At 51.6% G+C, this 63,922-nt stretch overlaps 1 protein-coding gene across 1 annotated transcript; it reads left to right on the top strand.

Moving 5' to 3' along the window:
- The first annotated feature begins 17,550 nt into the window (after window positions 1-17,550).
- On the top strand, window positions 17,551-49,463 carry ITGB2 (integrin subunit beta 2). Its single transcript, XM_020875168.2, has 16 exons — window positions 17,551-17,727; window positions 32,782-32,842; window positions 33,180-33,268; window positions 37,777-37,957; window positions 38,947-39,117; window positions 39,250-39,491; window positions 40,354-40,509; window positions 41,508-41,603; window positions 43,411-43,500; window positions 44,218-44,358; window positions 45,807-45,994; window positions 46,081-46,325; window positions 46,501-46,720; window positions 46,905-47,107; window positions 48,624-48,790; window positions 48,976-49,463. The coding sequence occupies exons 2-16, from the start codon at window positions 32,785-32,787 to the stop codon at window positions 49,036-49,038; spliced, it is 2,310 nt and encodes a 769-aa protein (XP_020730827.2). The 5' UTR covers window positions 17,551-17,727; window positions 32,782-32,784; the 3' UTR covers window positions 49,039-49,463.
- The last annotated feature ends 14,459 nt before the right edge of the window (window positions 49,464-63,922 follow it).

The following is a 63,922-nucleotide window of genomic DNA, read 5'->3' as shown; positions in this document are numbered from 1 at the left end:
ATTGCAGGGGCCGCGAGCCGGTGCCGAGCGCACGCGGCGGGGCGTGCGCCTCAGGGTCTGATTGTCCGCACCCGGCAGGTCGCCCCGCGGCAGGCGGAGGCTCCGCGCGCGGGCCTGGGGACGCCTGAGCCAGGCGAGGGCAAAGAAAAGTCGCGAGTGGACCGCAGACCTTCCTGCCTCGCCCCGAGTGCTCCTAAGAAAGGGGTTCCGGAAGGAGGCTCCAGGGTCCCGAGGCTTGCAGCTGAGACCCGCCCAGGCTGCGGAAGAGTGGCTCCGTCCACTGGCTACAGACTGCTAGACTGAGGCCGGCATTGGGGTTGAAAGCGGTCGGTTTGGGTCTCTGTGGGGCCATTTGTCGTCTGAGTGTCCCTGAAAGAGGACGAACCCCTCTTGGCCGGGGCCCCACCGGTGCGCCTCCGCGGGCGGCCACCGCGGGGCTAGCGGGTCCCGCCCGTCCACGCCCAGCAACGCGACAGGAAGGTCTGATGCAAACTATGGGGGTGGTGGAGTTGCTGCACTGGGAAACTCTTGGGGTAAAATAGTGCGCCCTAAATGTGGTCGCCGGGGTGATCGGAAGGAAGTGGAGAGGGAGGGGCGAGAGGATGAGGCGGGCAGTAGGTTTCCCAGGTCCGGATTTCCCACTTGACTCCTCAGGGGCCCTGGCCCGTCGCATTCCTGGCCCGTCGTCCCTCAGGCCCTGCTTCCAGTTAGGCTCATTTTCCTGCTTCCAGTCCTCCCCCAGCTAGGAAGAGAGCCCGTGGATGGGGGAGAGGGTGGGTCCCTTGGTTTCTGTTGTTCCGCTTCATTAACCTGATTTATAGTTGCATGCTTTCCTGATTATAAAATTAATACGTGACTCTCATAGACAATTTGGAGAATACAGAAATCCATTTCTAAAGTGAAAACCCCTTTAATCCCATTTCCCAGAGGTGCCCCATAGTGTCCAGGCGCCTGCAGCCTCTTTCCCCTCCTGCCCCCACCCCCACGGGTAGTGCAGCCTTAGTCAATAAGAATTTTGATAATTGCTCAAGTGTGTAAGGGATTACATCTCCCTGGTACCCACCCAGCACATAGCCCAGGGTCAGCTGACTGGCCTGTCAGCCAGGCCAGCCTCTCACCACGTGATTCTTAGGGTCACTCCCTGCAGGCCGGTGCCGCACCCAGATCTAGGCAAATGTTCCTTCCCTGCTTGCCCTCTGCCTCACCCCAGTGGTGGCTGGCTTCTGGGTGTCATGCTCTTCCCTCCTCTCTTCTGCCCTGCCTCCCTCAGCAGCCTGGCTGGGCTGGGACCTGGTCTTGGCCCTAACCTCGCCCAGCCTCCGTGTTCCTAAGTTCTGCTGAGAGCCTCCTGCACTTCATCCCAGCTTCCTGAGAGGGGGACACACACCCTCATTTTACAGATAGAAAAAGGACCTTTGAGAAACTGGCCTAAGACCCTGCAGCTACTTGCCCCTGGTGGGGGGTTGTACCTGGTCCTCCACCCCAGCCCCCCCACCCCGAGCCCCCCATTGCTCACTCACCCTGCGCTTCTGGGTGCCAGCAGCAAGATTGACCCATGGAGCCCATGCAGCTAGTTCCTTGAGCAAGAAAGTAGAAGCCGGAGAAGTCAGAAAGCAGACTCCTCCCCCCACCTCCCCACTGCCACCCTGAGCTGCAGGGGATTCCCAGTGATGGAGGGTGGGAGATCTTTCTGAAGAGGTCCTTCTGGGCTAAGAGGCTGCCACTGGGCTGGCACCCAGAACCAGAGGGGAGGGAGGAAGAGGGGGAGGGAAGGAGGAGGGAGCAGGTGTGCAGAGGGGACACATGGCCACTTCATGGAAGATGCCTGCAAGGGTATCTCCCCTCTAGAGGAGCCCAATGGCCAGGCGTAGCAACACCCACCTTCGGGGTTCAGTGGGAAACGGGGAGCCAGTGAGGTGCTGCAGTGGGGAAGAGCTGTGTGTGTGCTCAGCTGTGTCCGGCTCTTTGTGACCCCGTGGACGGAAGCCCGCCAGGCTCCTCTGTCCAGGGAATTCTCCAGGCGAGAAGAATATGGGGGAGGGTTCCTGTTTCCTCCTCCAGGGTGCCTTCCCGACCCAGGGATCAAACCCTTCTTTCTTGTGTCTCCTGCATTGAGGGCTGGATTCTTTACCACTAATGCACCCTGGGAGGTTCTGGGAGGAAGAGGACGAGTCTTGAAATGGCAAGGAAAGCCAAGAGAGATTTCTGAGACAGAAATGACCCTTGGGGTCTGCTTCAGGGTCGGGTGGTCTCAGGCTCCGTTCCCACCTCTCCTTCCTCGCCAGCGCCCAGCACCTTCCCATGCAGGCCAGCATGGCATGGGGCTCAGGGGCCCATTTGCGCTTGTCCCCCCGCTGATGACCTGCCATTGGGTTGTATTACACAGTCACCGGGACTCACACCGAGTCTGATCCAGTGGGTTGGACATGCATCCACTGCATTCCCAACAGGCACCCAGGTGCTCCTTCCCCCACCCCACCCCCCCGCCCCAGTGTCCTTGCTCCCGGAGACCTGCTGGTCTCTAGTGAGTTCTGGGACCCCCAACCCACAGACTGGCCCTCTGCCCGTTTTTAAACCCAGTTGCTTCTTCACAGCATGGTGGGCTGCGGCTGTCACACCACAGGTCACATGGCCAGCCAAGCCAAAAATAGGTGCTGTACGCTCTTCCCAGGAAAGTTTGCCCCTCGCCACCCCCAGCAGACCCACTGCACTTCCACTGTGACCACGTGGCTTGCAACCCCACGCTGGGTGACAACACTGCGATCAGTGTCCTCATTGGTGGGCGAGGGTCTGGCTTCAAGTCCGAGTCCCAGGCCACACACCCAAGCTATTGCCTTTCACCTCTGCACAACCAATGCGACACCTGCCTCTAAAGTGCCACCTGGGGCCAGAGGAAGGGATAGCTCCTGACCAGTTAGGGATGCAGCAGGGACGAGGGGTTCACAGGCCAGCAGGGTTTAGGTGGGATCCTTTAGGATGGAATGTGTGGGTGGGTAGGGGATGGTCTCATAGCCAACCATGCAGGTGCGACAATATAGATGAGTACAAGGATGTGGCAGGTAATCAGACGTGGCTGAAGCCTGGGATCCCCGTGGCAGAGAATGGGTTGAAAGTGGGCTTTCACAGACCTTCCCAGGGATCCTGGCAGGGAGGGGGGAGAGAATTCTTCAGATGTTCCCCCGAAATCTCACACCCCCAAACCCACCATCCCCTGGGGGTGGGCAGGAACCAGTGGTGCCACATCCCCCCCCCACCCCGACCCCCAGGAAGGCCTCAGTTGCCACACATTCCTCTGCCTCCTCCTTAATACATTCTCTCAGCTCATGGAGCCAAGTTCACCTTTCTGGGAGGGAAGGAGTAGAGAGTCTGATTCCTATTATTACATGAAAAGAAACCAATGCAAAGAAGTTAGATTGTTCCCCCAAGCTCAATATTAGGAGGTAGAAGCAGGAAATTTAATGAGAAATTGCTCTGTGAATCCAGATATAGACCCTCCCCTCAAAAAAATAAAATCTGTAATGTTTTCAAAAGCTCCATGAATGGGACTTCCCTGGTGGTCCAGTGGTTAAGACTCTGCCTGCCATATCGTAAAGCAATTATCCTTCAATTAAAAATAAATAAATTAGGACTTCCCTGGCAGTCCAGTGGTTAAGAATCCACTTGCCGTCGCAGCAGACACGAGTTCGAGCCTTGGTCCTTGAAGATTCCACATGCTGCGGGGCAACTAAGTCTGCACGCCACAACTCCTGAGCCTGTGTACTGCAACTCCTGAAGCTCCTGCAACTGAGAGCCCATGCTCTGCAACAAGAAAAACCACCTCAATGAGAAGCCCAGTTAACCTCAGCAACAAGGAGGATCCCCCACTTGTGGCAACTACAGAAAGCCCACGCATAGCAACAAAGACCCAGCACAGCCAAAAATAAATTAACTTTAAAACATAAATTAATTAATTAAAAAAAAGAATCTGCCTGCAAGTGCAGGGGACACGGGTTCTGTCCCTGGTCTGGGAAGATCCCCCATACTAAGGGGCAGCTAAGACTGTGCACCACCGCTACTGAAGCCCGTGTGCCTAGAGCTTGGGAGCCACAATTAAAGAAGCTCACATGCCCTAGAGCCCGTGGTCCGCAGCAAGAGCAGGCACTGCCCTGAGAAGCCCAAGTACAGCAGCTAGAGAGTAGCCCCTGCTCATGGCGACTAGAGAAAAGCCCACACGGCAACAAAGACCCAGCACAGCCAAAAATTATTTAATTAATTAGGTTAAAAAAAAAAAAGCTACATGAGGGCTGGGACCTCGTCTCATTCTTCTCTTTATGATCTAATCTTTACATTTACTGGGCACCTGCTGTGTGCCAGGCCCACTGCAGGACCCTTTCCCCTGTCCTCACTTATCCTCACAACCTGGGGGAGGGGGAGATTGTAGGAAACCAAGGCCCAGAGGAAACACATGGCGAGGGGCCTGAGCTTCCACCACTAGTGGCCCAGCTGTTAGACCCCAAGCGCAAGGGCTGCCCTAGACTCAGCCTGCAGGCCCACAGCCAGGCCTCCAGGACAGGAGGAGCCCAAACAATGAATGTGGGAACTGAGCTGCTCCATCCAGGATGGAAGATACAAAACCTGCTTAGATGGAGGCAATGCAGACTTTCCATGGGCATGCATCCACAAAGATGTTTCTCAAGTGAAAACACAAACTGAACAGGTAACAGCGATGTGACAAGTCCCAGGAAGGAGAGGAATGATCCAGGGGACTGGGTTAGGATTTGATGTCCTCCCCCCACCCATGGGTGCCCCACAGGTCAGCCCAGCCTTTGTGCTGAGGGGAGCTGTGTGGGAAGGCACTATGCCCTTCCTGTTCTGGTAGAGGAGGTGATAGCTCCTCACACCCCCACCCACCCCTCGCCTCTGGCTAGAGCTGCTATCACAGTTTTATTTTTAACCTGGCTCAGTGTTTTCCTCCTTCTAACTGTGTAAACATGCACTGCTGAGCCAAGTGCACTCACGATATTACATTTTCATCTTGGCACAGCTTTCTGGTTTTCCCTCAAGTTGATAGTTGCTTAACATTTCTGCTTGTTCAAGTCTCCTTTGAACTTGGAGCCACGTCTTCCTCTGTCCACCAGGGACTCTTCTCAGTATGACCTTCCACACCGTCGAACCTGTCAGTTCATCTCTGTGCTTTGTTGAGGGTCCAGCAACCCCCGCCCAGGCCAGCCCCCACCCCAGCCTCCCTGGGGTGCTCAGACACCCTCCTTTCAGGCATGCCAGGGAAAGAGAGAGTCACCTCTTCAACTTCCTCCCACAAACACAGAAAGCTACAAGGAGGAAGGCAAGGAGAAAGGGCCCTCTGTTTTGATGTGGGAAGTGGGGCCAGCGGTGCCGTGGCCAGTGTTCAGGACAGGAGAGTTAGAAACAGCCCCCGCCTCTCAGATCTCTTCTCCTTTCTCGGCTCACTTGGCTATCCCACTGCACACACGTGGCCTGGATTAGACCGGGCACCTCCATCACCCTGGCTGGGTGACTTCTGCCTGTTGGTGTGGGTTTGTGGGGATTCAAAGGAGCAGGAACTGTTTAGAGCACCCGCATGGCCAGCTCTATTTCCTGCTCTGCTCCCCCTACCCCCAGTGGTGTGTGCCTGCCCCCGCCTCTGCCAGCGCCTCCCACCCCCGCCTCCCCACAAAAGAGCAGCAGCTGAATCAACACTCAGAAGGAAGTTACTGGTGGGAAGAAATTTAAAAAGCAAAAGCAAAGATGGGGGAAGGGTTGGAGAAGATGATTTGGAGTGGAGGAGGAGGTGGGGGAACTTGCAGGCCAGCTGGGAGGAGGTTGGCAGAGGGAGGCAAGATGGTGGCACTGCCTACCAGGAGCTGGGGGCTAGGGAGGGGCTGGGGAAGAGCTGCTGGCAGCCTCGCTGTTCACTTAAATGCCTGCTCGTCACTGGGGCGAGTTCTCAAGGGACTGCATTCTGCCTTCTGGGTGCTGGGTGCAAGCTCTTTTTTTCTCCAGGTCTCATGCCTCCTCGTCTGCCCCACGGGCACAGCCTCGTGGGCTGCAGTGTCTGACGCCAGCTGCGCCCCCACGGGAACCTCTGCACAGTGAGGCTGGAACCCTTCTCATGGCGCTCCATCATTGAATATTTCTCAACCTGCACAGTGTTGCAAAGGAGCCCGCTTCTCGTGCTCTCAGGATGTGTGTTGTGGGGACATGACTGGGTGGGAAGGGGGCTGGGGCATCCAGGCTGATGTTCAGGACCGCAAGGGGAAGGCATCTCTCCCTTCTTTCTATACTCACCTGGCTGCCTCCTGCCTGCCCACCTCCAGGCCTGGAACACTGGGGGCCCCCTCATCCTGCTTTATGTCACCATGACATGCTTGCCTTCTCACAGGCCCTGATGTTCTGAGCATACAGCCATGTACCCTCTGTGCTTAGAGTTGGGCCCCAGCCCTGGAATCCTCAATGAGCACCTGATAAAATAAAGCCAACTACCTGGAAGGTGAAGGCGAAAGTGCCTGCAGACGGACTTTCTTAGCTGACCTAGGGGAGAAGATTATTCCCAGAATCCTGCTGCAGAAGCTCGCTTGTCCCTGGCTTCGGTTTTCCTTGCAATGCAAAGCCCTATCCCTCTCGGTCACTCCCCACCAAAGCCAGTGATGTCCTCTGCTCCACGTTGTCAGAGCTCCCTGTCTGCCTTCTTGCTGCCAGCCATTCAACCACTTCAGTCCCCTAGCACAGATGCGCCTGGGTTTGCCGAGCGCAAATCCCTGGTACCAGAAGGGATTTCATGACACTTCATACAAATGCTGCCCCGTGAAGGCACGGACCCTCCAGTCACCCTGTGGGTGTCAGGCTGGGGTGCTGCACACCAAGTGGGGTGCGTGTTGTATACCTAAATACAGGATGCTGTGCCCCATTTCCTCACAGTCTTTGTCTTTTAGATTCATCCCTGTGATGGTTGGAAAGGGATTCTCACTGCAGTTTTGACGTTAACCTCCCCTGTGCATAATTAGTCTCTGGCCAGCATTATGTGTTTCCTCCTGGCTTTCTTCACTTAGCAGAATGCTCGTGAATCATTCATGTTGTTGGGTCTCTAATAGATGTGTTTACTGCTATGAATTTCCCTCTGCACATTGCTTTAGCTGCATCCTACAAACACAATATGTTGTGTTTCGTTTCATTCCATCCGAAATGTTTTCTAAATTCCCTTGAGGCTTCTGTTGATCCATGGGTTATTTAGAAGTACATCATTTCTTCCGAGAGTGCCCTGTGTCTTTCTGTTGCTTGCTTTCTGGTTCAATTCCAATTAGCAATGCCATACAGCTGGAGAACATACCCTACATGATTCCAGTTGTCTTAAATGTGTTCTGCTTTGCTCCAAGGCCCTAGACACAGCCTTCCTTGGTGACCGTATTGTGGGCATCTTCTACTGCTCTGGGTGGAATATCCTTTGGGTCCTGATGGTCAGTGGTGTTTTTTAGGTCTTCTGTGTACTAGCTGATCTTGTGTCTAATTTTTTAAAAAATTGGTTACTGAGAAAGGAGTAAGTAATGAAGCCTCCTCTTGTAATCATCTGCTTCTCCCTTTAGTTCTTTCAGATTTTGCTTCATGTATTAATATTTTGACATTCTGTCATTAGCCGTATACACATTTTACAACTGTTGTATTGTCTTGTTAAATAGACCCTTTCGTCAAGTCAGGACCCACCATGCACCTGGTAATGTGCACTGATGTGAAGTATACTTTGCTTAATATTCACACAGTCATTCTGATTTTCTTTTTATTAGCGTATGGTATGTCTTTCCCATCCGTCTTCTATTAACCTACCTATACTATCATATTTAAAGTGTGTTTCTCTATTAAATTGAGAATGGATAAAAAATAAGGTCCTAATGTATAGCACAGGGAACTACATTCAATAGCCTATGATAAATCATAATGGTAAAGAGTATATGTGTGTATGACTGAGTCACTTTGCTATACAGCAGAGATTGGCACAACAGTGTAAATCAACTATATACTTCAGTAAAAAAATTAATAAAATGAAGTGTGTTTCTTATAGGCAGCATATAGTTGGGCCACATTTTTAGAAACTCCATGTGCCAGTATCTGTCTTGCAATTGGTGTATTTAGATCATGTACACGATGTAATTATTGAAATCATTGGATTTAGGTGTTGTTCAAATCTTCATTTTCTGTTTGCTCTTTGGTTTTTTCACTTTTCTGTTCAACTTTCCTGCTTTCCTATGGATCATATCAGGGTTTTGAGTATTATATTCTAATTTATCAGTTGGCTTTTAACTACATATTTTTATATAGGTTTTTCAGCTGTTACTCTGGGGATTACAATATATATACTAAACACCTCATTGTCTACTTGAAATGGCCACTTTACCATTTCAGTGAAATGAAATGGAACATTAAAGCTGTGTGTCCTCACTGGTCTCCCTTCATGATGTAGTTGTGTCTATTTGTTATCTGCGTGCACGCTCAGTCACTAAATCGAGTGCAAGTCTTTGTGACCCCATGGACTGTAGCCCACCAGGCTCCTGTCCATGGAATTCTCCAGGCAAGAATACTGGAGTAAGTTGCCATTTCCTTCTCCAGAGGGGGTCTTCCCAATCCAGGGATTGAACCTGCATCTCCTTCATTGCAGGCAAATTCTTTATCTCCGCACCACCAGGGAAGTCCATTTTAACATCTATGTACATTGAAAACCCCACCAGACAGTGTCATCATTTTTACCATCAACATATTGTAAAGACATTAAGAGGGGAAATAGACTCAAGGGATTATATCTGATAAAGTGCCTGAAGAAATGTGGACAGAAGTTCACAACATTGTACAGGAGGCAGTGATCAAAACCATTCCCAAGATAAAAAAATGCAAAAAGGCAAAATGGTTGTCTGAGGAGGCCTTACAAATAGCTGAGAAAAGAAGAGAAGTGAAAGGTAAAAGAGAATAGGAAAGATACCTATCTGAATGCAGGGTTCCAAAGACTAACAAGGAGAGATAAGAAAGCCATCCTCAGTTATCAATGCAAAGAAACAGAGGAAAACAATAGAATGGGAAAGACTAGAGATCTCTTGAAGAAAATTCAAGGTACTAAGGGAATATTTCATGCAAAGATGGTCACAATAAAGGACAGAAATGGTATGGACCTAACAGAAGCAGAAGATATTAAGAAGAGGTGGCATGAGTACACAGAAGAACTATACAAAAAAGATCTTCATGACCCAGATAACCACAGTGGTGTTATCACTCACCTGGAGCCAGACATCCTGAAGTGTGAAGTCAAGTGGGCTTTAGGAAGCATCACTACAAACAAAGCTAGTGGAGGTGATGGGATGCCAGTTGAGATATTTCAAATCCTAAAAGATGATGCTGTGAAAGTGCTGCACCCAATATGCCAGCAAATTTGGAAAACTCAGCCACAGTTTTCATTCTAATCCCAAAGAAAGGCAATGCCAAAGAATGTTCAAACTACAGCACAACTGCATTCATCTCACACACTAGCAAAGGAATGCTCAAAATTCTCCAAGCTAGCCTTCAACAGTATGTGAACAGAGACCATCCAGATGTTCAAGCTGGATTTGGAAAAGGCAGAGGAACCAGAGATCAAATTGCCAACATCCATTGGATCATAGAAAAAGCAAGAGACCTCCAGAAAAACATCTACTTCTGCTTCATTGACTGTGCTAAAGTTTTTGACTGTGTGGATCACAACAAACTGGAAAATTCTTAAAGAGATGGGAATACCAGACCACCTTGCCTGCCTCCTATATGCAGGTCAGGAAGCAACAGTTAAAAGTGGACATGGAAAACTGGACTGGTTCCAAATTGGGAAAGGGGTACGTCAAGGCTCCTTTATTGTCACCCTACTTATTTAACTTATATGCAGAGTAAATCATGTGAAATGCTGGACTGGATGAAGCACAAGCTGGAATCTTCGAGGGAGAAATATCAATAACCTTGGATATACAGATGAAACCACCCTTATGGCAGAAAGTGAAGAATTAAAGAGCATCTTGATGAAAATGAAAGAGGAGAATGAAGAAGCTGGCTTAAAACTCAACATTCAAAAAACTAAGATCATGGCATCTGGTCCCATCACTTCATGGCAAATAGATGGAGAAACAGTGGAAACAGTGACAGACTTTATTTTCTTGGGCTCTAAATCACTGTGGATGGCGACTGCAGTCATGAAATTAAAAGACACTTGCTCCTTGGAAGAAAAGCTGTGACAAACCTAGACAGCATATTAAAAAGCAGAGACATTATGTTACTGACAAAAGTCTGTCTAGTCAAAGTTATGGTTTTCCCAGTAGTTCTGTATGGATGTGAGAGTTGGACCATAAAGAAAGCTGAGCACCAAAGAATTGATGCTTTTGAACCGTGTAGTTGGAGAAGACTCTTGAGAGTCCCTTGGACAGCAAGGAAATCAAACCAGTCAATCCTAAAGGAAATCAATCCTGAATATTCATTGGAAGGATTGATGCTGAAGCTGAAGTTCCGATAGTTTGGCCATTTGATGTGAAGAACTGACTCACTGGAAAAGACCCTGATGCTGGAAATGACTGAGGGCAGGAGGGAAGGGGACAACAGAGGATGAGATGGTTGAATGGCGTCACCGAATCAATGGACATGAGTTTGAGAAAGCTCCCAGAGTTGGTGATGGACAGGGAAGCCTGGAGTGCTGCTTTCCATGGGATCGCAGAATCACACATGACTGAGTGACTGAACTGAACTGAAGAGGGGAAATACCGTACATGTTTACCAACTATTTACTGTGTCTGTTGTTTTTTCTTCATTTCTAGGTTTCCCAGTTTTCCTCTGATATAATTTCCTCCTGAAATCCTAAGGTTTCTCTTAGAGCTTATCTGCTGAGCAGTAGTTTTCCTGCTTTTAGCAGAGAATGTGTTTGTTTCCCTTTCACTGGTGGGAATAGAATTCACAGCTGAGGGAAAAGAATTCTTCCCTTTCAGAGTTTTTGTACAGGTTGTTCCATTGTCTTCTGGCATCCGTGGACTCTGGCGGAAATCTGCTGTTATTCCAGCGGTTGCTTCTCTACATGTGATGCATCACAGGATGTTTTTCTTTGTCTTTGGTTTTCAGCAGTCTGAGCAGGGTGTGTATAGGCTTGATTTTCTTCAGCTTTATCCTGTTAGGGGTTCGATAAGTTTCTTTAATCTGTAAATGTATATTTTTTCATCAAATTTGGGGCATTTTTCAGCCATTATTTTTTCAAATACTTTTTCTGGGCCAGCCCTTTACTCCTCTCACCCTGGTGCTCCAGTGACACAAGTGTTAGGTCTCTTGATATTATTCCACAGGTCCCCAGGCTCTGTTCATTTGTTGTCAATCTTTTCTTCTCAGTGTCATTAATATTGGATAATTTCTACTGGTCCCCAAGTTCACTCACTCTGGTGTCTTCACTACCCTCCTAGTAAACCCACTCATTGAATTTTGTAATTGCTGTAATATTTTTAATTTTTAAGACTATTTGTTTCTTTTTATAGCTTTTATATTGCTGCTGAAATTTTCATATTGCTGCATTTGTTTCAAGATGTGTTTTTTACATAATAGAGCATATTTTAAGTAATTTATTTAAATGCTTTACATGATAATTTCAACATTTGAATCATCTCAGAGTTGGCACCTAGTATTTTTTTTTTCTCTTACAATTTGGTCAGATTTTCTTTGTTATTATTGTCGCTTGGGAACTTTTGGAATGTGTTTTAAACATTTTGGACATTGTTTAACGATCCTCTCAAAATCTTCTCCAGTGTTCTCCAATATTGCTCTTCCCCAACCCTGCCCCCACCCCACCCATCAGCCTGGTTGGGTTAGACCACAAGTTCAGATCTGCCTCCTGTGGGATGTGGTTCCAATGTGAGTTTACTTTTCAGAGTCTCTGCAGTGCTATTTGAATCCACTTCACATCTGCACCTCCTGGTCCAGTTTTCAACCTTGACAGTGGTCTATCTACACCGTGATTCAACTCTCAAAGGCTTTGACTTGCCCTTTTGGGTCATTTCCATACATTTCCAGCCCAGAGTTGATTCTGGAACTTCATGTGAAGCTTTATGTGTTCTTCTCGATCTTCTTATTAATTTCTCCCAAGCTCTCCGGCTTCCTGAGGCTTCCTTTCCTGGCCTCTGGCTATAAGGCAGGAGCTTCAGCCTCCTGCACTGTGTGCCTCCTGCTTTCTGTGACTGGGTCACCTTTGGGTCCAAGTGATCAGAGCTTCTGCTGCTGTATCTGCTGCTACCACTACCACCATCCTGGGTGTGCAGCGTTGGGACAGGAATTTGCCTCTAGGGCAAGACTAGGAAAAAGAAGCAGGGCATCTCTTTCACTCTGTGTGTCTTTCAGGGCATTGCTCCTCCCAGCCTGCTGACCAAAGGAAGGGTTCTCTTGGCCGTGCCTCCTGTCTCTTCTGGGGTTCAAGCTACCCTGAATCTAACCCATGGTTGCGGGAGACGTCTGCAAGGAAATCAGCCTTTTACCAGGTTTTGATTTCTCCCCCCAGTCTGTCTGGAAAGTTGCTCCATCTTATCCCGTGTGATATTTTCAGCTGTGGTCCCTGTAGAGATGGAGTGGGGTGGGCATACTCTGTTTCAGCTGGGACTGGAAGCTACTGGCTCTTTTTATCTTATTCTTAATCTAAATTCATTTTTTACAGCTGCATTAAGACAGAGTTTGCAAGCCAATACCACTCATATTAAGTGTATGATTTAATGATGATGAATTTTAGCTGGATTTGCAAATTTATTCACTCACCACCACAGTCCATTTTTAAAGTATTTCCCTTACCCCCCAAAGATCTCCATGCTCATTTGCAGTCATTCCCTGTTAGCTCCTTTAAAAAGAAAAAAAAATTATTTGGAGACTTTCCTGGTGGTCCAGTGGTTAAGATTTCACCTTTCAATGCAGGGGGGAGAGGATTCAATCCTGGTTGGAGAACAACGGTCCAGTATGGCCAAAACTGTAAAAATAATAAATAAATAAAATTTGTGTTTTAAAAATGCTCATTAAAAAAGAAAATAAATTATTTCAAGACTATAGACAAGTGTGGAGTTCAGCATAATCAACACCCATATACCCACCATCCAACTTAATCAGATCTTAATATTTTGCTTTACTGTGCCCAGAAGTTTTCTTCTTTCTTCTTCATAAAACTTTAAAACACAAAACTGAAGGCCTCTGCATCCATCTCGCAGGACCACTGCCTTCTCACCTGCAGAGGCAGCCACTGCCCTGGATGTGGGTTCCTGAGTGTGTGGGTATTTTTCCTGGGATCGTATCAAATGTGCATGGTGTAGTAGGAAGCCTTCTTCTGCAGTCTGTTTTTAAATATAACCTCAGTGTTATGGTTTTGGGCGTCTCATGTGAATACAGACGCTCCAGATGCATACTTTATTGCTTCCTCTTGGGCATGAAAGGCCGCAAGGTATCTTTTTATTCCATGTTGGGTTTGGCTTCAGTCTGGGAGTGCCGGATTTTTCTTTACTACTGTTCTTTGCTTCCGGCTTCCCTAGTGGCTGAGACAGCAGAGAATCTGCCTGCAGTGCAAGAGACCAGGTCTCCATCCCTGGGTCAGGAAGATTCCCTGGAGAAGGGAACGGCTACCCACTCCAGTATTCTTGCCTAGAGAATCCCATGGACGGAGTAGCCTAGGGTCACAAAATGTCAGACACAACTGAGTGACTAATATACACACATCCTTCTTTGCTTATCATCTACTTTTATTACACTGAATTTGGCCTCCTTATGATCTCTGCGCTTTTGAACAAATTGAAATTTCCTTTGTGGCTTAATAAATGATCTGCTTGTTAGTTCCCTCCCTTTTTAACTTTACCGCATACAAGTTAGAAAGGGTTGTACGCGTGTGCTGAGTTGCTTCGGTCATGTCCAACCCTGCAACAGTAGCCCGCCAGGCTCCTCTGTCCATGGGATTCTCCAGGCAGGAATACTGGAGTGAATTGCCATGCCTGTCTCCGGGGATTAAATTCCTCAAATTCTCTGTAGACCTAATTTTCTGTGGGATGTGTTCATTTCTGAGAGAGGCATATTAAGATGTTTGCTTTGTTTCTGGTTGTATCTGATTACTTATGTATTTGTCAGTTTTTGTCTTTTATGTATTGTGGTGATTTTGTTTAGTATATAAAGATTTAGGATGGCTGAACTTTCTTTGTGGATTGGAACTTTCATTGTGTACAACTTTATTTATTCATTTAATGTGTTTTTTTTTCATTTAATTCTATCTTTTAATGTTATCTCTATATTGTACCTTTAGTACTTTTTTATGATGTGTGTATTTTCCAATCCTTTATTTTCAGCCTTCAATGTCACTTTTAACAATTTAGCTAATAGGTATCATTTTTTCTTTCTAATTATGGTAAAATACATAACATCAATTTAGCCATCTTTACCATTTTTAAGTGTAAAGTTCAGTATTATTAAGTATATCCACATCATCATGCAACTAAACTCTGAAATTTTTTCATTTTGCAAAACTGAACCTCTACCCGCATTAGGCAACTTTATGCTTCTTTTTAGAATTAAAAAATTTTACTACAGAAAATTTCACACATATAAAAATAGACCAGACAGTTTAATGAACCCATGTGTCCTCAGCATCTGCTTCAACAATGATCAATTCTCGGCTAATCTTGTCTTATTTACATCCCTGCCCACTCTCTCCCACCTACCCCACCCCTGATTGTTTGGAAGCAAACCCAAAACATCCTGTGCAAATATCTTAACTTGGGACTCTAAAAGGTGATGATTCTTTAAGATAATCACGTAACCTTTAACATGCCTAAAGCTGTTGACAGTAGTTTGTGAATGCCCTGTGGTCCAGGTGTGGTAAGCGGCTCCTGTCTCTCCAGTCTCTTGTCTTGGGGCTCCCACACCTACTCTTCTCTCATGCAACCTGCTCTTGGTCCTGGGGGCTTCTCTCCAGCCTCGGAGGTGCTCACTCATCCCTGCCACGCCCACTAGCCCAACCCTCTCTCCTCCTTGTTCCCACGCAAAGAGATAAAGTGTTGATGTGACTTGGGTTCAAGAGTAAACATTGTTATTTTTATTTTATTTCAGTTGAGTTCAGTTCTGTCGCTCAGTCCTGTCTGACTCTTTGTGACCCTATGGACTGCAACATGCCAGGCCTCCTTGTCCATCACCAACTCCCAGAGTTTACCCAAACTCATGTCCGTTGAGTTGGTCATGCCATCCAACCATTTCATCCTCTGTTGTCCCCTTCTCCTCCTGCCCTCAGTCTTTCCCAGCATCAGGGTCTTTTCCAGTGAGTCAGTTCTTCGCATCAGGTGGCCGAAGTATTGGAGTTTCAGCTTCAACATCAATTATTTTATTTACTTTATGATTATCTTAATGTGTGTAGCTACATTTTCCAAGGCCTAGGGCAGCAGGTGACACGTCTGTGAGTGGCAGGGGCGTCTCTGTGACTGGCGTGTCTCTGTGGGATCACCGCCAGGGACAGTCACTGCTGCATTTGGTGAGAAACCAGTAGGCATGACACAGGGACATTCTCAATCTCTCCTTCCTTTTTTGTCGTATTTTCTGGAATAGTTCCATAACGAGGAAGTTCCATGTACAGAAGACATCTAATTGGAACTTGTTATTTTTTTTTTTTTTTAAAGTCACCAAGACTTTATTTGAAGAGGGAGAGTGGCCTGTTCACAGGTGCTGCAACCCTGGAACTCTGGGTTCTCTGGAATTTTTGAAACCATTCCTGAAGTCTTACTGTGTGCTGTTAGTTCACAATCTGTTCTTGTTGTTCTATTGCTCCTGCCTTAAAAAAATTTTTTTTTTCATATTTCCTTCTTCTTCAGCTGGGTACTTTCTATTTCTATTCTTTTTAAAAAATATTTACTTACTTATTTTATTGACTTTTGGCCTCACTGGGTCTTTGTTGCTGCACATGGGCTTTCTCTAGTTGTGACGTGCAGGCTTCTCACTGCAGCGGCTTCTCTTGTTGTGGAGCACAGGCTCCAGGGTGCAGAGGCCCAGTAGTTGCGACACTCAGGCTTAATTGCTCCACAGCATATGGGATTTTAGTTCCCCAAGCAGGAATCGAACCCATGTCCCCTGCATTGGCAGGCAGGTTATTAAGCATTGGACTGGACCACCAGGGAAGACCTTCCTATTTCTCTTCTTTAGAAGAGTTTTAATAGTTACCATATATAAAATTAAATGTTTCCTATCTGAGCACCAAAAAAATCGATGCTTTCGAACTGTGATGCTGGAGAAGAGTCTTGAAAGTCCCTTGGACAGCAAGGAGATCAAACCAGTCAATCCTAAAGGAAATCAACTCTGGATATTCATTGGAAGGACTGATGTTGAAGCTGAAGCTCCAGCACTTTGGCCACCTGATGTGAAGAGCCGACGCATTGGAAAAGACCCAGGACGCGGGAGAAGTGGGTAACAGAGGATGAGATGGTTGGATGGCATCACTGACTCAATGGATGTGAGTTTGAGCAAGCTCCGGGAGATGGTGAAGGACAGGGAAGCCTGTTGTGCTTCAGTCCGTGGGTTCACAAAGAGTCAGATATGATTTAGCAACTAAACAACAAATCACAATGTATTATTAAAATTAAATATTAAATTAAAATATTAAAGTTAAGTGTTTCCTATCATTAGTTTAAAATCAACAGTTACTTAGGCTTAACAATTTTTACTTATTTCTTTGGTTACTATTGCCACTACACCCACCCTTGTATTCCTCTTGGATTTCTTCATCTGTCTGTCTTTGAGATTGCATCTTCCAAACAGTTAAGGGTAGTTTATGTATGTGAGACTTGGTTCATCTGAAGACTCTGCTTTCTGTTTCTTTATGGATGTAATCAGTCCGTGTCTCCTCTCCTCCTCTCTTCCTCCTCATCCTAATCCTCCCCTTCCTCCTGTGTGCTCTGACTCTCTGAATCTGTACTGTTTTCTATCATTAACATTCTGTGATAACATCGTGTGTTACCCAGTTTGGGGACCTTTTTCCTTCCTCTCAAGCCAAGCAGCAGCCCCTTCGTCTGGATTCTCTCTCTCTTTCTCTTGGATCTGGAGCTTTTTTCCCCTGTTAATTGAGTCTCTCCCCTCTTGTTCTCTCCTGGAGCTCCTCTGCCCTCTGCCCTGTTCCTTTGTCCCCCCAGCTGATCCCACAGCCTGCCCACTGATTTGCTCTCCACCTTCTCAATTCTTCCCTTCGGGCCCTGTGATGCTTTTCCATTTCTGTGATACAAGTTAGGATCCTCTGTGCCTCTCTGCTTCTTCTTCGGTAGGTGTGCTCAGTCTTCAGGCTCTCCCTTCCAGGGGTGCAAATTCCTGAGCCCTGCCCTCCAGGGTTCCCCATCCCCTGAGGGCGCAGGCGGTGCTGCCAGGGGCCCTGCTCCCACTCCATCCGACCCCACCCTGTTCCACTTCCCGCCCTGAGCAAGTATAATGGATGTCTCCTGTGGTTGTTCCTCTGACAGCCCTCGGGCTGGAGCTGTGTAGGCAAAGGGGCTGGGGCTGGATGACGGGCCCCATGTGGTGTAATCAACCACATGTAACTACTTCCTCCAAGTTGCTGACTTAGAACAGGAAGCATCGCGCCTTCACCAGTGGGGTCTCCAGTGGGCAGTGTCTTCCGAGACCCGTGAAGCACCAGCCTGGTGAAGAGCAGAGCCGAAGCCCCTGCCAGTCCAGCCGGGACGTCCCTGCCGAGGTCTCCAGGGCATCCAGTGGGTGAGTGGACAGAGGCTCCTCTGTGTCCGGGCTAGCTTCCCTGAAGGGGAACTGCTCAGCCTTGAGGCCCTGGCTGCTGTCTTTCCCGAGGGAAGCAGCTCCGGGGGCCCTGGTGGCCCCGGTCGTCCGCTCCAGGCCCCTTGAGCTGAGACCCCACAAGAAGTGCTGAGCCCCCTGCTGCAGAGCTACTGGCTGCTGGGAGGCATGTAACTAGGGGGATGGGACCAGCATGGCGGAAGGATGCGCTCAGACCTCAGCCTCGGCCCGCCGTGGGAGTCTCTCAGCAAGGCCCAGGCCCTTGCTGAGCCCCCCATGTGGGGGCCGTGAGGCCCCACGGAGCCAGAAGGAGGCTGGAGGCAGACCAGGCCCCTCTGGAGGGTACGGGGTCGGTGCGGCCAGGCTCTGCAGGAGGGCTGCTGGGCCTCCTCCTCCTCACCCTGCCCCGTGCCTTCCTCTTACCGCCCTGGCCTGTCCCCATCCTCTGTTCAGGCTTCCATGGTTGGCTGGGCAGCTCTGTCCTCCAGCACAGCCCCTCTGTGAGTGTGTGGCGGGCTACCTCTGAGTAGGTGTGTGTCTGTGTGTCCACGGTGCATTTTGTGTGTATGTCTGTGCGTATATGTGTGTCCACAGTACTTTGTGTGTGTATGCGTGTATGTGGTACCTCTGAGTGTGTGTGTCTCTGTGTGTATCCAGGTGCATTGTGTGTGTGTCTGTGTGTGTTTGTGTCTCTGTGCCCACGGTGCATTGTGTGTGTCTGTGTATGTTTGTATCTGTGTGTGTTCGTGTCTATGTGTGTGTCTGTGTATGTGTCTGTGTGTCTGTGTGTGTGTCTGTGTGACTGTGTGTCTGAGTGTCCATGGTACATTGTGTGTGTGTGTCTCTGTGTGTGTCTCTGTGTGCATCTGTGTGTGTGTGTCTGTGTGTCTATGTGTGTGTGTCCATGTGCATTCTGTGTGTCTGTGTGTAGGTGTGTATGTCCACCATGCATTGTGTGTTTGTATCTGTGTCTGTGTGTCTGTGTGTGTGTCTGTGTATGTTTGTATCTGTGTGTGTTCGTGTCTATGTGTGTGTCTGTGTATGTGTCTGTGTGTCTGTGTGTGTGTTTGTGTCTGTGTCTTTGTGTGACTGTGTGTCTGAGTGTCCATGGTACATTGTGTGTGTGTGTCTCTATGTGTGTCTCTGTGTGCATCTGTGTCTGTGTGTGTCTGTGTGTCTATGTCTGTGTGTGTGTCCATGTGCATTCTGTGTGTCTGTGTGTAGGTGTGTATGTCCACCATGCATTGTGTGTTTGTATCTGTGTCTGTGTGTCTGTGTGTGTCTGTGTATGTGTCTGTGTGTCTGTGTATGTTTGTATCTGTGTGTGTTCGTGTCTATGTGTGTGTCTGTGTATGTGTCTGTGTCTTTGTGTGACTGTGTGTCTGGGTGTCCATGGTACATTGTGTGTGTGTCTGTGTGTCTGTGTGTATGTTTGTATCTGTGTGAGTTTGTGTCTATGTGTGTCTCTGTGTATCTGTGTGTCTGTGTGTGTGTATGTCCACCATGCATTGTGTCTTTGTGTGTCTGTGTCTTTGTGTGACTGTGTGTCTGAGTGTCCATGGTACATTGTGTGTGTGTGTGTGTGTCTGTGTGCATCTGTGTCTGTGTGTGTGTCTGTGTGTCTATGTCTGTGTGTGTGTCCATGGTGCATTCTGTGTGTCTGTGTGTATGTGTGTATGTCCACAATGCATTGTGTGTTTGTATCTGTGTGTGTTCGTGTCTGTGTGTGTGTCTGTGTATGTGTCTGTGTGTGTGTCTGTGTATGTCCAGCATGCATTGTGTCTGTGTGTGTGTGACTGTGTGTCTGTGTGTCTGTGTGTGTGTGACTGTGTGTCTGTGTGTCTATGTGTGTATCTCTGTGTGTGTCTGTATCTGTGTGTGTTCATGTCTATGTGTGTGTCTCTGTGTGTGTCTGTGTGTGTCTGTGTGTGTGTATGTCCAGCATGCATTGTGTGTTTGTGTGTCTGTATGTGTGTGACTGTGTGTCTGGGTATCTATGTGTGTATCTGTGTGTGTGTGTATGTTTGTATCTGTGTGTGTGTCTGTGTGTGTGTGACTGTGTGTCTGTGTGTCTATGTGTGTATCTCTGTGTGTGTCTGTATCTGTGTGTGTTCATGTCTATGTGTGTGTCTGTGTGTGTCTGTGTGTCTGTGTGTGTGTGTATGTCCACCATGCATTGTGTCTTTGTGTGTCTGTGTGTGTGTGTGTCTGGGTGTCTGGGTGTCCATGCTACATTGCGTGTGTGTGTGTGTGTCTCTGTGTGTGTCTCTGTGTGTGTGTATGTTTGTGTGAGTTTGTGTCTGTGTGTGTGTCTGTGTATCTGTGTGTCTCTGTGTGTGTGTCTGTGTATCTGTGTGTCTCTGTGTGTGTGTATGTCCACCATGCATTGTGTCTTTGTGTGTCTGTGTCTTTGTGTGACTGGGTGTCTGGGTGTCCATGCTACATTGTGTGTGTGTGTGTGTCTGTGTTGTGTCCATGGTTCATCGTGTTGAAGGCAGGTCTGCGTTTTCTCCCAGGGTCCAGAAGGCTCATGAGTTCTGGCCTGACGATGTGAAAATGTGGGGAGACAGTTAAGTTTTAGGGAGTCATTAGGTGTGTGACCTAAATCTCCCACAACCAGGCCCTTGGAGGCCTGTCCCCCTGGGAGAGGGGACTCTTGACTGCCCTGGGATTTGTCCCGACGGGGGTGAATCAAGGTATTTCCTGGGGGCTCGGCCAGCCTCATGTTTCTCAGCTGAAATCCGCGTGGACTTGCCTGCCCACAGCTGTCAGCTTGGGCCGAGCCAGTGCAGCCCCGGGACAGGTCACAGTCAGCTCCTGGAAGTTTCTGAGGGGAGATACCCCAGGCAGTCAGGGGCCTCTCAGAAGCTCAGCAGAGGGGGCACCGCTGTCCAGGGGATGGGAGAGGCCCCCCACACACACTGGCTGGATGGGTGGGGGACAGGCTGGCTGCTTGGCCTCCCATCTGTGAAATGGGCCGGTAGTTTACACTCCAGCTGACTATCTCATCGAATTGTGATTCAAAAATCACTTCCCTGGGAGGTGGCGATGTGGGCCTGTGGGCAAGGCTGGCCTGTGTCCCTAGGGCCCCGCAGGTTCAGCTCAGAGCCACACTTGGCTGGTTACTGTACTATGGAGAGGTCTTCACCCCGTGGGTGGGGCAGCGTGAAGCCCGAGGCGGCCCCGCGTGGCTCTGGCCCCGCTGTTCTGGAAGGCGTGTGGGGCGGGGCCCAGTAGCCTGCACTCCTGTCACTGCGCCTGTCCCTCAGTCCCTCTGGAGCCGACGTCACAGGGGCAGCTACCAGGAGCTAGTGACTGTGCCCCCGTGGGCGGCGGGGCCAGCTGAGAATGCCAGTTCTGGGAACAGTGAAGTCCCAGTGACACCACAGGTGGGCGGGGCTGCAATGCTAATGTGGTCCTTGTCCATTTCCCTTTTCCCCAAACAGGACCTAAAATGGGCTGTGGGTTCTGTCGTCATCTCACCCAATCCAACCTGAGCCAGGAGCTGAGGTCTGAAGGAGGCGCCACCCAAACCCCCCGCCCCTACTGAGCAAGTGGCCAGCGGGGTGGGGGCCAAGCCCCAGGGGCCCTGGGAGGCCAAGACCCCACCTGTCCCAGATGTGCTGCCACCTGTCACCCGCCTGGCCTCTGGGGGCCTGTCCCTGGACATGGGGTCATTGTTAGGCTGATGGAGTCCATGTCCAGCTACCGCAGTGGGCAGGGAACCTGGGCTGTTCAGAAAGAGCCATGTCCCCCGCCTTCCCCTCCCCCACCTTCCCCCACTCACCCCCCGACCCTGGGCAGGGCAGGCTGTGCAGAGGGCAGCCCTGGGGCGGGCCTGGGGTTTCCAATCGCTCCCACCACTGGTGAGTGGGAATCTTGGTGACGCAGCAGGTGCAATCAAGTCCCCAAGCTGCCACTCTGTGACCTGGGCAGGCCTTCCTGCTTGTTCCAGGAACCCCCCCCCCCCCCCCAATAGCCAGGTCTGTCCAGGCTGCTCACCATCCCAGCAGTCGAGCAGCACGGCTGAGGATGCCAGGAAACCAGCAGACCCAAGCTTCCACATGAGCCCTGGCATGATCCCTGTTCAGCATGTCACCCCATGAGGCCAGGTCTGCAACCATGCACATGGACTCGGGGCTGGAGTGCCACCACTGCAGGGCTCTGCTGGGGGCAGAGAGATGTGGGAGCCAGGCGCCCTTGCTGCTTCTGAAACACACAGAGTAGGAAGGCACAGCTGTGCCCACCTACCTGGAAGTGGTGTCAAAAATTGCCTCCAGCAGCTTCCCTGAAACTGGGGTGCTTCTCCTGGGAGCTATGAAGTGTGGGCTCCCCAGAGAGACGGAGCCAATGGGACATGTGCTCGTGTTTGTGTATATATGTACAGACAGGTTGATTTGGTGGAGCTGACCTGTGAAACTATGGAGGCTGGCAGACCACACGTCTGCAGGACAGGCTGGAGAACCCGCAGAGACCTGATGCTACAGCTGGAGTTCCAGGCCGTCCAGAGGCAGAGGTCTCTCCTCCTGGGGGACACCGTCTTTCCTTCAAGGCCTTCAGCTGGTTGGATGAGGCCCAACCACAGCATTGAGGGCAATCTGCTTTACCCAGAGTCCACTGATTCAATGTTAACTCCATCTAAGAGACATATTTGCAGCCACATTCAGAGCAGAGTTTGAGCAAACATCTGGGTCCTTGGGCCCATGAACTTGGCACGTGAGACTCACGCTTACAGCACCCCTGGCTCTCTGTGACTGGGAGGAAACTGAGGTCCAGAAGGGGAAGTCACTGTGACCTGTCCTCAGTCACTTGGCACTGGGCATAGACTTGGGCATGTCAACCCTGGGGTCAGGCTGATGGGGGCCCCAGGCCTGGCATCTGTCCTGGCTGTGGGGCTTAGGGACCCTCAGAGCCACCGTCCCCACCCCTGGGAGAATTGGAGCAGGTCTGGCCCCCCACCCCTAGGAATGGGAGCAGGTCTGGTCCCCCACTCCTGGGAATGGGAAAAGGTCTGGTTCCCCCACCTCTGGGAATGGGGAGCAGGTCTGGTTCCCCCACCCCTAGAAATGGGAGCAGGTCTGGTTCCCCCACCCCTAGAAATGGGAGCAGGTCTGGTTCCCCCACCTCTGGGAATGGGTAGTAGGTCTGGCCCCCCATCCCTAGGAATGGGAGCAGGTCTGGTCCCCCACTCCTGGGAATGGGAAAAGGTCTGGTTCCCCCACCTCTGGGAATGGGGAGCAGGTCTGGTTCCCCCACCCCTAGGAATGGGAGCAGGTCTGGTTTCCCCACCTCTGGGAATGGGAGCAGGTCTGGCCTCCCCACACCAGGGAGCTGCTAGTGAATCAAGGCTGTGGTTGTCAGTGGCAGCCAGGCCCGCAGGGAGGCTGCTGTGGGCATCACCCAGCCCTGATCCTCTGGGACCTGGGTCCTGAGTGGCTGTCCAGGCAGGGACCATGCCCGCTACCTGAGGCTCCCCCTGAAGACTGGCCGTGTCTGCCGTGGTCAGGTCGCTGTGGCCCAGGCCTTCACGGCCTCCACCCTCTGCCCAGGGGTCACCACAGAGCACACAATATGGGGTTAGGTTCCTGGGTGCTCAGATCTGGCCAGCTTGCAATGCAGAGACCTTTGCACCCATGCGGTCTGATCCCACCACTCTGAAAGCTTCCAGGGGAGGGTCGTCCGGGGGAGTTGTGCCCTGGGCTGTAGCTAGGAGTAGCTGGAAGTGTTCCCTGGCTGGATGAGAAGTAAAGTCAGGGACTGAGGCCAGCCTCCTTGAGGGCCGAGACTTCAGCGGGGCCAGAGTTCCTGCCTGAGGGGCCTCCCCAAACATGGGGCATGCGTCCTCTTCCAATGCTCCAAGGGCGGGGACACACAGAAAGAAAGCTTAGTGGGACCAGTGCTTCCACCAATCTATTTTTTTACTTTGTAAACATGTTTATTTATATATGGTTACAAAAGCCAAAAAGTAAACAGTTTATAATTAGTTGTGAGTTGGAACCATTCAACAGTGTTCTGGAGGCCCTTGTTGAATACCTAGTGATGAAAATCCACCAGTTCGTTCTTTTTTTTTTTAATATTTATTTTTATTTTGTCGTGCCAGTTCTTAGTTGTGGCAAGCAAACTCTTAGTTGTGGCATGTGGGGTCTAGTTTCCTGACCAGGAATTGAACCCGGGCCCCCTGCATTGGGAGCACGGATTCTTAGCCACTGGACCACCAGGGAAGTCCCCAATTCATTTTATAAACAACATGGATGTGGCTGTGCGTTGGCTTTGCAGTGGGGAGGGTTTCAGGGTGATGGGAGTTTGGGGGAGGGACAGGGTGTGGCGTGCCACAAGGCCTTGACAGAAGTCAAAATCCTAGAATCGAGAACAGTGCCAGAGACCAGACAGGTAGCACTTGTTCTGAGAATGAATGAATGAGTGACCGAGTTGGGAGCCGGCATCCCAGCAGAGAGTCACTTGTCCTCAGTCTGTGGACTGAGGACTGCCCTCTGTCCTCACTGGGGACAGAAAAACTGACCACTTTGGGAATCCAGAGACATTTCAAAGCAATGCATCAACCACCATGGAACTGAAATTTTCTTAAATGTATGAATTTTTTTAAATCAGTTTATATGTTTATTGTAGAAAGTTTGAAAAATACGAACCAGGATAATGAAAAAAATTGAAAACATTTACAGTGCTACCATCCAGCAGAAACAGGGCCTAATTTGGTTATTTTTCACACAGCAACATTTTATTGAAAAAATTGAACTGGACTCACTGTTCACACATTTTCACGCTGTGTAGGTTCAACTCGTAAGTATCACAGTTGTTAAAAACAGTGTTCAGTTTGATAACTAGACCAGGATTCTAGGTATTTTGATTAGAATATCCGATTATCATCCAGAGCAGCCTTTTCAAATGTTTGATAACAAATTTCATTCTTTTTTTTAAAATAAAAAAAGGTATTTTATTGGCTTATATACTGAAAAAACACTGACAAATGACATCTAGAATTGCTGGATCTAGAACATCAATGACCAGTCCATTGTTTTCTCTAAGGCAGTGTCTCACCTAATGGCAAGAGGGCTCCCAGGAACATATTCCATGCAACTAGTTCAATAATTCCAGTAGGATACAGTAAAGTTTGAATTTCTAGTAGTTCTAGTGAAAGTTCAAAGTTTCCATCTTACTGGCACTGATCGAAGGTGATTGACCAGATCTAGGTCATGAGCCTATTCTTGAAGCTGTAACTGGATTCAGTCCCTCCTGAATATCATAAGCCAACAATAGGGGTGGATAGTTTCTGAAAGGAAAATTGGGTTGCTGGTAAAAGAAGATGAGATATGGATGATGGTCTCACAGAGCCAGAAAGGCCTGCTATAGAGTCGAAGTGGACTTCCAAGCCCATAAATGTGGCCAGTAGAATTACCTGGCATATCTGGAAAGACCTATGTGTAAGACATTTTCTACTGATTGCCACAACATCATTGCTTAGTGGCAAGCGGTGTCTTTGCCATCAATTAAATCCTAATACCATTAAGCAGAAATTAAAGAGCTTTAATGGGATCTTGGACCTATTGATGAATGCCCAGGACAGTAGCTCATGCTGTTGATGTGTGGAATCAAATATCTTTACCCACTGGGGATGTCATCATTTAAATGGCCCTATTGATTTTAGGTTTGGGCAGGGCTTCTTTGACCCTGGAAAGCTTCAAGTTCCTGAGGGGACATCACCTAAGATGTAACTCCATGCTATGTAGTCCTGAATTGGACCCAAACTAACATCATCATCTGTCCTAGGGTGGTCTGGCCTAGACAGGGTGTCTGGAAACACTAGAGCAATTCATTTTATGTTTTATGTTTATTGATGAATTCATTTGGAAAAATTGCTTCTAGGCATTGAACACATTGTAGTCATGTAAGAATGACTGATTGTTTGGAAAATGTTTAATTACTGTATTGACATTTAAAAAAATCTTCAGCTTTATTGAGGTACAATTAACACATGAAATTGTAATATATTTAAAGCATACAACATGATGATTTGCTATATGTATATGTTGTGAAAGAATTCTCACCATCAAGAATTAACACATCCATCGCACCTCACATATTCATCTTTTTTTTTTTTTTGATGAGAATACTTAAGTTCTGTTCTCTTAGCAAGTTAGTTAGTTTGTATCATTTATAATACAGTTTTATCAACTATAATCACCATGTTATACACTGGATCCTCAGGCACAAGTTTCATTTCTTTTCTTCTGAATTTTGTGTTTACAAGAGACTTTTCTATGGGGTATTTGCCTTTTTGCTTTTATTCCTGAGATTTCCTTAGACACAAAAATTACCATTCACCTTCTGCATGAGACAAATACTGAATGTTTTCATCTTCTCAATTTTTTTCTACAGACTGTTTTTAGAGTCAGTCTTCTTTTTTATTTAATTTTTTGAAGTGTAGTTGATTTACACTGTTTCAGGTGTGCAGCAAATTGATTCGTTTATATATATTAATATATGGATACATCTTTTTTCAGTTTCTTTTCTATTATGCGTGCATGCGGGCGTGCTAAGTTGCTTCAGTCGTGTCCAACCCTGTGCAACCCTATGGACCCTAGCTTGCCAGGCTTCTCTGTCCATGGGATTCTCCAGGCTACAATACTGGAGAGGGTTGCCATTTCCTTCTCCTTCCCGTTATAGGTTATAGGTTATTACAGACATTGAATATGGTTCCCTTCCCTGTGCTCTACGGTAGGTCCTTGTTATTTATCTATTTTATATATAGTAGTGTGTAAATGTTGATCCCAAACTCATAATTTATCCTTTCCCACTCTCTCCCCTTTGGTAACCAGACGTTTGTTTTCTATATCTACGAATATGTTTCTCTTTTGTAAATTAATTCATTTGTACCAATCTTCAGATTCTACATATAAGAGATATGATACAGTTTCATATCATTTGTCTTTCTCTTTTTGACTTACTTCACTCAAATGACAATCTCTAGGTCTATCCATATTGCTTCAAATGGCATTGTATCATTCTTTTTACAGCTGAGTAATGTTGTTCAGTCACTCAGTCAGGTCTGATTCTTTGTGACCCCATGGACTGCGGCACAACAGTCTTCTCTGTCCTTCACCATCTCCCGGAGCTTGCTCAAACTCATGTTCAATGAGTCAGTAATGCCATCCAACCATTTCACCCTCTGTCATCCCCTTCCCCTCCTGCATTCTACCTTTCTCAGCTTCAGAGTCTTTTCTAATGAGTCAATTCTTTGCGTTAGATGGCCAAAGTATTGTAGCTCCAGCTTCAGCGTCAGTCCTTCCAGTGAATATTCAGGATTGATTTCCTTTAGGATTGACTGGTTTGATCTCCCTGCAGTCCAAGGGACTCTCAAGAGTCTTCTCCAACACCACAGTTCAAAAGCATCATTTCTTCAGCTCTCAGCCTTCTTGATGGTCCAACTCTCACATGCATACATGAATACCGGAAAAACCATAGCTTTGACCATATGGACCTTTGTTGGTAAAGTAATGTCTCTGCTTTTTAATATGCTGTCTAGGTTGGTCATAGCTTTTCTTCCAAGAACATTTGTCTTTTAATTTCATGGCTGCAGTCACCATCTGCAGTGATTTTGGAGCCCCCCAAAATAAAGTCTGTCACTGTTTCTATTGTTTCCCCATCTATATGCCATGAAGTGATGGGACCAGATACCATGATCTTAGTTTTTTTGAAAGGTGTTTTAAGCCAGCTTTTTTACTCTCCTCTTTCACCTTCATCAAGAGGCTCTTTAGTTCCTCTTCACTTTCTGCATAAGGGTGGTATCAACTGCATATCCGAGGTCACTGACATTTCTCCAGGCAATCTTTTCTCCTGGCTGAGTAATATTCCATCGTATATATGTACCAAATCTTCTTTATCCATTCCTCTTTTGATGGACATTTACATTGCTTCTATGTCCTAGCTACTGTAAACAGCACTGTAATAAACAACTGGGATGTGTCTTTTCAAATTAGGGTTTTCATCTTAGAGTCTATCTCCTTAACAGTTTCTCCCTTAGTTTTTATGCTCAGCATCCTTACTCTGAAATACACAGTCTCTCATTCCTTTAATCATTTCATTTCCTGCACCTGGGTTGACCTGGCCCGGGATGTGAAGGGGGCACGTCTCCCCAGGAACGTGCTCTGCCCTGCACCTTCCAAGGCCAGAGTCCTGCCGCTCACTTCTCTCTCCTGGCCACTGGTCTGAGGGCCAGGGCAGCAGCGACTCTGTCCCAAAGCTTTCTAGATGAGTTTCAGCTGGCCACTGCCCAGCTGGCAGCCACCATGCCCCTTCCCTTTCTAAGCTCCCTGGCAACTGCCACACACACTCTCTTCCAGATGACCTAGTGGATGGCTTTTTCCAAAGAAACAGGTTTCAGTGTCTTTATCAATTTTAGCTTTTGTGTTTGTTATCAGACTCCAGCTTCTCCTGTTGTCTGTTTCCCACCTCCCTGACCTTGCTTCCTGAGCCCTTGGCTCTTGCTCTCCCCTCGCGCTCTCTGTCCTGCAGGTGTGTGTGACGACACACTTCACTCCTTCTCATCCAGCACAAAGCCACCTAGGCCCTTGGGCGTCTGTCTCCGCGGGGACAGAGGTTGTCACCGTGTTGATCCGTGAACACTGCGCTCTCTCCTTTCTGATGTGTCTGTAAACATTAAACTTGATTTCCTCTTGGACTTAAGCGATATTGAGCAGAGTGCCTTAAAGGTTCCAATTAGCAAGTGCATGTCGGGGGAGGGGCATCAATTTGTTCTTCCATTTGGCCAGAAACTATGGCCCTTAAAATTTCTGCCACGGACCGTGAACTGAGCAGTGGTGAACGTGCGTGGTGGATTTTCACGGGCCTGAGAACGTGTGGGATCGGAGAATCAGTGGGTTGTTTCCTCCTTGGTTCCCTCTTCCATGGTCTGTCTGAAACTCTACGTCCTGGAGTGGGGGTGGGGGTTCCAGCCGCTGTTGCAACCAGCTTCTGTCCAGCTCTTTCTTGTCTTTACATAAAGCAGACACAGCTACCTCATAACTTTGTCTTTTTGGTTTAAGAGGTTGATACCTGTTTAAAGGTTGATGTAAACACTTTTTCTACATGAAAGAGGCTTGAATCCTCACCTCCCAGGATGAATTCTGGACTCTGCCTTCTCCTCTTGTAACCTTCTCCCCAGAGCGCTTCTGTTCCTCATCACTTACTGGCCAGGCTTCCAGGTTTATGGCCTGACCTTGGTCAAGGGCAGGCTCTGATGGCAGTCAGAGGGGCCTCGTCTGGGGGTCTGCACTTTGGCAGAGCCTTTGTCTTTGACAGGAAGCTGATCTAACATCAGCTCACCCTGCCTCAGATGTGGGCCTCTCACTGCCTCTTGCTCAAACTTCTCTTCCTTTGTTCGTGTTTCCTCTTTCTCTTGTCTTTTACCAAATGTGAAGTATGGGGTGTTGTGGCTTGTGTGGGGTTTAAAAGGAAGAGATTCAGTTTTTCTTCTGAGTCTTGGTCCCTGAAGCTCAGAGCTCTGTCCACTGTGAAAGGTGATCCTCAGGGCGCCCGGGGTCTCCGGATGAACCACTTCCTGTGGTGGTACTCAGCTGCGCCAGCGCCCCCCTGCTGGGCAGGGTCAAGCTCAAGGGTGACTGATGCAAAATCCTTGCCGGTGGCAGTGGGTTGAGGGGTGGTGGTGGGGTTGGGGTGGCCTTGGGTTTCTGAACCTGCCTGGACTTGGGGTTTTGCACCTCGAGTCCTGGTGCTGGGCTGCCCTTTGATCTGAGGAGTGTGCTGTGCAGCGTGCGGGCTGGCACATCATCAGGGATGGGCTCCGGTGGCCAGCTGGAACGCCCTCCTCCTTGCTCTTGGACCAGCTGTCCCAGCCGAGTCAGCACCCCAAGTACATGAGGGCTCTTCAAGCTGGTCCAGGCCCCTCCAGGCACACAGAGAGATGAGGCCGAGTGTGTCGCTGGGGGACCCGGACTGACACTGACCTGAGCCATCGGCACCCAGAGGGGTCCTGGTCTGCAAAGTCCTATGATGCTGGTTTCAGGCATCAAGGCTCTGATAGCCAAGTCCTGGCTGCGGGGCGTGGGTGCTGTGACCTCTGCCTGCTGCTGAGAGCAGGGCTGGCTGCAGGCCCCACCTCTGCCTGCTCCCGGCTGGCCGCCCTCAGCTCCCAGAGCTGCCGTGCGTCCAGGTGGCCTGTCCCTGAGGGGCTGTGGACACCGGGGCCAGGGTGGAACCGTTGGCAGTGACTGTCCCAATGCTTGAGTGGGGACGACACTTTGTGGGAACAGCCCCTCCCACTAGCTTCCTGCAGTCAAGGTCAGGGCCTGTGGGTTGTCTTGCCTAACCGAGGAGCACTCCCTTCCCTTCAGGTGGCGGAGGCTCCAGGAACACCCCTCCAGCTGTGATCACTCCCCTCCCCTCTCCCCGCCTCTGCCATCCCCCCTGTGTGGGAGGGGCTCCAGCTGTGAGCAGCACAGGTTCTGCAGCCTTAGCTTCCCCAGGCCAGGAAGGGGTTCCCTGCCAGCAGTCGTGACCCTCTGGGGTTCCATCTGTGGCCACAGGAGCAAGCGTGGAGAGCTGAGGTTATAGCCTCCCTGCCGGGCCACATGCATGGTTGCGGCACTTGGGGTGGGGGGTTCCGCTCCTCCACTTGGAGCCACTTCTGGCTCAGATGTGGGGTGCACTCCTGAGGTCACCTGGATCTGGCAGTGCCCTGGTCAGCCGAGGTCATGGGCACACACGGGCCCCACAGGCCACCAGGCTACGGAACCTGAAGGGACCAGGAGAACTCTGCGGCAACTCTGGGCTTTCACAAATGGGTGGGCGTGCAGTGAACTGAAACCTTCCTCCCAGCTCTGCTCTGTGACCCTGGAAGCCAGAGCAGGGCATGAGTTCTGCTTTTGACCTGAACAGGAAGGATCACGGTTGCATTTTGACACTTCTAGCTCCTGACTGTAACCTTGGCAGGGACCAGGGAGCAAGGTCACCTCTGAAAAGACAGTAGGGTGAGGCTGAGTGGAACTCAAAAGGACTGGGACTTCCCAGGGACGCCCTGGGGTCCTCTTCCATCCAGAGCCCCTGGTACACATGCAGAGGTTATGCGAGAGCAGAGGCTAGGGCATGACCCACCCCCAGGGGCACTCAGGGCCCACAGGCCACAGCAGGGGCCACAACAGGGGCCACAGCAGGGACCATGTGGCCCGCCACACAAGCACATCTTGGGCCGGAGCCTCTGTGGCCCAGATCTGGGACCCCGAGGCCACCGTGCTGGCCAACACCATCAGCGGTGCACTGGGCAAGGTATTCAGGGCGAGCCTGTTCATCTTGGTTTGATCTTGGTTTTTGATAAAACACACCCACTTCCTGTCTGCTGCCTCTGGTTTGCTGGCTTCTCAGCACCCTCTCCACTCTCTTGGTATCAGATTAAAAGGTCGCAGACCTATAGGTTTCTCGGGAAGCCCTGCCATCCTTCCTGGAAACTGAGCTGGAGGAGGTCTGTCACTTTGGGCCAGACCTGGATCCCTGGGGCACTTCCAGGGAGGGGGTGGGCAGCATCTCCCTGAGGGCGGGGCCGGCTGGCTGGGTCCTGCGTAGCAGCAGTGGGTTTGAAGGTGCTGCGTCCACCTCCAAGACCCAGCGCCAGAACCAGCATACCAGCCTCCCGCCCCGCCCCCACCATCTTGCCTCGGGAGCATCAGGACCAGGAGAACTCTGTGGCAACTCTGGGCTTTCACAAAGTTGGGTCAGTGATGACCCAACTCCCCATCCATGCCTCACTCCAAGTGCTGGGTTTTTTAGGACAGCAGGTACAGAATAAGAAAAACACAATAGTGTTAGCCTACAGCTGGTGGCCTCAGGTAAGGCAGGTGATGGCTCTGCAGGACTGTGTGCTGGCCACCAGCCCAAGCTCACCTGCCCGATGCACAGTGAGGTCAAACAAACACCTTGGAGCAGCGAAACATTTACTGCAAGGCCAAGCAAAGAGACTGTGGCTCAGGCCCTAAAATCCTTGAGCTCCTCGAAGATTTTGACAAAGCATATTTAAAGGCAAAAGGAGGGAGGGGCTTAGCAGGGTATGCGATCAGTCCGTGTGCAGTTCTCTGATTGGCTGATGATGAGGTAATAGGGTGGGATCACAGGGGTTAACATTATCTGTCCTCAAGATCCAGTAGGTCTGGGGGCCTGGCGTTCATGGTCATTATTCAATCAGCTTCCGTTTGGTGGGGATTTTAGCATCTGTAAAACAACCTAGGAAATGTGTCTCAGGGACTGTTATCTAGGTACTTCAGGGAGAAACTAAAGCTTCTGTGACTGCCACATGGCTGAATTACTGTTTCAATTCTTACCAGTTCTCCCGGCTCAACTGCTGGTCCTGTCACTGCACATTCACATCCTTTGGATCATTAATTCTCCATCCAGGTCCTGTGACTCAGGGGAGGCCTGGGAGACCACAGCTTCTTTGTAAACAAGAGGCAGGCAGAGGATGGGGTGGGCAGGGCCTGCCCAGTCACACTTCCTCGCCCTGGGGGCAGGCGTCCAGCAGGCAGGCAGCACAGTACTGGTGCTGCAGAAGCTGAGTTCGCTTCTCTCCAAATCCTGCTTCTGCCTCCTACTAGGAGGCCTCGGCACACCGACTCTCTGCTCCAAGCTCAGCTCAATTCGCTGGGGACTCAGGGCCACAAAGGGCACACAGGGCCCTGACCCAGAGCATGCCACCCCCCAGGCACACCTGTGGGGTGTGTGTGTGTGTGTGTGTGTGTGTGTCGCTGGCAGGAGGCCCACTCCCTGCTCATCCTTGGAGGTCCAGATGTCTCAGCAGAGTGCAGCACACGTGACCAGCTCAGGCCTCCTCCCCTGCTGGTCGCATAGCCTGGGTGAGGGGGTCGGGGAGACTGACCTGTGCCGGCCCCACCCCAGCCCTGAGCACCCCTTGGCAGCAGGGACCTGGCCTCCCAGCTCTGTGTCTCCAGGCCCAGAGTCTGGGGTCTGAGGCTGTGTCACTGCCCCTTCCCTCCACAGGACATGCTGCGCCAGCGCCCCCAGCTGCTGCTCCTAGCAGGCCTGCTAGCCCTCCAGTCTGGTGAGTCCCAGGGGGGCAGCTCCTCCCGGGCAGAGTGGGACCCACCCTCGCACCCTCCTGGACAGGGGCTCAGGAAGGGCCCTGCTCTGCCCCTCCCCTGCCCCTCTACCTGGGGCTGACCTGGGGCCCACCCTCCTGAAGACAGCATCCCGTGGGCCCTGGTTTCCTCCCTGCTTCCTGGTCCTCCCGTTGGCCCTCCTTCTCCACCACCCCTGCCTGCGGGCTTGGTCATCCATTTACAGCCCCCAGCCCCTCATCGCTGCTCTTGGAGGGCCCACCATCTCTGGGAGAGGGGGGTCGACCAGTGCCGGCTCACCAGCCTGTCTCTCCCTCCCAGTCCGGTCCCAGGAGTGCACCAAATACAAGGTCAGCACCTGCCGGGACTGCATCGAGTCGGGCCCTGGCTGTGCCTGGTGCCAGAAGCTGGTAAGAGCCTCACTGAATGGTGTCAGCCACCCTGCAGGTCCTCGCGCCCAGCCTGCCCTTCCCCTCTTCCCTCCTCCTGGGCTGGAGCCCCGTCTCTGCCTCTGAAACTGCCGGCCCCCAGGAGTGCCGTCACTCTGCTTCCTAGCGGGGCAGGAGCAGGCCAGGGACACAGCGTTGTCAGAGAGGCAGACAGACAGGCAGACCCAGTGGTGTCCCCAGGCAGCCTGGCAGAGGCAGATCTAAGTGAAACCGCTGGGTTGGGTCAGGTGCAGCCGGTTGGGCCCTGGAAGCTGGAACCCTGGGCCAGACTAGGGAGAGATATGTGTGGGCGGAGCTGCTGCAGCCCCGGATCCCCGCTAGCCATCCGCTCTGAACCGGGAGGAGTGGGCAAGCTTCCTATTGCGTCCGGAGCTCTCTGCTCGCCTTACTTCATGTTTTACTTTCGAGACCTTCTGGGGAAAAAGGCAAAGGCCCAGGATATCCAGGATGTGGGGGAGCTCCACCTCCTCCTGGGGAAGACCCCTTCCCTGGGGACCCCTGAGATCCTGACCATTCCCTTCTCCTGGAGATTCCTGAGGTTCAGACACTGCAGGTCTGTTTGGAAACACATGCATGCACACACATTATTATTTTTTCTCAATTGTTGGAGAGTAGGTTGCAGACACGAGCTTCTTTGTCCCATAAGGTTTCCAGGGACTTCCTCAAAAACAAGGTATTCACTTACAAAACCACAATGCATTTATCAAAGCCTGGAAATTTAACACCGTACTTTACTCTGATCAAATTTACACACCTCAGGGCTTCCCTGGTGGCCCAGTGGTTAAGAGTCCACCTGCCAATGAAGGGCACACAGATTCAATCCCTGGTCTGGGAAAATCCCACAGGCCATAGAGCAGCTAAACCCGTGCACCACAGTTACTGAAGCCCACACCCAGCAAAGGCCCAGTACAGCCAAAATAATAAATAAGTAAAATAAATAAAAAGACAAACTTACACCCCTTGTACAAATTTTGCCAATTGTTCCAATAATGTCTTTGCTATCATCCCTGCCTCACTGGTCAATATTATAATCCAGGATCACACATTGCGTTTGAATGTCGCTTTATCTCCTCAAACCTGGAACATTCCTCAGATTTCTTTGTCTTTCACATCCTTGACATTTCTCAAGAGTTCAGAACAGCAGTTGTACAGAATGTCCCTTATGTGGGTTTGTCTGGCATTCCCTCTGACACAGCCCAGGGTGGGCCTTTCAGCAGGAACCCCATGCAGGGCTCCTAGTACGGGCACTCTGTCCTAATATGGGCAATGATAGCCTAGACCACACATCTAAGGGAAACGTCTGCTAAACTCTCCACCGTGATGTCAGTATTTCCCCTTTGCAATTAGAAAATAATTTGTGGGGAGAAACTCTGAAGTCAGGAAGCACTCTGCTTCCCTTGAAGCCTACACCCACTCACTCTAGCTTCCATCGGTTGATGGGAGCCTGAATCAGTTATCAATGGGATGGTTGCAGAATGGTGACATCCCTGTTCATGACTCCCTCCAATGGCTCCTAATGTAAGGGGAATATTTCCTTCCTGCAATCTCCCTCTCTCTTTCTCATTGGTGTGGACCCATAGATGTTTATGTTACTCGGTAGCTTATAAGCTATCACTTTCCATTTGTCATTTTGAAGCTCAAATTGTTCCCCATTTGGTCATGGGAGCCCTGGGGCTGGCCCTGTGCCCTACTAGCACATCCCAGCATCACTTCCTGAGCTCTCTCTCTGGGATCTCAAGGGGCTCCTGGCCCCTTGGCACTTGCCTGGCCACCACCAGAGGGTTCCTGGTTCCCTTCATGAGAAGCCAGGCTCCCAACATCTGCAGTACATTTCCCCACTTCCTCCTCTGACTCTGGGAAAGTGGTTATAGAGTTGCTACCCACAGCACTGCAGGGAGGAGATGGTATGGTCTCTGTGCTCCTCTGTTGTTGGCATGCAGTCACAGACCAGCTAGCAAGTCCCTCCTCTAGGTGGGTTTCTCCCTTCCCTCCTGTGAGCTTCTCGTTTGCATCTGAAACGCAGTTAGGTTAAGCTGCTTCTGAGCAGATTCCATTTTAGGGATTTCTTCCCTCCCCGTTCCTGTTAATTTTATTTCCGTAATACTTAAAGTGGGCTTCCCAAGTGACTCGTGGGAAAGAATCTGCCTGCCAACACAGGAGATGCAAGAGATGCAGGTTCTATCCCTGGATCAAGAAGATCCCCTGAAGGAGGAAATGTCAACCCACTCCAGTATTCTTGCCTGGAGAACCCCATGGACAGAGAAGCCTGGTGGGCTACAGGTCCATAGGATGGCAAAGAGTCAGACTCAACTGAGCCACTAGGCATGCTCACAGGCACGCAGCAATTAAAGCATCAATAGGGTTTCAAAAGTGGAGACAGAACCGAGGCAGCTCAGAAAGCACCACCCCTCTAGTGGCCACGCCCCTTTAGTCTGGCCCTGCCCCCTGAGCTCTCAGGCCTTCTTGCTGGTTGTTCAGGGGCTCGGTCATGTCTAACTCTGTGACCCCGTGAACTGCAGCACAACAGGCTTCCCTGTCCATCACCAACTCCGGGAGCTTACTCAAACTCATGTCCATTGAGCCTGTGATGCCATTCAACCATCTCATCCTCTGTCGTCCCCTCTTCCTCCTGCCTTCAATCTTTCCCTGCACCAGGGTCTTTTTTAATGAGTCAGCTCTTTGCATCAGGTGGCCAAAGTAATGGAGTTTCAGCTTCAGCATCAGTCCTTCCAATGAATATTCAGGATTTATTTCCTTTAGGATGGACTGGTTTGATCTCCTTGCAGTCCAAGGGACTCTCAAGTCCAACAGCATCAAAAGCATCAATTCTTCAGCTCTCAGCCTTCTTGATGGTCCAACTCTCACATCCATACAGGACTACAAGGAAAATCATAGCTTTGACTGTACACAACTTTGTCAGCAAAATAATGTCTCTGCCTTTTAATATGCTGTCTAGGTTGGTCACAGCTTTTCTTCCAAGGAGCAAGTGTCTTTTAATTTCATGGCTGCAGTCACCATCTGCAGTGATTTTGGAGCCCAAGAAAATATAGTCTGTCACTGTTTCCACTGTTTCCCCATCTATTTGCCATGATATGATGGGACTGGATGCTATGATCTTAGTTTTCTGAATGTTGAATTTTAACCCAGCTTTTTCACTCTCCTCTTTCACCTTCATCAAGAGCTCTTTAGTTCTTCACTTTCTGCCATAAGGGTGGTGTCATCTGTATATCTGAGGTTATGGATATTTCTCCCTGCAGTCTTGATTCCAGCCTGTGCTTTGTCCAGCCCAGCATTTTGCGTGATGTACTCTGCATATAAGTTAAATAAGCAGGGTGACAATATACAGCCTTGATGTACTCCTTTCCCAATTTGCAACCAGTCTGTTGTTCCATGTCCAGTTCTAACTGTTGCTTCTTGACCTGCATACAGACTTCTCAGGAGGCAGGTAAGGTGGCCTGGTATTCCCATCTCTTTAAGAATTTCCCACAGTTTGTTGTGATCCATACAGTCAAAGGCTTTCACGTAGTCAATGAAGCAAAAGTAGATGTTTTTCTGGAGGTCTCTTGCTTTTTCTATGATCCAATGTATGCTGACAATTTGATGTCTGGTTCCTCTACCTTTTCTAAATCCAGCTTGAATATCTGGAAGTTCTCAGTTCATGTACTGTTGAAGCCTAGCTTGGAGGATTTATAGCATTACTTTGCTAGCGCGTGAGATGAGTGCAATTGTGCAATAGTTTGAACAGTCATTGGTATTACCTTTTGGGATTAGAATAAAAACTGACCTTCTCCAGTTCTGTGGCCACGGCTGAGTTTTCCAAATTTGCCAGCATGTTGAGTGCCTCCTATCAGGCCTCCTGTCTGGTTGTTATCCCCTAGTCTCCCTCTGTGGGAGGAAGCTGGACCCATCGATGTGGCCCCTTGGCTCTCCTTGCTGCAGAGACATCCAGGGGGCCTTCATAGGGGCAGAGTGGTCACGAGGAAAGTGCCCTGGACCCAGGACCCCCACGCTCCCCCCTGTCTTTTCCTTCTGATCTGCTTGGCCCAGAGCCCTGGTCTCTCTTCCCAGGGTGCCCGGGCATTAACTGGTGGGCCAAGAGGGGCACCTGTGTTCCCTCAGGACAGAGCCGCTCCCTCCCAGCAAGACATTGCTGAGGAAGGGGTTGAAAACCTGGGCCAGATGCTCAATGGGCCATGGAGGGTACCCATGGGTCCGCCTGGAGCTGAGATGCTGGCCCTGAGCCGCTTCCACTGCTGGAGGCTGTGGGGAGAAGCCTGCTGGCGTCAGGCTCTCCTGGGACCCCGAGCCTTGTAAAGAGGCTGCCCAGCCGCCCCCCCATCCCTGCGACACCCCCCCCCGGGGACCTCTCCCTGAACAGCGGGGCGGATGAGGGGGTCAGCCTGGCACGGCACCCACAGCATGGGCTCCCATATCTTCTCTGTGCTACCCCTGGCCCCTGCCTCCCCCAGAACTTCACAGGGCAAGGGGAGCCCGACTCCGCTCGCTGTGACACACGGGCGCAGCTGCTGTCAAAGGGCTGTGCCACTGATGACATCATGGAACCCAGGAGCCTCGCGGAGACCCGGGAGAGCCAGGCAGGCAGACAGAAGCAGCTGTCCCCACAGGAAGTGACGCTCTACCTGAGACCAGGTAGGCTTGGCTGGCTAGGGGTGGGCCGGCCCTGATGGCGCGTGTATCCACGTGTCCCTGCCCCAGGAGGATGTCCCCAGCACCCCGCCTGCAGCTGGCGCCTAGTCTCGCTTTTAGCACTGTGCTCTGCGTCCTAAAAAAAAGGGAGACTAAACCATCTGGAAAACACTCCTGTATCCCTCCCTCAGAAGGTGAGCTTATTTTTGGCTGAGTGAAGGCTCTGATAAGACCTGTAACTTAGGAACCCAAGTAAACCTTTAAATCAGTGTGGCCCACCTGACTTGACCACAGACCCAGGTTTAGGACACAGCTCCCTGTTAGCACTCCAAGAAACACCCTTGAGGAAGGTGGCATGGTGGAGCAGCAAGGGGTGATGGTGGACGGGCCTGGGCAGGGCTGGGGCAGCCCCATGGGGGAGCTGATGCTGGAAGGCGGGTGGCAGAGAGGACTTGATTCATCATGGCTTTGTCAAGCACCAGCTGTGTGCCAAGCACCTACCTGAGAGCTGGGGACACAGGCTGTTTGTATCGACAGGAAACAAGTCATAACATGTGCAGGCAGTGATTAAGACAATGAGGAACAGAAGCCGGTGGGGCTGTGATTGAGGAAAGCGGGGGGTGTCCCCAGGATGGCCAGGGAGCCCTTTTGGGCACGGGACAGGTTTGCTTAGTGGCTGGTGGTAGAGAAGGCCTTGCCAGGGAGACCCAGGGAGATCCAGGTGGATCTGAATCTCAACAGCGCTGGATAAACAATGAGCACTTCTTGTATCTTCTTGTATCCAGCACATCTTGTATCCAGATGGTCTTCTATGTCAGAATGTGCGCTTTACCTGAAATCGGGATCTGAGTAGGCACCCTGCATCTTATCCACCAGCTTCAGATAATCGGGGAGTCCTGAGGGTTCTGAGGCCTGTAGAGGCAACAGTGCCCCTGAAACCCCCCACCCCCAGACCAGGTGGTACACCCTGACTCTCTCCTAAATCCTGGCAGGTCAGGCAGCTGTGTTCAACGTGACTTTCCGGAGGGCCAAGGGATACCCCATCGACCTGTACTACCTGATGGATCTCTCCTACTCCATGGTGGACGACCTCGTCAACGTCAAGAAGCTGGGGGGTGACCTGCTCCGGGCCCTCAACGACATCACTGAGTCGGGCCGCATCGGTGAGGCAGCTACTCCTTCCCCCGAACCCCCAAGCCCCGGTCCCAGGCACCTCACCTCTGCACCTCCCCACGTTGCCCCACACTGGTAGGAGGTAGGGAAGTCAAGGCTCACGGCCCCCTACTGTCCACCAGGTTTCGGGTCCTTCGTGGACAAGACGGTGCTCCCCTTTGTCAACACGCACCCCGAGAAGCTGCGGAACCCCTGCCCCAACAAAGAGAAGCAGTGCCAGCCCCCGTTCGCCTTCAGGCACGTGCTGAAGCTCACCAACAACTCCAAACAGTTCGAGACAGAAGTCGGGAAGCAGCTGATCTCGGGAAACCTGGACGCCCCCGAGGGAGGGCTGGACGCCATGATGCAGGTGGCCGTGTGCCCGGTGAGGCTTCATCCTGAGCAAACCACCTGAAGCCCAGATACGAGGAAATGACCCTGGGAAGCAAGACCCCTTTGCCGCCCGATCCTGGTAGTCCCCTACTTCCAGAGCCCCTCAGAGAATGGGGTGTCCTGGCCAGGCTCACCCCCAGTATGTGGTTTCGGTGTCAGTGCTGGCCACCCCCTGGCCGCTGCTGACCCCTCCCCACGTGGTCTTGTCCCACCGCTGTATCTGTGATGTCAGTGTTACAGCACATTGATCCAGTTTGGCCATGCAGTCCTGTCGCCTTCACAGATGGGATCCCAACCCTCCAGGCGCTCTGGTCCCTGGGCACACCACCCTGCCTCCTAGACCCACACTTTCATGCCTGTGTGATTATCACGGTTCATGTTGCATGTTGCTGACGTGCCCTGGCTCCATCACCCCCTCACCCCAGTGTCCGTGGCCGTTTTCCTCTGTGTTGGCAGTGCTTTTCCACTGAGATAAACATTTCTAAGTATTTTTTCTTCTTTGGGAGCACCTCCTTTGGAGATGCTCCCAGGTCTGAGCTGACTGGCTACGGAGGATGCAGTGTTCAGATGTGAACATGCATTCCTATCCCCTTGGCATCCCACACCTGCCCAGGCAATCAGGGAGGCTGTCACCCTGCAGACACTTCTCGGGTCCCCCTGGGTGCTGGAATCTGCAGCAGACACGGGACCCTAAGTCAAACAGCTGGGACCTTCTCTGGTCCCCATGCTCCCTAGAAAACCCAGGTGTTGGGGGCACACGAGGCCCCCATTGCAAGCTCAGCCTCTGCTCCTGCAGTCTGTGCGGGCCCTGCTGGGGAAACCGAGGCAGGTCACTCCCACCATCTCCTTGTCAGGAGGAAATCGGCTGGCGCAATGTCACCAGGCTGCTGGTGTTTGCCACGGATGATGGATTCCACTTTGCGGGCGATGGAAAGCTGGGTGCCATCCTCACCCCCAACGACGGCCGCTGCCACCTGGAAGACAACCTGTACAAAAGCAGCAACGAATTTGTGAGTGCAGTGTCTGGGGGTGGGAGGTGGGAGGGTGTGGGTCTGCCCCAGGAGAGCAGGGATGCAGACTCACCCCCAGCCTGGGGTCCAGAGGGGCAGGAAGGGGCCCTCGCTCCCAGGGAGGCACTTTGATGGCACCGAGAGGGCAGAATTCCCTGGTCTGCTGGCATTGTAATCCCTGGAGCTGCAGAGGATTTCAGAGATGGGACCCTTGGGGCCCTCCACCTGCAGCCTGCAGGCTTGAGACAGGAGGTGGTGGGGGCAGCTCTCAGGGGCCCGACTGGGGCAGGATGAGTGTGACATCTGAGGTTCCTGTGAGCGTCTGTCTGAAACCGTACATGAGACGGCTATGAAAATAGGCGCCACTGTGCTATTCCCCACTGGCTCAGTGCCTGAAGAATCCACCTGCAAGGCAGGAGACACAGGAGATGCGGGTTCAATCCTTGGGTTGAGAAGATCCCCTGGAAGAGGAAATGGCAACCCACTCTGGTATTCTTGCCTGGAGAATCCCACGGACAGAGAAGCCTGGCAGGCTACAGTCTATGGGGTCACACAGAGTTGGACACGACTCAGTGACTATGCATGCTGGGGGGCAGTGTCTGTGATCTCAGTCCCAGCGTTTCCAGAGGGGTTTTCCCAGTGCCCTACAGCTCAGACACAGCAAAGTACCGCTCACTTATCTCCACGTTGAGGGTCTGTGAATCGTTACTTGCCACTGGACTTCTTTTTTTGTGCATTGATCAAGAAGCACACCACAACTTTTAATATTTTCTTGAGTGTATTTCAGTATTGTCCATTTCCCTCCTAATCCCATGCTCTCCCTACTAACCCCATTCTCTTATGTGTTTGCAAACATCACTGGGAACAGCCCCATCACAGCGCAGGCAGGGTGGAGCCTCTGCACTCTGGGCAGTCACTTCTGCCTGTAGGAGCTGACGGGTGGCCTGGGTGGCTTGTCCCCAGCCTCAGGGCCATCTGACCGGGGGTCTCCTCTCTAGGACTACCCATCGGTGGGCCAGCTGGCACACAAACTGGCAGAAAGCAACATCCAGCCCATCTTTGCGGTAACCAAGAAGATGGTGAAAACGTACGAGGTAAGTGGGCTTGAGCAAGCTGGCAGGACAAGGTGTTGCAGTGGAAGAGTGACAAAATCTGGGGTGATCAGACTGAGAGCTGCTTCCACGCTGAGTGTGCTGGCTGAGGCCAGGCGGGCGGCCCCAGGCAGTGAGCACTGCGGAGGAGGAGCTGACAGGTCCTTGTGGCTCAGTGATCGTGCTTTTGCGGCAACATAGCAAACCCTTCGAGTCTACAGGTCCCATTCTTCACATCAGGAAAAGTTCCTTGTTTTGTGTCCACGTACATTTGCACATCAGCACTTCTCCCCTCTGCCCATCACTGGAGGGCTGTTTTACTTGCTGTCTTGTGTTTCTGTCTGCTGAGCTCAGCGTGGCAGCCTTTCTGGCTGCGATGGGCTGGGGGCGCCTCCTGGCCCCTCTCCTCCCCTAAGTCCCAGGCTCCTTCCTCTTGCCTGTGACCTGCTGTGCCTCTGTGGGACACTTGCAGGCCCGAGGGTGGGACCAGCCACACCCACCGTCAGCATTCAGGGCCCCACCTCAGGCACAGGATGCAGGGGACGCAGAGGGAGGAGGGACAAGTAGCCAGGGGTGGGTGGTGGGAGCTGGCCAGAGCACAGGGACAGTGCAGGGCTGATGGCTGGGTGCGGCCGAGAGACCACCGTCTGCACAAGTTGCCTGAGCGCCGGCAGGTCAGGACCTCCAGTCGCCGTGTCCCCGACCGCATTACCAGATGCGGCAGTCTCTCCTCACCAAGTGGTGGCATGGGTCCCAGCACTTTGCTTTGAAGAGCAGGAGTCGTGTCCCAGAAGGCAGTGTGGTGAGAGGGCAGGAGCCGGAGATGGAAGACACGGACCCCGGACCCTGCTCCCCGACAGCAAGGATGAGAGCCCAGGCAGTCGCAGGCCTTGCTGAGCCTCAGCTTCCTGACCCCCATTCCTGGGGCTCCCAGGGGGTCCTAGGAGGCTCAGGGTCTATGTGGACAGTTTATGTAGGACCCTCCTCAGTGTATGTTTCTGCTCTGAGTGGAAAGCAGGTGGCTGGGAGGACTTCCCGAGCCCCAGCGGGGTCCTGAGCTAGGAGCTAGGAGCATCACCCACTTGGTGATGGAGGCCCAAGGTGGGTGGCCAGGTTGTGACAGTCCTCGTGAGCCACAAATGGAGGGGACTGGACTCCATTCCAGGGCATCACAGCAGGGTTGGGGGCAGGGACATGACCCAGCCCTCCGCTCTGCAAGACTAAGTGATGGTGCAATTTCCTGTGAAAGATAAGCTAAGCTGGGAGGAGGCGGGGGCAGAGGGCACAAAGAAGCAGAGGGCAGAGGCGGGGGCAGAGGCTGGCCCCAGGCTTGCCTGCATGACCCGGTGCTCTGGCCTGCCTACCCAGAGGTGTACCTGGACTGGGTGTGGCCCCACCTATCAGAGTCAACCAGCATGCTGTTATTTAACGCAGCCATTGTTGAAGTTATGTTCACACACTCGGTACACGTCGCTTCCTGACTTTATGCCACATTTTACAATGACCTGTGCCCCTGGTTCATTTGTGCCTGTCACATCTGCGAAGTGGGACGGGCCCTTAGCTGTGGCAAATCTTCCCGGCTCTGCCCTCAGTGACCAGCTTGACATAGTCCAGGGGGAAGTATTTATACCAAGTAAATGTCTGCCCACACAACACTGACCATGCGCACAGTAAGAAGTTGAGTGGGGGGTTGTTTGGGCCATCTCACCAGCAGGAAGAAAACCTCTGGGGTGTGACAGAACTGGGTGGACACTGAGGCGTCCTTGGCCCCGTGGTTCTGGCCACGACCACCTGTGTTCTGCCCTGACAGAAGCTGACGGAGATCATCCCCAAGTCTGCAGTCGGGGAGCTGTCTGAAGACTCCAGGAACGTGGTGGAGCTTATCAAGAGTGCCTACAACGTGAGTCCCCCGGGGAGTCAGCAAAGACGGGGTCCCCCCCCCCCCGCAGGTCGACAGGAGGGTGGTCTGGTGTAGAGAGCCCCGGTCTTGTCTGGGCCACCCTCAGGCGCCTCCCTGGGGCAGCAATGTCCTCCATGGTTAATGGCATGGTAGGTGCCACCCCAGCCCTCCTTCACTTTGCTGGAACATGAGCGCCAGGCCCTTTTACAGCCGCAGGGCCTGAGGGCCTCACAGGCACAGCTCGCTGGGGACACCAGAAGCGCTGGTGGCACCGGATGAAGTCGGAGCCCCGTGGGGGAGCGCCGTCTGCTGCTCCTGCCCTTTGGAGCCCTAAGCCTCAGCAGGCCCTCCCAAACGCCAGATGCTGTCCAGGGGGGCTATCTCAGCTCTCTGCATCTATCTCTGTTTCTCTCTCTCTCTGTCTGTCTCACTCTCTCTCATTCACTTAAACAGTTTTTCCAGCTCCTGCCCTGTGCCAGGCACTGGGGTTTCAGTGGTGAGTGGACAGTTGAGCTCCTGTTGTCATGGGGCTGGGACCTGTCTCCATGTCTGCACCCTCCACTGGCCTGTCTTGGGGGGCATGATGTGGGTAACCTGGCACCCACAGAGCTCTCTGTGGATGCATGGTGGGTGGGGGGGATGAGAGGCATGCCAGCCGTGGCTTGGAAGGGCCGGGGACAGCAAGATGAGTCTGATGGCGCCGCTGTCTTCCCACAGAAACTGTCCTCCAGAGTCTTTCTGGATCACAACACCCTCCCTGACACCCTGAAAGTCACCTACGACTCCTTCTGCAGTAACGGGGTGTCGAAGGTGGACCAGCCCAGAGGGGACTGCGACGGCGTCCAGATCAACGTCCCGGTGAGGCTCCCTCCCAGCCTATGGAAGGGGTTCCCCTGGGACAGCAAGAGGGTGTGCCCTGGCCAGCAGCCTACGGGGGATCAGCTAGAGGTTGGGCCTGTCCACCTCCGGTCCAGTTCCTTCCCTTTAAAGTCCGCAAACGCTGTGGCCTGGGGTGGACAGACCCCTGACTGCGAGGACTGCAGCGCCCCCTGGGGGCAGATGCTGGGCATAGCACCACACACCTAAAGAGGGCATTGCTTCCCCTCTGGGCATCTGCTTTGATTTTCCTGATTTTTGTTTTTGTTTATTGTTATTATTGTAATGAATTTATTTATTTGGATGTGTCAGGTCTTCATTGTGGCATGTGAGCTCCCCAGTTGTGGCGAGCGGGCTTAGTTGACCCTTGGGACATGGGATCTTTGTTCCCCAACCTGGATGGAACCCAAGTCCCCTGCATTGGAAGGCAGATTCTCAACCCCTGGACCACCAGGGAAATCCCTGTATTCTTGTTTTTTGACAAACACATTAAAGCAGGGGCCACACAGATGATTACAAGCAGGCAGTGAGTTATTTCTCTAATAGTTTAAATTTGTCATGACCAGGAATGATTAAATATTTTCTTTCACCAGCTGTGAATTAATATTCAGCAAAATACTTGCTTTTATTTCTGAATGACATTGAAATTATTTCAAATATGTGATTTAAATGCATGTGAATTTTTGACTGAAATCTCTGCCCCTCTTACTGGGGGATCCATGCCCAAATGCACTCAGTGTTGACTGCCTGATTCCTCTCTGATGTTTCTGCTCTGTCTTCACGTACTGGGTGGAGACTCACTTATGTTGACCAGCAGTGAGGCTGAGCAGGTGCTCCGTGAAGCTCCCTGCGGGCTGAGCAGCAGAGCAGTGCGGGTGGGGAGCACTCTGCGCTGCCGGCTCAGTTCTTCTGGGGCATTCAGGCTCAAGATACATCCTCACAGGCAGAACCTAGGACTTCCTGTGGTATTCTGACATCTTAGCCTCAGGGCTTCAGGACAAAATACCTGGAGAAAATATACATCATTTATTAATACGAAATCACTTTAAAATCAGTTTAAGAGATGCATGATTAAAAGAATTCTAAAGACACCTCCCGTGCAAGTCCAGGCCACCTGAGGATGGTGGGTGGGGGGAGTTGGGTGGGGGTGCATGTTCCAGCATCTCTGAGTTTCCAGCTCTCATCTTCTTTTCCCTCATCTCCCTTCCTGAGCCCTGGAGCCACCTGGAATGTCCGTGTCCTTCCCCTCTCCCACCTCCATTCACTCCCTCCCCGGCCCAGCAGAGGCAGCACCCTGCCAGCCTGCTAGCGGAGGATGGTGGCCTTCACCCTTCTAGGCTGTGCCCTTGTCCATGTTGCTCAGAGGAGATCAGAGCAGGGTCATGACCCTGGGGTCCAGTGCTCACCTGAGCTCTACTTTCCCATGACAGATCACCTTCCAGGTGAAGGTCACAGCCACCGAATGCATCCAGGAGCAGTCCTTCACCATCCGGGCGCTGGGCTTTACGGACACGGTGACCGTGCGGGTCCTCCCCCAGTGCGAGTGCCAATGCCGGGACGCGAGCAGGGACCGCAGCGTCTGCGGTGGCAGAGGCTCGATGGAGTGCGGCGTCTGCAGGTGAGGCCGCCGCCCCGCCCCGCCCCCGGAGCAGGCGCCTGGAAGCAGGGAGCTCTCAAGAGGGCTCTGACTCCACATTCCCGCAGGTGCGACGCCGGCTACATCGGGAAGAACTGCGAGTGCCAGACGCAGGGCCGGAGCAGCCAGGAGCTGGAGGGCAGCTGCCGCAAGGACAACAGCTCCATCATCTGCTCGGGGCTGGGGGACTGCATCTGCGGGCAGTGCGTGTGCCACACGAGCGACGTTCCCAACAAGAAGATCTACGGCCAGTTCTGCGAGTGCGACAACGTCAACTGCGAGCGCTACGACGGCCAAGTCTGCGGGGGCGAGAGTGAGTGCTGGGGGCCCTAGGCAGAGAGAGCCTCGGCCGCACGGGGCCGGGGCCCTTGGCCAGGGCGGGGCTCGGGAGAGGCTGAGTCCGAGGCGGCCTTGTCTTCCAGGCCGGGGAGGGGGGAGTTCGGGCGGGGCGGGGGCGGGACTGAGTCCGCGGCCGCGCTGTCTTCCAGAGAGGGGGCTCTGCTTCTGCGGCACCTGCAGGTGCCAGGACCAGTACGAGGGCTCGGCGTGCCAGTGCCTCAAGTCCACGCAGGGCTGCCTCAACCTGAACGGCGTCGAGTGCAGCGGCCGCGGCCGGTGCCGCTGCAACGTGTGCCAGTGCGACCCCGGCTACCAGCCGCCCCTGTGCAAAGAGTGCCCGGGCTGCCCCGCGCCCTGCGCCGGCTTTGCGTGAGTGTCCGCCGCCCCGCCGGGATCGCACCTGCTTGCGGGGTGGGGAGAACCACCGCCCGGCCCCGGGCGCGGGGCGGGGGCGCGGGCGGCCGGCCCTCCCCAGAAGGCCCCGCACAGACCCGCGTCTCCCGGCGGCCACTCCTCCCAACCCCGCCCGCGCTCACGCCCCGGCTCCCCGCAGCTCCTGCACCGAGTGCCTGAAGTTCGACAAGGGCCCCTTCGCCAAGAACTGCAGCGCAGCTTGCGGGGAGACGAAGCTGCTGACCAGCCCGCTGCCCGGCCGCAAGTGCACGGAGCGCGACTCCGAGGGCTGCTGGATGACCTACACCCTGGTGCAGCGCGACGGGCGGGACAGATACGACGTGCACGTGAACGACACGCGCGGTGAGCCCGGGGATGGGGGGGACATCGGGAAAGGTCCCTGCCGCGCCCCCACTCCCCACCCCCGGGCCCCGCATCTCTCAGCCCGCCCCCGCCACATCCTCACCATACCTGGCCCCCACCGCATCTCTCAGCCTGCCCAGGTCGTCGTATACGCGGGCGGTGGGCTGTCCCACAGTAGCGCTGCCCCAAGCTGAGCGCGTCTGGAGAGCGGGTCCTGAGCGCCGGGCGGAGAGGCCCGTGGCGACCTCCAGCCCCAAGTCCAGCCCCTGCCCTGGAGGGGCCCACAGAGCTGCTGCTCTCTTTCCCAGATGCCCACTACCCGCCAGTCACCCGGCTCTGCCCCCGACCCAGAGACCAGCGCAGTCGTCATAGGTCCCCCCATGACACAGGCTGGGGACATATGAGCAGGTTCTGAGGGACAGACTCCAGCGGGGCCTGTCTCTGAGGTCAGGGGTCAGAAGGTCAGAAGAGGTCCTTAGGTTGTCCTAAGGAGGACAGTTGCAGACAGTTGGAGAAGGTTGGAGGTGCTGGGCTGGGCACTTACTGGAGCTCTGAGAGTCCAGGGGAGCCTAGGTCTCTTCCCAGACATGAAAGGAGGCTGCCAGCAGCTTTCAGAGAAGCACACGGCATTCACGAGCCGGACACACACCTGGGAAGGGCCACTGCCCGGTCCAGGCACTGAGCAGGGCTGGGTTGGGGTCCTGGGGGCGGCGTGGACAGAGCCTGCTCTGGAATGCAACTCTGGGCAGGATCAGAAGGGACAGGTGACAAGTAGGGGCAGAGGGTAGGTCAGTTTCAAAGAGGTACGTTGAGTGATGACGACATTGTGAGACGGAGGGACTTAGAGCCACAGACGCCTGAGGGGATGGGTGTAAGGGCGGGGGCAGCAGCACCCAGAGCCATCTAGACACCAGATCTGAGTGCCCTGCCCTTCCCACTCAGAGAGGCTGAGGGTCCGGGCACAGGCTTCCAGGCCAGCCTCCAGGGCTGATGAACGAGGGAGCCCCTCAGCCAGGCAGACAGGGAGGGGCTCCCATCGAGTTCTGTGCCTTTGTCGGCAGCCAGGGTGGGCATGCTGCAGTCTAGAGACCCCCACCTGAGCTCAGCAGGAGGCTGGGTGCAGCCCCCTTGGGCACTGGGACCCCACCTCCCATTCCCAAGGCTGCTGCTGTGAGTCTCCCAAGGAATGCCTGCATGAGGAGAGTCCCCCTAAACTCTGATACAGTGTGGTCCCGGGTGGGAGGCCAGAGTCTGGCCCTGGTTACTGGCAACCCGGCCCCCACTTTCCTTCTCTGTAAACAAGGGCCCTCTCGACTTCCTTGGGAACCACGGGGCCTGGCCTTGTGCTCAGCTTGGGCTCTGCTGGGCTGGGGGTCGGGGCTGGGGCTGGTTTGCTCACTACCTGCCACAGAGGTCTGGTAGTGGCACCTCGACATCGTGCAGGGACTGGGCTAAAACCTGGGGCTTGGGAGCCGGGGCAGACTTGACACCCCATTTGTGCACCTCCTTGCCTTAGAGTGTGTAAAGGGTCCCAACATCGCTGCCATTGTGGGGGGCACTGTGGCGGGAGTTGTGCTTGTCGGCATCCTCCTGCTGGTCATCTGGAAGGCCCTGACACACCTGAGCGACCTCAGGGAGTACCATCGCTTCGAGAAGGAGAAGCTCAAGTCCCAGTGGAACAACGTGAGTGGCCTCGGGTCCCCCACGAAGGCCCACCTCCTACCCTCCAAGCCGAGGCGTCCCCACGGGCTGTGCGCCCGCCCCACTCCCACCCCTGAACCTCGTCCACCCCCAGTGGACACTGTTGTGGCCCAGAGCCCAGCGTCTTCCTCTCTGTGCTGACAAACCACGTTTGCTTTTCTCACCAGGATAACCCTCTTTTCAAGAGTGCCACCACGACAGTCATGAACCCTAAGTTTGCCGAGAGTTAGGGGTGCCTGGTGAAGACAAGGCCTTCTGCACCACCCAGACGGGACCACCCCCTCTCCACGTCCCCTCCAGCAGGCCGACCATGACCCTGCTGCCTTGTGGACATGGCTGATGATGCTTGACAACTCCACTGTTAACCAAAAATGCACTGCTTTTCCTGCCCCAGAATGATGGGCATGACCAGATGATCCTATGGGCTTATGGTAAGGGCCAGCCTCCCCCTTGACGTCAATGACTTTTGATAGCAAGTCAGAGAAGGAATTGCCTACATTTTGTACGGTTACACACAGGTCCTTTGTAAAAATTAGCACAGAAGTCTAATGAAGAATTATTTATATGTGAACTCCTCAGGGTGTGAAGTTATATCCCCTTGGTTATGCTGCCCCCCAATCAATAAAAAAAATCAATAAAATCTTCCTGTGCAGAAGCTTCCGTGGGAGCCAGGCTCTGCTCCTCCCCCACTGCACTTTGAAGGTCCGTGTGGCCTCTGGGCCAGGGCATGGGGTTCTCTTTTTCTCCTTCCTCACCTGTTGCCCATGCAAGCCTCTCTCTGTCCCTGCCTGGGTCCCCCTCATAAGCAGCTTTGAGAAGGAGAAGCCCCCCGAAGGGGGTCCCATTGTGGTGCCTGAGTGGGGCTGAGGCAAGATGGGAAAGTGGGCATCTCTACCCCACTCCGCTGTCTACACCTGCTCTTGGCTAATGATGGGACAGAGTTTGAGTGTGTTTCTTGGGGGCTGTTTTCTAGAGTGACCTGGAGGTCATGTTGACCGGATGTGTGATAACAGCATCGGGAAGGTCCCACCGTGATCACCAAGACCTGTGTGTATCTGCCAGTCTCTGTAGGCTTGGTGTGGGTCAGGGTCCAGGTGTGGCCAGTGAGAGCCCGTGAGGATGGGGCAGTCCTTGGATCCCCAAGGAAAGGGCCATACTCCCATAAGCTAATATTTTCTGGGACTTCCCTGGTCACGGAGCTGGGAGTCCACCTGCCAGTGCGGGGGACACAGGTTCCTTCCCTGCTCCAGGAAGATCCCACATGCCGAAGGGCAGCTAAGTCCATGCACTGTAGCTACTGAAGCCCAGGGCTCCCTAGAACCTGTGCTCTGCAACAAGAGAAGCAGGTACACTGCAGATAGAGAGGAGCCCCTGCTCACGGCAACCAGAGAAAGCCCTTGGGCAGCAGCCAAGACCCAGCACAGCCAAAAATGAAAAAACAAAAAAATACATCCTCTGAAACCCTGCCAGTACTGGCTCTCTTCATGTTACACAGACCTAAGAGAGGCAGACAGATGTTGAGTATGGAGTGCGTGTTTGTGAATATATATATTCAAATGCATAGACATAGTTTCAGATGATATTTGCCCTTATTTTTCCCTAAAATATATAATTCTTTATTAAAACCCCAGCATAATGCTTTGTTAAAAAGAACATCAGTTCATTCAAACAGCACTTATGGAGTCCTGCCTTTGCCAGTCACTGCAGAGAAGATTGGAGAAGGCAATTGCACCCCACTCCAGTACTCTTGCCTGGAAAATTCCATGGTCGGAGGAGCCTGGTGGGCTGCGGTCCATGGGGTCTCGAAGAGTCAGAGACGACTGAGCGACTTCACTTTCACTTTTCACTTTCATGCATTGGAGAAGGCAATGGCAACCCACTCCAGTGTTCCTGCCTGGAGAATCTCAGGGACAGGGGAGCCTGGTGGGCTGCCGTCTATGGGGTCACACAGAGTCAGTCAGACACAAGTGAAGCGATGCAGCAGCAGCAGCAGCAGCAGCAGCAGAGAAGATTGAGCAAGGAGAGACGCTCACTCCCCTCACGAAGGTACATGCAGGGGTAGCCTCCCTGCTGGTGTGAAATGATAAAGGATGCATGCTGAGATGGAAGGGCACATGGTCCAGACCTGAGTTCAGTCACTCAGTCGTGTCCGACTCTTTGCAACTGCATGGCCTGCAGCACGCCAGTCTTTCCTGTCCTTCACCATCTCTCAGAGCTTGCTTAAACTCACTGTCCATTGAGTCGGTGATGCCATCCAACTGTCTCATCCTCTGTCGTCCCCTTCTCCTGCCTTCAATCTTTCCCAGCCTCAGGGTCTTTTCTAATGAGCAAGGTTTAAAGAAATAAAACTGCCCACGTCGCCCACGGCACTAGAGGGAGGTTGCCTGTGCAGGCGCCTCAGTAGACGCGGGTTCGATCCCTGGGTCCGGAAGATCCCCTGCAGGAGGAAACGGCACCCCACTCCAGTATTCTTGCCTGGAGAATCCCTTGGACAAAGGGAACTGGCTGGCTACAGTCCATGAGGTTGCACAGAGTTGCACGCGACTGAGCACCCATACACACCTGGACCACGAGTCGAGTAGGTTACTTCTGCCGCTAGTAACCTGCACTGCCGCCTGCTCTCCTGCAGGGGGCGCTCCCCCTCCCACCTAGGGCCTCGGCCGCCTCGCCATCCGGCCGCCAATCACAGAGCGTGGCGAGCCCGGGCGCGCTCCAGCCTCGAAGCCTTCGCTCCAGCCCCCGGGCGTTCTTTCCTTCCTGCCCTGTGCGTTAAGTACGCGGGCTTGACACAGAGCAGCCGAAGGTCAACCTTCTACCACCTTCGTGGTGCCGCATCCTTCCGCGCCCAGGAGAACCGGGCTGTGGTTTTCCAAAATGTTAAAACCCGATTGAACAACATGGACTCTCTTCCAGACAACGCTGGGCCGCGAGTCAGGCCGGCTCCCCGCCTGGTTTATGTGGGTGACTGTGCGTGTGTCTGGTCTTGACCTTACCCTCCCTGCCACCCTGGCAGGCGAGGCCCTCCTCACCCCTGGTCTGCACACGCAGGGGCCCCACTCCAGCCCCCAGGCCCTGCAGGCGCCCCCACCCCCACTGCCCAAAGTCAGACAGGCAAGCCCGAGGACGTCTGGCACCTCCCCCAAGCGGCTGCTTCCTCTGGGGCCCCCTGGGTGCGGCCCCTGAGTGGGGTCCCCCCGCCCTTGCTGCGCATCGGCATCTACACAGACAGGCAGCGGTGATCTTATTCCTCCCTCTCTCTCATAAGATGCAGTTCTCTCTGGACTCCCTGACCCCTTGGTCCCCAAACCCCCAGCTAAACCTCCTCCTTCGGCAGCACAAGCCTGTGGACCAGAAAAAAATACAGCTGGAGCCTCACCCTCCAGATCCTATAGTGTTCTCCACTCTGCTTTAAACACAGATTTAGAGACTCAGTTAGGATCACAATCCTACCTCGCTTGTATAGGCAACTCCATGGATGTTTGTTTCTAGACTGTGGGTGCATTTCAACCAGCTAATTTTGTGGGTTTGTTCTATCCTTTAACAATGACACCTCCATCGTGCACCATCCTATCTCCTTAGCCCGGTCCAGCACCGTAATACTACCCACCAGGTATTACCTGGGAAGGAGCTAGATGCTGCTAGGGACACACGTCAGTGGGGGCCCTCCCTCAACCTCTGTCCCCTGCCCCCACCAGGGTGTTGTGCCATGAAAAGCTCTGAACCATGGCAGAGCAAGCACACAGCCCAAGTGGAGAATTCAGGACCGGGTTCCCATACAGGCAGGTTGTGACCCTCGGCAGGTGGCACACACGGGGTGCGGGGGGAGGAGAAAAGGAGGGGGGAGGGTGTCAGAATGATGTGGGAGCCTGGTTCATAGCCAGGCCCAGTGACCAACTATCTAGGGTGGCCTGGAATGTCCCGGGGTTTTTTTGGTTTTTTTTTTTGGCCGAGCCACATGGCATGCAGGATCTTAGTTCCCCAACCAGGGATGAACCTGAGTGCCCTGGAGTGGAAGCCCAGGGTCCCAACCACTGAACTGCCAGGGAAGTCCCGAGGGATGTCCCGATTTAACCCTCAAATCTCCTTATCCTGGGAAATCCTGCGGTCTGGGCAAGTTTGGACAGTGGGCCACTTCTGCTATCTGTGTTTTCCCACACAACCAAGCAATTAACTCAGTTCCCTGAGGACTCTGACCAGCGTCCCACAAATTTCACTCAATTCTGATTCAATCTGTCTGGAGATCTCACAGATATAAGGGCTCAGTCGCACCAGACCGCCCCCATCCTTGCCCATCCCAGGTCACCTGTGCTTCTGATGGACCAGCTATTGCTCAGAGATCTGGTTAACTTGCCAGAGGGGCTCACAGAACTCGAAAACAATTTACTCACTAGATGACCAGTTTATTTTTATAATGAATGAAAAGCCAGAAGGGCCGCAGGGTTTCCGCGCTCTCTGAGCCCACTCTCCTCACCCTGGAAGCCCCCCGAACCCTATCCTTTTTGGGTTTCTATGGAGGTTCTGTTCTATGGAGGTTCAAGGGGGACCTGCGAATTGTCCGAGGAGACATACGTGCTGACAAAGCAAGAGACTTTATTGAGAAGGGACACCCGGCCGGAGAGCAGCAGGTTAAGGGAAGCCAGGAGGACTGCTCTGCCATATGGCTTGAAGTCTCAGGTTTTATGGTGATGGGAGTAGTTTCCGGATTGTCTCTGACCAATCATTCTGACTCAGGGTCCTTCTTGGTGGCCCACGCATGGCTCAGCCAAGGTGGTACCAGTGAGGAAAATTCTGGGAGATTATGGAAGGGCATGTGGGCTAGTGACTTCTCTCTCCTTTTGATCTTCCTAGATTCTTCTGATTGGTAGTAGCTTGTTAGTTCTGCATTTCTTACCAGGACCTCCCATTGTAAGATAACTCACACAAATGGTTACTCTCAGGTCTGGCCAGGGCAGGCAGTTTTGACTGGTGGTTCCCATAATAGTTCCACCACCTAGGCCTAGGCGTGGTTGATCACATCACTCTGGCCCCTCTCCCCTCCCTGGAGGTCGGACTGCCAAGGGGACTGCAAATTCTCCTGGCAGGTGGCCCCTATCCAGAGCTACTTTCTGAAGGTCACAGCATGAACAAACTCTGATGTGGTTGAAAGAGTATTGTTGTGAGTAACCAAGACACACCTTTATCACTCATCACTCAGGAAATTCCAGGAGTTTTAGGAGCTCTGTGCCTTGAACAGACGTATATTTCTTATTATGTCACAGTATCACAGAATCCTCGGGGTCCCAAGCAGACCTGCGAAGGGACACGTGTAGAGGGCATCGGGCTTTCGGTCCCTTTTGTTCAGTTGCAAAGTCTTGTTCGAGTCTTTGCGAACCGGAGAAGCATGCCAGGCTTCCCTGTCCTTCACTGTCTCCCTGAGTTTACTCAAACTCAGGTCCATTGAGTCACCTACTTTTATTTTAAACTCTAACTGCTGAGGGCCTCTTACTGTTGAGACCTGGGACCTGGGCAGGTGAGGAACTAAAATAGTGGATGCCTTTGAGGCAGGAGATAGATGCCGCCCCCACAGCCATTGGACATTCTTTTCCTGTAGACTGAAACTTCAGATGAGATTAGCAGGACAATTAAAAGAGGAAGCTGGGCCCTGCCCAGACCACAGATCTTTCACTCCCAAAGTCAGGAGACCTCCCTGACCACACATGCTCAGAAAGGCTCCTTAGAGGTCAAAGGGGAGCGATATTATGGGATGTTCTACCCATATGCCTTTGTGATAGAATACGTCTAGGCTGAGAGATGTGTGCACACGTGGGAGAGCCCTGAGATATACCCGGAAAGAACTGAACTCAGGAAACCAAAATGACTGGTCAGAGGAAACCCGGAAGAAATGCCTCATAAAAGTAATTCAATCTGCCACGAGGGAGCAAGTCTGCATCTCAAGGGCGCTCCCTGAGTCAGCCTGTGTATCTGTCTACCTGAATTGTATCTTTCGTGTCTGTCCACACGTACCGCACTCCTGTGTGTCCACCCACCCTACCGTACTCCCCTGTGTCTACCCACCCGTACCACACTCTTGTGTGTATACCCACCCATATCACACTCCCGTGTGTCCACCCACACGTACAGAACTCTTGTGTGTCTACCCCCCCATACTGCACTCTTTTTCCTCTTAGTAAATACTTACTTCACCTCTTTACATCTCTATGGGCATTCTTCTCAGCAAAGCTAAAGGGCCAGGGCCTTGGTCACTGACCACTGGTCTAGTGGCGAGGATCTGGTGCTGTCACTGCCATGACCTAGCCCGTCTCTGGCTGGTAACCCAAGCCCCTGCCCCAAGCCTCTGCAGACTAAGGCTCTCTGAGGTCACCCCATCACTGCTTTCCAAGGAAGCATGCAGCTCTGGGTCTCAGCCGTCTTGTGCCTGGGGAGCTTTCAACACCTGGCCCATCAAGTTCTAATCTCTCTGCTGGTGGGCGCGTGCATGCATGCGTGTGTGTGTGTGTGTGTGTGTGTGTGTGTGTGTGGTCTCTGAGCGCTGGCACTGCTGCTTTTAAATGGACCTGGTGGGGTGAGGTTGGCTGAGACCCACTGGCCCAGGGCCACACTTCTCCATGGCTGAGGGCTTGGATGGTAGGCTCAGCTTCCCTGAGAATCTGGCAGGTGCAGATGCTGGGCCGGGTCCCCGACCTGCTGAACCTGAGGCTCGGGGGCAGTCTTGGGCCTGGAAAGCCAAGTTTTAACAAGTCCTCCCTGTGATTCTGATACACTCTTTAATCTGAGTACAGTTGGGTGAAGCAAGTCAATGGAGGTCTAACTGTGGATCTAAGGTGACTCTGTGGGGGGTTACAGGTGATGCCTCCCCTCCAGGAGGAGGCTCAGAGGGATCATCTCTCCTGCTGCCCTGCTCTCTGCATCAGGCTTCCCAGGAAACCAGAGGCCTGGCTGCAGGGAGAGACCAGACACTTCCTCTGCCTACCTGAGGAGGAAGCCTCCCCGGCCTCTCAGGCGGGACCCGGCTGGCTGGTCCCCTGAGGAGCCTGAAGGAATATGAACAGTAGACTCAGCTGCACTCAGTCCATTTCCTGTTTTTGTGACTTATTCCGGGTACTTTCCAAATAAGCCTTTTGAAGTGTTTCCACCTTGTTCTGGTAGGATGGAGACCCCAGGAAGGAGAGTAGACCCCCGGGTGAACCCTGAGGTTCAGGTCCAAACTGCTGCCCATGGCGTGACCTGGGAAAAAAGTTGTTTTCTGCCTTGAAGAAGTGCAGGTGGAGGACTTCCCTGGCTGTCCAGTGGTTAAGACTCCACACTTCCAGTGCAGGGGCTCGGGTTCCATCCCTGGTCAGAGAAGTTTTGCTTGCATGCCGCACAGCATGGCCCTCTAATTTTTTTAATAAAGAAATAAAGAGGTACTGGTGGAGGGGTCCCTAGCTCCCCCTTCCTGTCCCTGAGAGGAAGTGCTTTGAGGATCACGACTGCCCACATGGGAGGAGACGGGTGGCAGAGTACCCCAGCCTCAGTCCAGGACAAATCCTGGGGCCCTGAGAGGCCCAGCCTGCCAGGGCCTGGGGAGCCTTCCTGCTTGCAGCCCTCCTTGGAGCCATCCTCATACCTGGGGGTGCACACAAGGCCCGTACCGTCTCTGAACCCAACCATGGAAAATGGGCTCCAGACACTCAGCACAGTCTTCTGCCTCTTCCATCCCTTCCAATGACCCCTGCCTGTCTAAGAGCCCCACAGACCTTCCCAGATCCCTCCCAGTGCTCAAGGGTTCACTTGTCCTCAGCTGAACTGAAAATAATCCCAGGGGTTAAAATGTGACCTGTCTGAGTAGAAGCTTCCATCTTTCCACACAGCCTTTCTGGAAGTCATCCTTTAACTTTCTGTAGAATATACTAACAATGATGAGAAAATCAAATGGCATGCTCAACCACCTAATAAAAACAACATGTTAGGGCAACCGCTGATGGAAATTGCCTGTCCTGACCAGGCCTGATAGTAACCAGTTGCGTGAGTTATATTACAACAGGAGATCCTGATAAGGAACTCGGAACCAACAAGCTACCTCCAGCTGGAAGGATTCGGGACAGGTCGAAAGGAGAGAGGAGACACCAGCCCACATGTCCTACCAGTCTCCCAGAATTCTCCTCGCTGGTACCATCTTGGCTGAGTGACTCAGGAAGGACCCTGAGTCAAAATGATTGGCCAGAGACAAGCTGGAAACTAACCCCATCACCATTAAGCCCAAGACTTTGAGCCACATGGCAGAGCGGTCCTCCTGGGTTCTCTTACCCTGCTGCTCTCAGCCTGAGCTTCCCCATCTCAATGCAGTCTCTTGTTGGTCAGTAGCTATTGTTTATTTGGACAATTCATTTCCGAGTGTTGCCCACTCTCAGGCCCTGAAGGGTCCCCTTTCCTTCAACAAACTCAGGTGAAAATGCCTAAATTGTGTGACTCCCACATGCACACTCCTGGGGTGGGGGCCTTGGAGCTCCAGAGCCACCAGGGCTTAGACCGCAGCCCACTGGGCCTGGTCTGGTCTGCCTGTGGACAGCCTGCTCCATCTAGCTGGGGTGCTGCAATTATTTCTCCCAAGTTGACTCCACTGTGATTGTGTCAATATAATTCCTTAACCATTGTTCTTGCAAAAATAAATTCCACATTGCAAATAATAATCAGTTTCTCCACAAAGTCACTGTATTTCACACTTTTACCGTATTTCACATTTCTCATCAGCTTGAAGCTCTTTGACAATGGAACGCGTCAAGTTTAATAATGCTACCACCACCTCCGCCTTTTCAAACAGGGACTTGGGCTCTAGTTACTATTTTTTAAACTTTCTCTTTGTATAATTATCCCAAAACGTCAGCTGGATTTTGAATGCCTTTGCTGAGGGCAGCGTTTGAGATGCAGCAGTGAACACTGCTTCTTGGTTAATGTGACAAATGCCCAGTGTCCTTCAAGTGCCAGCACACGGTTGTTGTGTGGTTGTTAGGATGAAAAAAAAGTTGCCTTCTGGACTTCCCTGGTAGTCCAGTGGTTAAGAATTCACCTGCCAATGTAGAGGACACCAGTTCGATCCTTGGTCCAGGAAGACCCCACATGCCAAGGAGTAACTAAGCCCATGTGCCACAACTACTGAACCCAGGAGTCTAGAGTCCATGCTCCACAACAGGAGAAGTTACCACAAGAAGCCTGAGCACCACAACTAGAGAGAGGCCCCAGCTGGACGCAACTAGAGGTGAGAGCTGCGTGTTAAGTTTTACTAAGGGGCAAATGATGATCAAAGCCCAGCAGACAGCACCTCAGATGGTTATGAGACACTGCTCCAAAGAAGTGGGGGGGGGGGAAGGTCAATATATGTGATTTTGGTCAAAAGGCTGTACATGCAATCAAGCACTTATCTTACAGATGGTTCTCTGCTAGTCGTGAGGAGCTAATGTCACCGTGAAGGGATTTAGTGCTTTTCTAGATATGAAGAGGTGCAAGGATTGGGATCATGAAATCAGCTCCTGAAAATATCTATCTAAAAATGCATTCCACCAGTTTCCTGAGCACAGAGTGTCCCACTCCACCCTGAACTCCCTTCAGAGGGTGTCAGGGCTGCAGCAGCACAGAGTTCAGTAAACCACAGAGGGGGATGCCAAGTGCCCTTGGCAAGCACCGGCAATCTGTTGCTGACACAATGCACACCTAGTGCAGCCAAAAATATAAAATAAATTTTTAAAAAGATGTTGCTATCTGGGGTCGTAGTTCGAAGCCAAGGACGGTATTTACTCCACTACGAATGCAAATGTGGCTTTAAAAAAATTTTTTGTTGGAAGTTAGTTCAGTTCAGTTGCTCAGTCATATCGATCTCTTTGCAATCCCATGGATTGCAGCTCGCCAGGCTTCCTTCTCCACCACCAACTCCCAGAGCATGTTCAAACTCATGTCCATTGAGTTGGTGATGCCATTCAACCATCTCATCCTCTGTTGTCCTCTTCTCCTCCTGCCTTCAATTTTTCCCAGCATCAGGGTCTTTTCCAGTGAGTTAATTCTTTGCATCAGGTGACCGAAATATTGGAGCTTCAGCTTCAGCATCAGTCCTTCCAATGAATATTCAGGATTGATTTCCTTTAGGATTGACTGGTTGGATCTCCTTGCAGTCCAAGGGACTCTCAAGAGTCTTCTCCAACACCACAGTTCAAAAGCATCAGTTCTTCGGTGCTCAGCCTTCTTGATGGTTCAGCTCTCACATCCATACATGACTGCTGGAAAAACCATAGTTTTAACTAGACAGACCTTTGTCAGTAAATTAACGTCCTGCTTTTTAATATGCTGTCTTGGTTTGTCATAGTTTTTCTTCCAAGGAGCAAGCATCTTTTCGTTTCATAACTGCAGTCACCATCTGCAGTGATTTTGGAGCCCAAGAAAATAAAGTCTGTCACTGTTTCCACTGTTTCTCCATCTATTTGTCATGAAATGATAGGACAAGATACATGGTCTTAGTTTTACGAAAGTTGAGTTTTAAGGCAGTTTTTTCACTCTTCTCTTTCGCCTTCATCAAGAGACTCTTTAATTCCCTTTCGCTTTCTGCCATAAGGGTCTTATCATCTGCAAACCTGAAGTTATTGATGATTCTCCTGAGAACCTTGATTCTGGTTTGTGCTTCATCTAGCCTGGCATTTCGCATGATGTACTCTGCATTTAAGTTAAATAAGCAGAGTGACAATATACAGCCTTGATGTACTCCTTTCCCAATTTGGAATCAGTCCCTGGTTCCAGGTTCTAACTGTTGCTTTTTTAAGCAACAGTTAGAGCAATACAGATTTCTCAGGAGGCGGGTAAGGTGGGGGTCTGGTATTCCCTTCTCTTTAAGAATTTCCCACAGTTTGTTGTGATCCACACAGTCAAAAGCTTTGGCATAGTCAATAAAGCAGAAGTAGATGTTTTTCTGGAACTCTCTTATTTTTCTTATGATCAAACAGGTGTTGGCAATTTGATCTCTGGTTCCTCTGCCTTTTATGAATCCAGCTTGAACATCTGGAAGGTCACAGTACATGTATTGTTGAAGCCTGGCTTGGAGAATTTTGAGCATTACTTTACTAGTGTGTGAGATGAGTGCAATTGTGCAGTAGTTTGAGCATTCTTTGTCATTGCCTTTCTTTGGGATTGAAATGAAAACTGACCTTTTCCAGTCCTGTGGCCACTGCTGAGTTTTCCAAATTTGCTGGCATATTGAGTGCAGCACTTTCACAGCATCATCTTTTAGGATTTGAAATAGCTCAACTGGAATTCCATCACCTCCACTAGCTTTGTTTGTAGTGATGCTTCCTGATGCTCACTTGACTTTGCACTGCAGGATGTCTGCGTCTAGATGAATGATCACACCATTGTGATTATCTGGGTCATGAAGATCTTTTTTGTAGAGTTCTGTGTATTCTTGCCACCTCTTCTTAATATCTTCTGTTTCTTTTCTATGAAGGCCTATAAGACCTTCTAGAACTAACAGCAAAAAAAAAAAAAAGTCCTTTTCATCATAGGGGATTGGAATGCAAAATTAGGAAATCAAGAGTAACTTGACTCAGAGTAACAGGCAAGTTTGGGCTTGGAGTACAAAATGAAGTAGGCAAAGGCTAACAGAGTTCTGCCAAGAGAATATATTGGTCATAACAAACACCCTCTTCCAATAACACAAGAGATAATTTTACATATGGACATCACCAGATAGTCAATACTGAAATCAAATTGATTATATTCTTTGTAGCCAAAGATGGAGAAGCACTATACAGTCAGCAATAAGAAGACTTCGAGCTGACTGTTATTGCAAAATTCAGACTTAAATCAAAAAAAGTAGGGTAAACCACTAGGTCATTCAGGTATAACCTAAATCAAATCCCTTATGATTGTACAGTGAAAGTGACAAATAGATTCAAAGGATTAGATATGGTAGAGTGCCTGAAGAACTATGGATAGAGATTTGTGACATTCTACGGGAAGTAGTGACCAAAACCATCCCCAAGCAAAAGAAATACAATGAGGCAAAATGGTTGTCTGAGGAGGCCTTACAAAGCGCTGAGAAAAGAAGAGAAGCGAAAGACGAAGGAGAAAGGAAAGATATACCCATCTGAATGCAGAGGTGCTCATATCTTGTTCAGTCGCTCAGTTGTGTCCAATTCTTAGCAACCCCATGGTCTGCAGCACACCAGCCTTCATTGTCTCCTGGAGTTTGCTCGAATTCATGTCCATTGAGTTGGTGATGCCATCCAATCATCTCATCCTCTGTCATCCCCTTCTCCTCCTGCCCTCAATCTTTCCCAGCATCAGTGTCTTTCCCAGTGAGTCGGCTCTTTGCATCAGGTGACCAAAGTGCTGGAGCTTCAGCTTCAGCAATCAGTCCTTCCAATTAATATTCAGAGTTAATTTCCTTTAATGTTGACTAGTTTGATCTCCTTGCAGTCCAAGGGACTCTCAAGAGTCTTCTCCAACACCACAGTTGGAAAGCATCAGTTCTTTGGTGCTCAGTCTTCTTTATGGTCCAACTCTCACATCCATACATGACTTCTGGAAAAACCATAACTGTGGCTATATGATGTCACTATATGAGATAAAGTGATGTCTCTGCTTTTTAATATGCTATCTAGGTTTATCATGTTTTTCTTCCAAGAAGCAAGAGTCTTAATTTCATGACTGCAGTCACTGTCCACAATGATTTTGGAACACAAGAAAATAAAGTCTGTCACTGTTTCCATTCCCCACCCCACCCCCATCTATTTGCCATGAAGTGATGGGACCAGATGCCATGATCTTAGTTTTTTGAATGTTGACAGAATGCCATTACTTTTGTTTTTTGAATATTGAGCTATAAGCCAACTTTTTCACTCTCCTCTTTCACCTTCATCAATAGGCTCTTTAGTTCCTCTTCACTTTCTGCCATAAGGGTGGTGTCATCTGCATATCTGAGGTATTGATATTTCTCTTGGCAATCTTGATTTCAGCTTGTTCTTCATTCAGCCCAGCATTTCACATGAGGTACTCTGCATATAAATGGTCTTTTCTCATTGGAAAAGACCCTGATGCTGGGAAAGATTGAAGGAAGAAGAGGATGACAGAGGATGAGTTGGTTGGATGGCATCATTGACTCGATGGATATGAGTTTGAGCAAGCTCCAGGAGTTGGTGATGGACAGGGAAGCCTGGAGTGCTGCAGTCCATGGGATCTCAAAGAGTCAGACAGGACTGAGCAACTGAACTGAACTCAATCTGCATATAAGTTAAATAAGCAGGATGACAATATGCAGCCTTGACACATTCCTTTCCCAGTTTGGAACCAGTTCCATGTCTGGTTCTAAGTGTTGCTTCTTGACCTGCATACAGGTTTCTCAGAAGGCAGTAAGGGGGTCTGGTATTCCCATCTCTTTAAGGATTTTCCACAGTTTGTTATGATCCATGCAGTCAAAGGTTTTAATGTAATCAATGAAGCAGAAGTAAATGTTTTTTCTGGAATTCTATTGCTCATATCTAGAAAATTGCTAAATCCCTTCATGGTGACATCACCTCCTTGTGACTAGCAGAAAACCTTTTGTAAAGTAAGAGCTTGATTGCACCGAACTCCTCCTTTACCAAAATCACATATATTGACCTTCCCACCTACCTCTTGGGAGCAGCTTCTCTTAGTTATTGATGCGAAGCAGTGCCCTGTGGGACTCCTGGACACAGAGGCCTTTTTGTCCTGCATTTTGAGGTAAGATTTGAGCCTCCGTGGCCTCTCAGTTCCAAGAGGCAGAACAGTTCTTAATCAAAGGAGGAACAGCAATGAACCACCTGCGGCCAGACTGAAGAGCCGGAGAGATTCATCAAGATCAGGAGACAGACCACGTGAGACCCTGAACACCTCTCATCTTGTCAGCACCACTGCCCTTTCTAAACTCTGCTATGCGCTGCTTAGTCTCTCAGTCATGTCCAACTCTGTGTGACCCCCAAGAACTGTAGCCCACCAGGCTCCTCTGTCCATGGAATTCTCCAGGCAAGAATACTGGAGTGGGTAGCCATTCCCTCCTCCATGGGATCTTCCCAACCTAGGGACTGAACCCAGGTCTCCTACATTGCAAGCATATTCTGGACCATCTGAGCCACCAGGGAAGCCCCTGAAATCTTGCAGAAGAATGAATAGCCTGTTACTGTCTTGATTCTTCTCACATACTCCTGCCTGACTATATAACCTCTCCCTGCTCACCAGGAAGGAGGGCACAGTTCTTGAGGCAGTAGCCTACTGTGTTCCCGCTTTGCCTGGAAAAGTTATAAAGCTAGTCTCTCCTTCTTCTCCATAACTCTGTCTCCATAATATTTCTGTTTGGCACTGGTGCACAGAGAGCCAAGATTTTGGCATCAGTATCTCCGGCAGTCTCCTGGGCTTCAGTCCTCATTTTGCCCCAAATAAAACTTGACTTGCAATTGTGCATCTTCTTTAAATCGACAACTGGAAGAGGTGGGGCAGACACAGCTTACTACAGTCAAGGGCCCTTTGCTACCTGACGGGCAGGAAGGAGCCTTGTCCTTCTACAAAGAGCCAGAGCAAAGTTGAAGACAGTCTTGTTAAAACATTCGACAGTCACACTGATGTGACCTCTGTGTGCGGGAGGGCCAGGCTCCTTCCTGGTGCCCATTGCAGTAGCAGCAGGACCCGGGCTTGCTCGGGGCTGCCCTGAAAGGGAAGGGCAGGGACACGAACTCTGGGCTCTGACCTGTGGCCCTCAAGTCCTTTCAGCATGTGACCCTGTGACCTTGTGATGTCAGCAGTGTGCTGAGTTGTGGCACTAAAGCTCACGGTAGCTGAGGTCCTGGAGGCAGGAACTGGCGGGTCTGGGATGTCAGCTCACAGCCCTGATGCGCTGGTCTCCTGGCTTGGGACCTTCTGCAGGAACCACGCTGGGCCCAGGTTTCCCCACCCGGCAGTGGACACGATGAGGTCATGGTGGCCACCAACCACGTCCTCTTGACCAGGAAAAGTTTTTCCACACTGACCCTAGGGGTTGAGGGCCAGTTACATCCCAACCAGTTGCGACTGTCTTGGGAGCATGTGGAAGATTTTAAAGGCCAGGCCGCTGAGTCCTAGCATGCTGGGGGGCTGGGGGGAAGT

This window comes from Odocoileus virginianus, chromosome 4 (genome assembly GCF_023699985.2).
Source record: "Odocoileus virginianus isolate 20LAN1187 ecotype Illinois chromosome 4, Ovbor_1.2, whole genome shotgun sequence".
Taxonomy (NCBI): domain Eukaryota; kingdom Metazoa; phylum Chordata; class Mammalia; order Artiodactyla; family Cervidae; genus Odocoileus; species Odocoileus virginianus.
The sequence above is the reverse complement of the archived record's forward strand: the minus strand, read 5'-3'. Positions and strand labels throughout refer to the sequence as shown.

What these genes read in the sequence shown, in the direction of transcription:
- ITGB2 (XM_020875168.2), top strand. Translation starts at nt 32,785, where the DNA reads ATGCTGCGCCAGCGCCCCCAGCTGCTGCTCCTAGCAGGCCTGCTAGCC. An exon ending in GTGCCTGGTGCCAGAAGCTG is followed by an intron (nt 33,269 to 37,776) that starts GTAAGAGCCTCA and finishes TGCCTCCCCCAG; the next exon opens with AACTTCACAGGGCAAGGGGA. An exon ending in TTATCAAGAGTGCCTACAAC is followed by an intron (nt 43,501 to 44,217) that starts GTGAGTCCCCCG and finishes GTCTTCCCACAG; the next exon opens with AAACTGTCCTCCAGAGTCTT.